At 40.9% G+C, this 72089-nt stretch overlaps 4 protein-coding genes across 4 annotated transcripts; all 4 read right to left on the bottom strand.

Moving 5' to 3' along the window:
* Positions 1-21558: 21558 nt before the first annotated feature.
* On the bottom strand, positions 21559-22878 carry LOC117526345 (homeobox protein HMX2-like). Its single transcript, XM_034188413.1, has 2 exons — positions 22572-22878; positions 21559-22429 (listed from the first exon to the last, which is right to left on the bottom strand). The coding sequence occupies exons 1-2, from the start codon at positions 22789-22791 to the stop codon at positions 21864-21866; spliced, it is 786 nt and encodes a 261-aa protein (XP_034044304.1). The 5' UTR covers positions 22792-22878; the 3' UTR covers positions 21559-21863.
* A 5579-nt stretch (positions 22879-28457) lies between these two features.
* On the bottom strand, positions 28458-30389 carry LOC117526432 (homeobox protein HMX1-like). Its single transcript, XM_034188504.1, is given in 4 exon segments — positions 28458-28551; positions 28553-29037; positions 30019-30207; positions 30210-30389. Coding segments are annotated over 4 exon segments (825 nt in total). The 5' UTR covers positions 30298-30389; the 3' UTR covers positions 28458-28488.
* Positions 30390-51686: 21297 nt separating this feature from the next.
* Positions 51687-52616, bottom strand: LOC117526675 (homeobox protein HMX2-like). The gene is made up of 2 exons (XM_034188727.1): positions 52394-52616; positions 51687-52252 (listed from the first exon to the last, which is right to left on the bottom strand). Exons 1-2 carry the CDS (start codon positions 52614-52616, stop codon positions 51687-51689), a joined length of 789 nt encoding a protein of 262 aa, XP_034044618.1.
* Positions 52617-58224: 5608 nt separating this feature from the next.
* LOC117526418 (homeobox protein HMX1-like) lies at positions 58225-60218 on the bottom strand. The gene is made up of 2 exons (XM_034188487.1): positions 59847-60218; positions 58225-58862 (listed from the first exon to the last, which is right to left on the bottom strand). The coding sequence occupies exons 1-2, from the start codon at positions 60124-60126 to the stop codon at positions 58315-58317; spliced, it is 828 nt and encodes a 275-aa protein (XP_034044378.1). The 5' UTR covers positions 60127-60218; the 3' UTR covers positions 58225-58314.
* Positions 60219-72089: the final 11871 nt, after the last annotated feature.

Consider the following 72089-nt stretch of genomic DNA (forward strand, 5'->3'; position numbering starts at 1 on the left):
TGGGCACAGCTAACCAAAAAGTTAGCTTCGATAACCGTTAATCCGCTAACTGACGAGTTAACATTTATAAAGCTAAACTTATAAACCCCCCTAAAAAAAAAAAAAAAAACTTAGCGGAAGTTACAGCTAAAAGCTAAACCAATAACTTTTAGTATTGACTCCAGTACACTGGCAGCCACTGACACTACTGAATAAATTCAAAGACAATCACAAACAACAATGAGCCAGCGCTTCTGTCTCAGATCAGCCTTCTCTCAGCAAAACAGACCTGGTCACCAGAGAGAAAGGAAGGGGAGCAAAAAAAAAAAAATCATTTATTTTCACAGCCATACAGACTTGCAGATGTATCCCAGGAGTCAAACACAGCAAGACAGTTTTGACTTATGGTTAAATTTTTAAATAAACTAATTCCAGACAAGTTATTGAAATTAATGCCACCTCTGTTGTTTTACAGAGTGAAAATATCAGCTATCTGTTTTAGTTTTAAAGCAATGCACCAAAAGCATTTACAGATGCACATGCCAAAAGGAATTATGGGAAAATTAGTTTCTTGTCATCAGTAGTTGGTCAATTTATATGTAAAAACCAACACACAAGTTACTGTAATGTGTGTGTTGGTGTTTACAAATAAATCTGTATTTGTAAATGTTATTTTTTTCATTTGTAAAACAAACACAATTTGAAAACTGAAAATTCAGCACATATAGCAAATGTGTGGCAATTCACACTGCCATGAACAATGCCATCTACTGGATGGGAGTATGAAAACCAGCACCAATACCAATGATGGTTTTCAAAGTTAGCTGAAAAGCTAATCAGCTAACAAAAAAGTTAGTTTTGCTAATTAGTGGTAAGCAGAACTGTGCCCCGCCCTTTTTTTAACTCCCTGTAAGTAGGTGACAAAAATGCCCTATCAAAGGTTTTGCCACCATGGGCAGTCGTGACCAACCTATGTGGCCCGTGGACTAATGAAAGCACCGGGAGTGAACACAGAACTCATGGATGACATCTCCTTTTGTCATGGCCGAAGCTGGCCTGAGATGCTTTTAAGAGACATTCCCGTTATTACTGAGTGCTTTGGGGCAAAAGTAGTTACTGTGGACAGGAGTCTCGTGTTCATCTTTATTCGGTCCTTGTGAAGAACATTACATTTTGGTTGCCTTGACAATGACCTGGGTAGGTCAATGTCTAAAAAAAAGTCGGAAAATGCCCAATTACACTCGTCTGTGTGAGGAATCTTGTATTTCATGCCTGCGCGATCATGTGCATGTATACAATCCCACAGCCACAAAATATCATCAGGCTGATCTCAGGTAACAATATAAGCGGGAAACGGCGAATCTCAGACCTCTCCCAAGGCCTCGGAGTGACTATTTTTGGCGGCGGCACTCATGTCGACTCATCTCCTCTGTCTCTTACTGCTAATAGTTTGCTTTCTCTCCCATGCCTCCCTAAAACGCTTGCTTACCCCGAGCCACTTGTTTATCAGTCTAATGTTGGTTCCTGTCAGGGACAATATGTTCTCTAGCGGTCTACAGTCTGGCTTGGTCTGGCCCCTAGGCTGTTCTTAGTCAGTCTGAGTCCCCAGACACCTCTCCAATGACCAATGAAGTGCTTTAAACTATTCATGGCTGTTCGGTGCAGCCTTCATACAGGCAAATTGTCTAATGGGGCTCTTCGGGGGAGGCTGAGTGTTGAGGCATTTTGTAAACCCTGACAGGCCTGAAGACGTGAGGATGATTTCATGACATTACATAAGGTTTTTCAATGAAATCTAGGAGAGATCTTCAAAGATGTTTGTCCAAAGCACCTTGGCCAAGTTTCAATCAGTGCTCCACAAATGGAACTTGCTTGGAAGCTTCCAGACTGAGAGGAAGTTTCCTTTTTTTTTAAATTGTCTTTTTTATTTATTTCCATCCGCTTGGGATGCAATTTCACACCATTAGCCCCTCACCCACCTCACACCACCCCGAGACCATAAATATTTCAACCTCTCAATCTATATTCATTATAAAACACATGCCCGATGCAATGTGTGGTCGTGAGGACACAGGGCTTTTATTTATTCATCTTATTTATTTATATTTCTTTCCTGAGGGCCAGACGTTGGTTTCTATCCATCTGCACTGATTGCCAGCTATTACAGAGCACTTAGAGCTTTCCCTGAACTGGCCAGAGGGGAACACAGTCCTCAGGAGATCCACCCACTTCAGGTCTAAAAGATGTTTGTTTGTTTGTGCATGTGTGCATGTGTGTTTGTTTCCAGGGAGATGTAGAGTAATCTGGAGTATGATCACGAGCAAAGCATCTGAAAAATAACACTTTCAAGTTTGTAGTTTCTTCCAGTTGGTACCATCAGGTCAAGTTTGGAAGCATGCACTGGTGCCAAGATTCACGACATCCACCGGACCTCAAAACCACTGCACCAGACCACCAGTCCATCCCCATCAAACAAAAGCAGCTAACTCTCTGTCACAGCCATTGCATGTTGGCGCTTCCTTGGCCTTTTCCAAGTGCTGGCATCCTCAGCAATGAGGCACCAGTGTGTTGGGGTCATAGTTAGTGAAGCGCACCGCATGGCCGTGATGTCGTAACTTATGTTCCCTCACAATGCAAGTGGTACTTCTCATCTGAGTCTAATAGTTTGTTGAACACAAAGTCCAGCTGTACCCAAAGATCCTACCACAGAGATTAGATGAGATAGAAATTTATTAACCCCCTGGGAATACTCCATCAGGGAAACTGAGGTCCCAGCAGCATTGTATAGCAGCACACAGAGCATCAAATGTAAAGTAAAAAAAACTATTTGCAAATATAAATACCTCACTACTGGTTGCTACTCTTCCTCTCCTTCCTGTCCTCTGTCTTCCTGTTCCTCCTCCTCCCCCTGAGTGAGAAGTTGTACAGTCTTATGGTCTGAAGGACAAAGGGAGTTTTTCAGTCTGTTGGTCCTGCACTTGGGGAGGAGCAGTCTGTGGTTGAAGAGGCTCCTCTGGTTGCTGATGAATGTGTGCAGAAGATGACTGACATCATCCATAATGTCCAGCAGTTTGTCCAGTGGTCTCTTCTCTGCCACCGTCACCAGAGAGTCCAGCTTCATACCACAGACCTAATACCAAAGGCATCCAGTCACTATCTTAGGTCATACTGGAAGCATCAGGGTCCTGAAGACTTGAACCTTCATTCTCCTGAAAGATCCTTGGCCAAACACTATATACTTGTAATATACTGAGGAAAAGCCATGGGAATTCCTCAAAAGGAAATTTCAAATGGAAAGTGAAAATGCAAAGCATGATAACCTCAAGATAATTTTATTTTGACACACAAGCTGAAAATGAAAGTACTCAGTGAGCAAGTACTAGCAAACTCTTAATGGTCAACTCCATGGTTTGGTAGCTCATATTGAAATCTGCTACATTCTACTGTAAAATATAAGGACATTAAAGGGTTAAGATATGTTACTCATGACAGTTTTCAAGCAAACATGATAACATATATTTTCCCATAACTCAGAGTCTGTCAGATTGCCCAACAAAAATGTTTAATGAAATGTTGCTGAGACCATAATCTGCCTTTGACAGAAATTTGAAGAGGTTTGGATGCATGTTTTTGAGGTTCACATTCTCTGACTGCTCTATCTTCTGAAACATGGACATTTAAAATTGTGAGGATATGCTAATTTGCTAAAATTTTGTTTGATTGTATCTCGCTAATTTAGAGGACATGAGCAAAAATATGGGCATTGTGAGTGTTACTTATGAACTCCAAACATCCCAAAAAGATTTAGAAAATTCTGAGAGATGTTAGCAGATTCCTTTATTTATTGGGGTTTGACACAGAGTGACCTGTAAGTGGCAGAAAGTGAATGAATGATGTCATATGCGTGTTTAGTAGCAGCTATGATGATAATCGGTTGAGCAGTCAGACCTTTAATTAGAAGGCTGGGGTGTCTTGGGGCCTGGAGTTCAGAGCCGTTATGTATCCAGCAGCCGTGTGGATGAAGCGACAGCGTCTGTTTGCTCTCCTGGGTTTCATGACGGCTCTGTCGAGGCTGGCCGGCTCAGCTCCGTGCACAGTTGATGCTGCGATGTGTTGGACAGCTGTCAACTGGGAAACGCCAGAGAAGGTCTGCATGAGAGGTTTTAGTGTGTGTGTTTGTGAGAATATGCAGTTATTTGTGTCTGAGTGTACACGTGTTTGATTCCATAGATGCAACTGTAACAATAACCCAATAATTAAACCAATTTTTTAAAAATCCATATTGTTGTTTGTTTAAATGTCATGGATTCATCAGTTTTACTGAGTGGGAAGAACCTCAAAATATTGATGCTGATCTTCATCCAGGTTTTTTTTTGTTTGTTTGTTTTTTGATGGCACCATTTTCAACATTTCTGCCAATTTTCTATCCGTTCTGCTGATCTTGATGGAACCTTCAGTCTGTTATATCCCACAACAGACAGCCAGGTCAAAATTCATGCAAGACCCAGATTAGTTTCTGGACTTGTTTGGAGATGGAGATGATGCTAATGATTTAAGATCTTGCTCATTACAAGGCAAAATTCCAGGACTTCCCTTCATTAAAAATTATGTATAGCATTGTGCAAAACCATTAGGCAGGCTATAATCTTGACCACACTCAGGTGAGGTCTGGGACCACATCCTCCACACTACTGAACCACCTTGGGTCCTGGATGGCAACCAGCATCTATCAGCAAGGTGAAAAGTGGACATTACAATGAATTTAAATTGTGGAACCTATTACTTTTTGTTTACACAAATCAGTAAATTGTCAATACATAGTAGATGGAAAGAACATGATTCTAAATTTGCGCAAACAAGATGGCAAACGATGATGAACACCATAATGCACCATTCTTTTGGATAGGAGTATTACTTCATAAAACATTAACATCACCACTCAAACATTTCTATACTGCATTTTCACATATTGAGCTTGATTTACAAGAGATACAGAATTTTAAAATTTGGTCATTCACTCCTTATTTCGAATCTAAAAATGTTATTCATTTGCTTTTTTTTTTTTTTTTTAGCTCATTTTCTCAATGACTATATTGTTTGCTAAAATGACTTCACCATATTATGTCTGAACACAAACCGAGTTTCAGATATTTTTCACATAACACTTAGAAACATAATGCTCCAAATATTACTGAGGATTGCACTTGGATGCACTTTTAAGGTCACATGTATCAGACGTCTGATCACGTGTGAAGTCATTAATGGTGTTCACAGAATGAAAGACTTGCTGCCTGTTTTACGTCACGGAAGCGGAGTATTCGGTTACACAGATACGAGCTTCTGAACAGCACAGTCAGCTTTTCATCCATCCATCCATCCATTTTCTTCCACTTTATCCAGAGTCAGGTCGCTTTTCATATTATTAGTATTATTCATTTTTGATTCATTTATAGACTTTTGTATGTTGTTAATGTTAATTGTTGTCCCAGTTATGCTCAAAATATTGAGTTGTTTGTATCTCATTCATGCATTAACACCCCCCCCCCCCCCCCCCCCCCCCCCACACACACACACACACACACACACAGACATGACATGGTGCCATCTGTTGAGTTGGGATGTGATGTCCCCATTTCATTATTGGGTCAACAACAAACTCAAATTTGAATTATTCAAGTTTTCCTTTTCCAGCAAACATATTCCAGCAGATTCATTTTTTTTTTTTAATCGCTCTGTTAATTTCTATAATGTGTGTTGTGGGGTATTTTTCTGTGCCGTTTCATGTCTTTTTCTTTTGATGAAGGCTTTGCTGTATTTCTTGTAGGTGGGCATTTACTGGATTTTGCTCCAAGCTTGGTTCTCTTGCTCTCTGTTGTTGCTGGTTATCATGAGTTTGATTCCCTGAACTCATGGGTTAATTTATTAAAAGATCGCTGCTTTATGTTTGATGGATTTGTTGGTTCCACGTTTGTGTTTGATTTGTGAGATATTTTCTGGTATGACATTTTCTGCTTCTTGGGGAACTGAATTAAATCATGTTATAAGTGGTTAGTACAACAAATAAAGAAAGAAAGAAAATAAACAAAAAATAAAATTACAAAATTGGAAGAGCATCTGTTTGGCGGAAAATTGTATAATTACAATTTGGTAAAGGGATATTCAACGATTAGAAAAAAAATAATAATAAACAAAGGCACTCTTGAGAAAAATTATTTTTTTGAATCTATGCTTTGCTGAGTGAAAAAAAAGTTTTTTTTCCTAACACCGATGCTCTTCCCCCTTTTCTCATTTTAATGTTATAAGTAATGTTTGTGTTTTCTGCTTTGGTCAGTTTTCCTCTCAACATTAATTTTGTTTCAGACAATAAGTTGAAAGTACACAGCTGATATTAGAACTTATTTTCTCATCATTGTCTTGTACTAAAAGCGTTTTTCATCCGGCGATGTTCAAATCCTTTGCTGATCTTGAACTGTATAAATGGTCAAAAAAGAGTTGAACCCACAATCTCAGTGTAGCTAAATTGTCTTTTAATGAGCCAAACATCATGATTTTAACATCCTAGAAATTAAGAGAAATACCCAGACAGGATTTTAACCCACAACCTTTATTCATGTGTATTCCTCAACTTTGTGGTGTTTTTGAGCAGCTGTCTGGCTGGAAAAAGAGGTTTTAAAACCTTTTTCCCTTGAAAATTGATGAATTGTCTTCAGAAACGTTTTTTGTTTTTTCTTTGTTCATCAGTGCTGAAGATAGCTGAATGGAGGATGACCAGAAGATTGTGGGTTGAAATCCCATCAACTGAAAATATGACAACAAAAGGTAGGTCAATGGAAGCTACTCCACAACAAAACTAAAACCACACGTGAGGGGAATAAAATAATTAAACTAAAGTGTTAAAACTCTAATTACATGAAACTGCAAGCTGCACTGCTGCAGTGGTGGGTGTGGTTACTGGGTGGAGCTCATGTTGTGGTGGGTGTGGTTACTGGGTGGAGCTCCTGTTGTGGTGGGTGTGGTTACTGGATGGAGCTGCTGCTGTGGTGGGAGTGGTTACTGGGTGGAGTTACTGTTGTGGTGGGTGTGGTTACTGGGTGGAGCTGTTGCTGTGGTGGGAGTGGTTACTGGGTGGAGTTCCTGTTGTGGTGGGTGTGGTTACTGGGTGGAGCTGTTGCTGTGGTGGGAGTGGTTACTGGGTGGAGTTCCTGTTGTGGTGGGTGTGGTTACTGGGTGGAGCTGCTGCTGTGGTGGGAGTGGTTACTGGGTGGAGTTCCTGTTGTAGTGGGTGTGGTTACTGGGTGGAGCTGTTGCTGTGGTGGGAGTGGTTACTGGGTGGAGTTCCTGTTGTGGTGGGTGTGGTTACTGGGTGGAGCTGCTGCTGTGGTGGGAGTGGTTACTGGGTGGAGTTCCTGTTGTGGTGGGTGTGGTTACTGGGTGGAGCTGCTGCTGTGGTGGGAATGGTTACTGGGTGGAGTTCCTGTTGTGGTGGGAGTGGTTACTGGGTGGAGTTCCTGTTGTGGTGGGTGTGGTTACTGGGTGGAGTTCCTGTTGTGGTGGGTGTGGTTACTGGGTGGATCTGATTTCACAAAGACTTGAACTAAAAACTTTGGAAAACCAAAACTCTTGTCAGTAGTTTGGATTCTGATCTCCTCAAATAATTCACAAGTGGAACAATTACAGAATTTCACTTCACATCCTGAAACATGAGGCTGAAGTGAACGGTTCAAATCCCGTCCATCCTTATATAATGGCATGCGATACAGTGTAATCTGATGCCTGCAAAATGTACCGATAACTAAACATGTAAGTTGCCCTTATAGGGTCGGGGACACAAATGTAAGTTGATTTTTGACTGTCAGCCTGTTTTATTTTAGTCAAACGTTACCTTCACAAATGAATAAACAGTTAGGATCTTGTCACACATTTCAGCAGTTTTTGTCTCCATCTAGCAGGCGAAGTGAGAATTTCAGGAATTCTGATATATTTCCTACTTGTAACCCAAAATTCAGCAAAAAAGAAATGACATTTATAAATGTCAGAAATGCATGATTTTTTTTTTAACCATGCAGACCTTTTATGTCCCAGTATTAATGAATAAAAATTTAGATTTTGAGAGTTTTGCGGCTTTTGAGTTTCAAGATACAAAACTTTGACGGAAGGACTGAATTTCTCCTGACAGGCACTTGTGGTTGTGAATTAGGTTTACTTAGTGGAGGCGACGTGCATGTGGTGTTTTGGTGCGATCCAACAAATCTCACCTATAGGGGGCGATGATGTCGCACGTTGTTGCTGAGAACGTTGTGGAAACTGAAACAAAGTTGGACGTCAGTCTGAGACGGACATAAGGAGGTCGGTGACGTCTGACGATGCGTTTAAAGTGTATCAGACTGTTGTAGTTTGATTTGCTGGGAGGACAGACTGCAGCGGCGGTGGATGTGTCGCGTTTGGAAAAGTTTGAACGCCACAAACTGCGTGTGCCGTTAATGGACCGATATCGACTGAGGAGTCTGAAACCACACGGCGTGTTGGTCTGCTCACAGTGGATCTCATTCTCTGGTGTTCTGGATAAGTGTTGACCCGCGCGCCTCCCCCAGGCCTCCTCTTCTTCTCCTCTTTCCTCTGCCTTTATCCCCCATTTTAGCTATTGATTAGTCAATAATGTGTTTTCAGCAGTAGATTAATGGCACATTATCCTGACAGGGGTGTCTGAGGGGACAGGACGTGAGGGAGGTAGTGTGACACACTGCGCTTTAATTGATACAAGGTTTCTGTGTCTGAGGCACAATGATTCAATAATTAGGGCTTCATTTAGATTGTTTCATAGCTGATACAAATACAACTGGACTCTTTTTAATGATCTTCACAGGGTGAACAGTTCATATTGGGGGGTTCTGTATGAGTCCGTCCAGTGTTAAAACTCAGAAACCGCTCGGTGAGCTTCCCTCATATTTGGTGTGTTGACAGCACTGAACATTTTGTTCAGATAGAAGTGCCTCAGAATTTATTTGAGCTTTTTACTTTGAAGGGAAAATATGTTGGGCTGCATTTTGAGAGTTTTATTTAAAATATATTTTCACTGTCGTCTTCTCTGGAAAGACCTTTGACCAGACACTAGAGTTTGGAAATGAAAGAAAGTGACAAATGATCTCAATTCAGTCTACATGTAGCTTCATTCATTCTTTCATTTTTTTCTGCTGCTTATCCACGTCCGCGTTGCAGTGGTAGAAAATGAATGAATGAAGTTACAAACTTCAAAACCACATATGTTAAAGGAAACAGAGGGAGGATGAGAGGGGGAGAATGAAGAAGTGCCTGTCTCTATGGTGGCCCTAAGGGGTCAACTCACTGCCACATTTATGAAAACATGCCACTTCAGAAAACAGACATTTCCCAACACAAAATGACATTTCACAGAATACAGAAAAGGTTGGACCAAATTCTTGATGGTAATTTAACTGAACCGAAGTCTTTTATCACTTCCTGTTTCTACTTCTCGGCAGTGTACGAATGTGGAACAGTTTTCCCAGTAAGTTTAGAAGACGAAAGTGAAATAATACGAGGGCTGTCCGTAAAGTAACGGTCCTTTTTATTTTTTTCAAAAACTATATGGATTTCATTCATATGTTTTTACGTCAGACATGCTTGAACCCTCGTGCGCATGCGTGAGTTTTTCCACGCCTGTCGGTGACGTCATTCGCCTGTGAGCACTCCTTGTGGGAGGAGTCGTCCAGCCCCTCGTCGGAATTCCTTTGTCTGAGAAGTTGCTGAGAGACTGGCGCTTTGTTTGATCAAAATTTTTTCTAAACCTGTGAGACACATCGAAGTGGACACGGTTCGAAAAATTAAGCTGGTTTTCAGTGAAAATTTTAACAGCTGATAAGAGATTTTGAGGTGATACTGTCGCTTTAAGGACCTTTCACGGTGCGAGACGTCGTGCAGCGCTCTCAGGCGGCGTCATCAGCCTGTTTCAAGCTTAAAACCTCCACATTTCAGGCTCTATTGATCCAGGACGTCGTGAGAGAACAGAGAAGTTTCAGAAGAAGTCGGTTTCAGCATTTTATCCGGATATTCCACTGTTAAAGGAGATTTCTTTAATGAAAGACGTGCGGACGGGTCCGCGCGTCGGGACGCAGCCGACGCGGCGCGGCGACACAGGAAAAACACCTCCGTGTTGATAACCATTTGTTAAAATCCAGTTGGCTTTTGATGGCTTTCAGTGGAGTGAGTATATGAGAAATTGTTTATCAGCTGGAGATGTTCCAACTTGTCCTTAAGGCTTCCAGCAGAGGTGTTTTTCCTGTGACGGAGCGTCGCGGCGGCTGCGAGCCGACGCTGCAATCCGCCCGCACGTCTTTCATTAAAAAAAATCTCCTTTAACAGTGGAATATCCGGATAAAATGCTGAAACCGACTTCTTCTGAAACTTCTCTGTTCTCTCACGACGTCCTGGATCAACAGAGCCTGAAATGTGGAGGTTTTAAGCTTGAAACAGGCTGATGACGCTGCCTGAGAGCGCTGCACGACGTCTCGCACCGTGAAAAGTCCTTAAAGCGACAGAATCACCTCAAAATCTCTCATCAGCTGTTAAAATTTTCACTGAAAACCAGCTTAATTTTTCGAACCGTGTCCACTTCGATGTGTCTCACAGGTTTAGAAAAAATTTTGATCAAACAAAGCGCCAGTCTCTCAGCAACTTCTCAGACAAAGGAATTCCGACGAGGGGCTGGACGACTCCTCCCACAAGGAGTGCTCACAGGCGAATGACGTCACCGACAGGCGTGGAAAAACTCAAGCATGCGCACGAGGGTTCAAGCATGTCTGACGTAAAAACATATGAATGAAATCCATATAGTTTTTGAAAAAAATAAAAAGGACCTATACTTTACGGACAGACCTCGTATGACATTATTTCTACAAAGGATATATATATATATATATATATATATATATATATATATATATATATATATATATATTACAAGCAAGAATTTGGTCTAACTAAATGTCCTTTTTGAAATACATGTTTTAGTGTGTTGGATCTTCAAGGCCACTGTAGATTTTGGTGTCATTCATATTTCTGCAGGGTTGTGTGGAGGCCTGACTGTTGTGAGTTTTATGATGTAAACAAGGTTGGGTAGGATTACTTTGAAAGAATACATGTGGATTACATGTATGTATATACATACTTGTAATCTGATTACAGGACATGTTGTAACATGCCCAGCTCGTCAACCATTCGGAAGATTCAGACGGCTTTCGGTGGCTTTTCAGTCGTGTGACTATCCGAGAAATTGTGGACAAGCTGGACATGTCAGGGCATGTCCTGTGAGACTTCATCACAGAGGTGCTGTTGCTAAGCCATCAGCTTCGTGCCGATGAATTTCGCCGCAACTCTTTTCATGCCCAAATCTTCTGTCACAGTGGAATGTGCCGAAAAAGTGCTGATGTCCACCTCTTCCGCAGTTTCTCGGATAATCACACGACGGTCCCACATCATCACAGCGTTCACTTTGGAAATGATCCGGTCATTTCAGTGTGTTGATGCCGATCGGAGCGCGGCTCGCTCTCCACCGTTGTGCAGCTGTCTTTAAACCGGTTGTACTGCTCCTTAATCTGTGTGATGCCCAGAGGATCGTCACCGAAAGCCGCGTGAATAATCTGAATGGTTTCCACCTGGCTGTCGCCCAGTTTGTGGCAAAATTTGATGCAGTCACACTGCTCCAGTCGTTCCGCCATTTTCCTTGCAAAGAAAAAACGACGAGAGACTCCACCCATCCTCACACAAAGGCTGCTTACAAGCAAATGATGCAACCGACAGATGTGAAAAAAATCACGCATGCGCACGAAGGTTCAAGGTTGGCTCATGCAAGCACACGTGATTCAAATCCATCAGGTTTTTGAAAAAAATAAAAAGGTTGAATACTTTTCTCACAGACCTCGTATTCACACCCACACACACAAAGGGCAGGAAGCAATCCCATGACCTTCTCACTTTGAGGCATCAGTGTCAACCACTAAGCCACCATGCTGCCTACAAACAAACATTTATTTTTAACTCTTGTTGTCTAAATCTGCTGATTTAATTTCAGTCATGTTTATTCCTTTGGGCAAAGGTCCATGGGACTAACACCATCAAGGTTTGTGCATGATACGGCCATCCAATGATTTTCTTAAAAACTGTTTGAATTTTTCAAAAATTTGGTACAGAAAATCCTTAGGGGGCTGTTCAGTCACAGGAAGGAGGACTTTGACTGAATCACTTTGGGGCCTCCAAGACGGCCAAATTTTTGTTTGACATTGTTCAATTTATTGCAGGAAAACTATTCAACTTTTTTCTTGAATTTTGCATAAACATTTATTGGGAGGCCTCAAAAGGGCCAAAAGATGTTTTCTTTAAATCTGCGTATAGATTCCTTGAACCAGTATCTACTTACTTACACAAAGTTTTTCATTCACCTTGAATAATTAATTATCATCACTTTCCCCACGTTTGTACAAAATTATTCTTTCTTTATCCAAATTACTTCAGGGTCTCTTGACCCTATTTTATTTTAACTCTCTGACTGAGTTTTCGTCAAGTTGATTGTAAAAACGATCCAACCTGCTCTTTCTCCCACCGTCCTCAGTATCCTTTGCTTTTATCGGATTTCTTCAAGTCTTCCAGTTTCCTGAAGCGATTCACACTAAGTTGGAGGTTTGGCAGCTAAATGAGTCGATCGATAAGCCATCGAACTGTCTTTAAGTGTGACACGTACAAACATCCTTTCTCAGGTTTCCTCCTAACTAATAGCCTTGTTTACTTGACGGCGTGCTGCGTCATGTCATTTTGGTGTCTGGTTGCCCTGCAGCACGCTGGGATACCTGAGGGAATCCAATCTCAGGTCTTCCACTGACACCGGAAAACGAATCTGCATTTGTCATGAAGTCGACACAAATTCTCATTTTAAGAGCGAAATGCAGTGAGACGGATAACGGGTGCTCGTTTTTCCTCACTGAAGATGTTTTCCTCTATGAAGATGTTACTCTGCCTGAACGCCGCCGACAGAAAGAACTCAGCCAGCGGGCAAAATGACATTTTTGTCCAACATTAATCACGCTGAAGTGTGACTGTGACACAACATAGAAAATATATGAAAATTGGATCAATGTCGATATTCGCCATATAGTGCCGCAGACAACAGAATATTTACAGAGGAATCCTTCAAATCTGGAAAGAAGCACCAAAGTTGGCACAAATACTCCTTAGACATTACTCTTTTGAAAAAACTGAGTAGCCACTTGAATTTTCAGTAGGCGGCCAGGTAGGGGTCAATTGAAGAATTACACAGGGGTCAAAATTGGAAAAATGTTTCAATCATATTGAAAGCTATACCACATTGTTTGTCTGATCACAACAACACCAAAAGGTATAGTTTGGACTGTCTATGACTGAATGTTATGGAGTTATGGGGTAAAAACAGCAAGAATGGTAACAAAGGTCAGCATTAGTTTGTACAGGGGTCAGATGTTAAAGTTGCTCTAAATATTGTAAAATGTGATGCAAATTATTGGTTGAGTTAATAGGGTTTTAAAAAGGAATAGTTTGCACTATGTGGCATGCTTAGTTATCATGTTACAGGGTAACATATGTCACATGTCATAGAATCCAATGGACGTCAACATTGCTCTACCTTTACCTTGCAGACCAAGCATTCAACACAGTCAAAACTATTTCATTTATTACTCCTATTAGTTCAACCAATAATTTGCACCACTTTTTACAAAAATTGGAGCAACTTTAACTTCTAACCCCTGTACAAACTGAAATTGACCTTTGTTACCATTCTTGTTGTTTTTACCCCATAACTCCATAACATTCAGTCATAGATAGTCCAAACTATACCTTTTTTGTATCATTGTGATCAGACAAATAATGTGGTATAGCTTTCAATATGATTGGAGCATTTTTAAATTTTGACCCCTGTATAATTCTTCAATTGACCCCTACCTGGCCGCCTACTGAAAATTCAAGTGGCTACTCAGTTTTTTCAAGAGAGTAATGTCTAAGGAGTATTTGTGCCAACTTTGGTGCTTCTTTCCAGAAATGAACAATTGTTACAGTTATCTGCTCCACTAATAAATATTCAATATAATATTCAAGTTGATTATAATGTTAAGGTTAAAACAACAAGTGACACCCACTGCTTTGTGTAAATAAATAAATAAATAAATAGACTTCCCACAGCTTTTTGACAGAAATTCAAAATGTATCAAAATACAGTTCATGAATCTAACCACATTTTGACACTGTATCAAAGTAATTTTCTGATGTTGCTGCAACATTGGGAGATTGAAGCTGGAACGAAATCAATATTATGTTGATTGATGTCAGAACGTAATACAACCCAAAAAAACAAACAAACAAAACTGTGTTGAAATGTCGCCATGGCGCTGGGCACCTGTTTTGTGAGATCAAAATTAAACCGGTCATCACCGAAACATTTATAAAACATGTGCTTTTCAATGTCATTCTGAAAAACTGTAAGATTATTTAAATTAACGAATAAAACACACAGTAGTTTATACACACACACACACACACACACACACACACACACACACACACACACACACAAGATCTAATACAACAGCTAATCTGATCATATGAGTCTTATATCACCTTTTTAAGATTCTCTGAGTGTTTTTGGTGGATTCCCTCAATGGAGTCATAGGTGCACAGTCATTCAGTTTGAGGACTTGTTTGATTGTTTGACTCTGTGCAGGTTAATCAGAATGTGCCACAATTTCCATTTAGGTGTTGAAAGCAAAAAATGAACTCAACTGTCTGCTATAACAGGACTGAGGTCAGCTGAAGCAACAGATGGCTGCTGCTGATGATATCACATGCAGTATTGTTACCGTTTTATTTAGGAAAGCAATAATCACACTATAATTTCAGCAATTTTGTCTGTTGGTCAAATCTCAAGACTGATTTCAACCAGACTTGGAATGTGGGTGAAGTTCAGCCACAGAATGTACATTAAAAGGTTCATTTTAGTAAAAGTCAAGGTCATTGGAGTTGGATGTAAACATTTTTCCCCCTCACCCACTCCATTTTCCACCAAACTTGGCACACATATGCAGGTGGGTTCTGGAATTGTCCAGGTGAGGTCAATCACTGAGGTCAACGTCCCGTCTATCTGTTGACCTCAGCCTTTATGTGGATGAAGGTCAACCCTGGAATTGTCCTTAAATGGTTCATTTGGACAAATGTCAGGGTCTTTAGGGTCGAAGTCTAGGAATAAAATTTTACATCAACGTTGGATCAAAGTTGGCACACACCTATCGGTGGATTCTGGAATTGCCCTGGCAAAGTCAGGCAGAGGTCAAACACTTGGGTGAAAGTCAAGGGTCAGATTATCACCCGGCAACGAATCATGTTTTGCAGGAAATTCTCCACATCATTTTTATGCTATACCGACCTTGCATCCCTACTGCAGTCCTCATTGTCTTGATGTCTCATGGACTTCATTGAACGTCATAGCAGTATTTTGGACAGTGTTGCATACCAACTGGAAAAGCTGTATGTCGGCGTTGATTTAACACTACAGATGGGTTAAGAATATTTTCATGTCAGTTTGTAAACATGCAGTGAAATAAAGATCACTGGTTACAGGTGAGGTGATAAGTTTAACTACACCTTGGCTAAAAATGTCCAGACTCAATTTATGTGATATCAAACGCATTAAGACAATTGTCAACTTTAATTCCACATAAAGTTACTTAAATATAAAAGTTTCAGTTTTCATTTTGTCAGTCACAAGTTTATATACACCAGGATGAAAATAGCATGGAAGATTCCATAAGAATCCAGTCATAAGTTTAATTAAAGGTAGGATTCTGTGATGAATTGGCATAATTAAGGGCTACCCGAAAAACTTCTGAATTTCGGGTGTAACCCAAAGTGCCTTCTTGCGTTTTGCAGGGTGTTGGTAAACTGTTCTGGGTCTCTACAGGTCTGTTTCCTTTTCAGGAACCATCTGGAAAAGAATCATGGTGCCACAAGCAACTGTACAATTTACTGTACATAAATAGTACACGATCGGGACCATACGGACTTTACATCATTGAGGAAGGACACCCAAATTTACACCAATTACTACCTTTAGAACTTTTGTTCTAAAGGTTGCAATAGGTCAACATGTGAGGTCATCCACCTTTAGAACACTCCATCATCAGGACCTAAAAGGTTATTCACCAAAAACAAAGCCATTCATCCAAAATTAACATGAAAAATGGCTACAAACAAAGTTTATGTCAATTTTGGATTCATTTCTTCTTTCAGGTGTAAGTTGAAAGTCGACACTACGAACACATTTTGATCACTTTCATTCAGCTTCAGAGGCAAAATTACAAAAAAAATTGGACAGTTGACACCTGACTAAACTGTGAAGACACTTGTGGCACCATGAATCTTTCAGAGATGGCTCCAAAGAAGGACTCTGACTAATGCAGATTAAAAAAAAAATTCTCAATGGGTCTTATCTTTAGGGGTTTTTTTTTTTTTTCCTTCTTCTTTTTCTTCCTGTTACCAAATGCAATAAAGCACTTTTTCTACAGGTAAAACCTAAACAGGTTCATTTTATTTTTTTCTCTACCAGAAGGTATCGACAGGTTTGAGCTCACAAATGTCCTCTTGAACAAAATAGAAGTAGACTTAATATCAGGGAGTAGAGTTTTTCCAAACTCCAGGTCAATACATACATTGAAAAATTTTCCAAGTTGAGTGATTCTCTCACCAGATGCTTCATTCAAAATTGAGAATTTATATATTTCTCGACAGTTTTTATATTTATATTTATGCATGTGTGCTTTTTATGTAGTATTGTACTTTTTTATCACACGAATCATTTAATTATGAATTAAATGCAGTTATATATTCCTCAAATAAACTTCAGTTTTTCCAGTTAATTGTTCAGACACTTTTAATATTCACTGTATTGATTTCTGGAATCATTTTTTTTAAAAGTGAGAGCTGACTTGAAGTAAGCAAATCTTTGATCCACTGATAATATGACGGTGAATAGTAGTAGTAGTTACAGATTAATAACAAGTGTGTTTGCGTCATACTAATATTTGACATATTTCCATTTTGCACAAACGGAGAACTGTCTCACCCGTCGTCTTTGGTAATGACCTTTGTCTGATGAGCGTGAGAGGTCATCGGGGGTTAAAGTAAAGCGTGAGCTCACACCGGGGCCCCCGTCTAGTCATGCAGAAAGGAGCTGCAGGAGCCCAAACACTTGATTACTGACGCTCTCCAACACGAACAGCACTTCTCTGCAGCTGATCGAGCTGACCTCAGCTCCACAGGGCCGCAGACCCGTGCACACAAGCTCGCCACACTCATCAACCCTTTCTGACTGATCCTTCCACACTCTTGCTGCCTGCTGCATACTTTCCTGTTCTGTCCATTTTTTTGTTCTTTTTTTTTTCTCGTAATGATGCAGGCTTCAGTGCACAGAGCGCCGTGATGAGCTCTGACAGCTCGAGCAGACTGGGAACCAGGATGTGGTGACAGAATGTAAGCGCGCAGTGGCTGAAACAATTATCACTTTTTTCAATAAGCAGTGAAGTGAATGAGTGCGTGTATGTTTCCTCATAACTGATATATGTACACTGAGGTGGCCTTGAAGTGCGAAACACAAAGGAGCACAAGATAAAACAGTAACAAACTACCAGGGCACTCGGAGTGCAGGCAGTAATCCTCAACAATTATTATGCCAGCCAGCAGAGGGAGCTCTTTAGAATTCCTTTCTCCTTATATCTTGCTGATGTCATAAAGTAGTGTTATACATAAGAGAAAAACCTCTGACAAAGGTACAAAATTTGATAAAAGTAAAGGTCCAGCTCACTGAAAAAAGTGTAATCAGCTCTTCTCTGGCACAAGAAGCATCTCTCAACATAATTTAATCAAAATCTGCACACAAACATGCACCTAGAAGAAGGCACACTTCCACCAAGGTCCAACAGAATTTTCAGCCATAACACTCTCTCATAAATATCATCCCCCTGTTAAGGTTCAAGCATTATTTGATGACAAACTGACTGCAGTGCCAGAAGATGCCCTATCTTGAGCCACTGATGAAAACAGCAAAAGCTTTCCTTAATCTGGATCAGCACCAAAATAAGAAGACAAAAACACATTATTCTGATTATTCCATTAAAGGTGTTGTGTTTGAGGACCTCATTCAAACACTGAAGCACTCTAACAAAATTGAAATTACAAAAATATTAAAATGGAATATATTTGGAATATATTTAGCAAAGATCAATACAAATGAAAACAAATTGGGAAATAGAAAATTCAACAAACATTTTAATGCTGTTTTTATTTATTTGTATTGTTTGTTTGTTTCCACTCACTGTTAATATTTCCATCATTGCATTGTGTTTTTGTTAAATTATTTTTATGTCTTGTGAGATGTTGCTGTTGTTGTTTCCTTTATTGTGTTTTGCACTCCAGGCCTACCATATTTTTTTCAATATTATAGTTCATTATCGTAATCAATTTTCCATCTAAAAATAATTTAATAAAAAAATCACTCATTCTGCAGGCCATAGGTCCAAACCACAGTCTGTGATCTTCAGTTCATATCTTCAATAATTACACTCTCAGCTTCACAACATTTAGCACCATATGGCCACAACATGTCTTCCTAGAACCACCTGGGATTTCGCATACTGAGTTGCTGTGTGAGTTGCTCATTCTTCTGCAACACCACAAATAACAATTCTGCATTTATTTGTTTGATTTTACAATTCCCAGCTGCTGTGTTTCCATAATGAATCAATTTTGGACAAATAAACATTTCCTGTATTCAGACTCTATTTTGCTTTTAACCATTATAGGCTGAGTGATTTAAGGCCAGTGGGATAAGAGTTGGACCATGTCCCAAGAAAAGAGAAAATCTGCTTCATTCATGTCTATTATATGGATGATTTTCATCCTTCTTCTGCATTGTGAGGCCTGTTTGTCTTCAGGATTAAGACCGAATGTACTGAAGGTCAAATGGCAACACAGTCAGTTGACTTTGATCTTCTCACGTGGATTTTCATGTCTTATTTGAGCTTTTGCATTATGTTGCATCAACTTAAACTTGTCCCAAGTTCAAGTTCCACTTTATCATTAGAAAAGGAAATTTTCTATCTTGATCACAGTGTGAATTTAGTTTAACAAAAAATGTCTTTCTGCAATAAACTATATAACTGGAGGTACATACGAGTATAAACTCAATTATAACATTCTGTAAAATCAGAACTTTGTTTAATGTTTCAGTGTGTTGCAACAGCATGAGATAATTTAGAATGATCAGTTTTGCTGATTAAATTTAAGAAAAACTGCAACAATTCAGTATTCATTCACTCACTGTCAACCGCTTACTCCAAATAAAGGTCACAGGGGGTTGGAGCCTGTCCCAGCAGTCACAGGGCATGAGTGGGGGGGTTCACCCTGGACAGGACACCAGTCTGTTGCAGGGTCACATAGAGACAAACACACATTCACACCTATGGACAATTTAAAGTTTCCAGTCCACCTAACCTGCATGTTTTTGGATGTGGGAGGAAGCCGGAGCACCCGGAGGAAACCCACACAAACACGGGGAGAACATGCAAACTCCACACAGAAAGGACACAGGTGGGAATCAGTTCCACAACCTTCTTACTGTGAGGCAACAGTGCTAACCACTAATCCACTGTGCTGCCCCAATTCAGTAATATATGTTCTAATTTAAAGTATGTTTAAAAAAAAAAACAAAAAAAAACACGAATTTTCCTCATTTTTTGGTTTTACAAAGGTCTAACCAAATTAATTTACAAATCCCAAAATTAGTTCTTCTATCCAGGCAGCACAGTGACTTAGTGGTTGGCACTGTTGCCTCACAGCAAGAAGCTCATGGGATCGATTCCCACCTGTGGTCTTTCTGTGTGGAGTTCTCCCTGTGTTTGCGTGGGTTTCCTCCGGGTGCTCCGGCTTCCTCCCACATCCAAAGACATGCAGGTTAGGTGGACTGAAACTTTAAATTGTCTGTAGGTGACCCTGCGACAGACTGGTGTTCTGTCCAGGGTGAGCCCCACCTCATGCCTTGTGACTGCTGGGATGCACATTTTACAAATCATGCAAAAAAATTTGATTCATCATCAAAGAAACTGAAAATTAAAAACTTTCCCTTTTTTAAAAACAAAGGGCAGCTGGGGTTATTCTGGTATGTAATTTTATGGGAGTTGTGCATTTCTAAATTTTATGTTTTGTGATCCGCCTGAATTAAAGACCATAAAGTTTGATCTCTGACTTTGTGCCACATAACTAACAGAACAGTTTTGTCATTTTTAATGATCATCAGCAAACCTGACAATGAACAGAATGTCATTATTAAAAACAAAACAAAAAATTGATCTTAATATTTGCAACAAACTCCTATGAATCTTAACATTCAACACTGGTACATTTAATCAGACAAAAGTCTGTTTATGCGTGTATTTTTTTTCTTTTTAATCAATTGTAAAGACCCATACAGTGTGTGTGTTTTTGTGTGTGTTTATATGTGTGTGTGTGTGTGTGTGTGTGTGTGTGTGTGTGTGTGTGTGTGTGTGTGTGTGTGTGTGTGTGTGTGTGTGTGTGTGTGTGTGTGTGTGTGTGTGTGTGTGTGTGTGTGTGTATAGCATATGTAGAAAAGAATAAAAGTCAGGGTCTTATCCCAGTTTACCCTAAAGAGACCAATGATTTTTGTTTTGATTTGGTTTTTTGTTACTCTCTTTTTTCCCCTGTAATTTATAATGTTCAGCACTTACAAACACTGTCATCTTCGCTCACGACCTCATTTAAATTTGCAGTGATTTTTTTTCCCCCCTCTTTGCATCAATAAACTTGCTGCATGTCACCATTACTCCAATAATCAGCCTTTAGTGACCTAAGTATTGATCTGAAAATACTGAATCAATTCTAGAAATTTTTTTAACGTTTTAATTACAGTTTAGTAAAGGTGTAATGACCCTTTAGGCAAAGGAATAGTATGATACTCAGAAAAAAAATAGACATGCGTGAAAGAGAATAAAAATGTTAATTACATTCATTTAAATACATATATAATTTCAGTAATTAAAAATTTATGATACATGAAGATGCATGCAAAAGCGAGTAATTTCTTTGGTGGCTTAGTCTGCAAAATGTTAAAAAGTAATGTAAACAATAAAATGTGGCATTGATGCCGTTTTCGGCCTCCGCAGGCGAGGATTAACGCAGTCTGCTGTTCCAAAAAAAAAAAAAAAAAAAGTGTTTGTGTGTAGTTTTATACGAAATAAAAAAATAAATAATCCAGAATCATCTTATAATTATAGCTGTATGTAAAAGTGCGAGTAAACCTGGGAAAATGTAATTTTCTGTGGCACTGAATCACATTGGAGGAAAAAAAAAAACAACATAAACGAATATCTACATCATGATCCGAATTTTTTTAAGTGCCACACTTTATTGAAATGATTAAATTTTTCAAATTGTACATGATTTTGTTGTAGCTCCGCTTAAAGCCAACTGGCTGCAAACGTGTGTGTGTGTGTGTTTCATACTGGTATTTAATTTAGATAATAAACGCATTTATTTTAAAACTAAATATATATTTTTAATTTCCTTGAACCGAATTTTTTAAAGGGGGGAAATGCGACATTTCTTTATTTTTCCCAGGGTTGCCCAGTCTTTTGCTTGCAGCTGTGTGATATGTAACTACTCCTCCTACTTGCAGACTTCCTGATCAGTAAGGCCGCGGCCTGACAAACACCTTAAACTGCGTCACACGTGGCATCAAGCCGCCAAAAAGTGTCTATTGTGGGAGGTGGATCGGCTAAAATCCATCATACGTCCGCGTCGTACACGCTGAAGTACTTGCTGGCGTTGGAGAAGCAGAGGTAAGGCGCGGTGCTTCCTGGGTAAACGACGGGCAGAGGCATGGGCAGCAGGCATCGCCCCAGCAGGTTGTTCTCTTTGTACAGGGCCGGAAGTTGGCCCACCACCACGGCTTTCCCGGCTTCGGGGAACTCTGTAACGGGTCCGTCCATTTCGGTGGAGATCTGCCGTTTCAATTTATTCCTGCGGTTCTGAAACCAGATTTTGACCTGAGTCTCGGTCAGCTGCAGGGAGCTGGCCAGGCACGCGCGCTCTGCGCTGCTCAGGTAGCGCTTCATGTCGAAGGTAGACTCCAGCTGGAAGATCTGTCTCTTGGAGAAAATCGTGCGCGTTTTCTTTTTGGTAATCACTTTGTTTTTCTTGGAGGGGCTGCTGCTCCCTTTGTGCGTGGCCACGCGCGTCGCGGTGGTGGAGCTGCTGTCGTCGCAGCTGCTGTCCCCGCTCTCGAAGCGCACCTCCGTCGCCTTCGTCGGGTCTCCGGCGGATTCAGATCCGCTGCAGTCGGTGATCAAGTCTGCGGGCACAATTCGGTCATGATTAACCACACGATGTGTTTACGTGTGAGCTGCGAGCTGCCCCAAAACTGTCACCTCCTCACGTCACCACTGTGCGTAACGGCGCATGAGGGGCAGCTACCAAATCACCACAACTCTTACCGGTTTCATGAAGCCTGCTGTCCGACTCCGGGTCCCGTCCCTTCTGGGCCGCGTGCTGACTCTGGATGGCGTCTTTACGCACGGCTGCGGCAGCGTCACCGTGCGCTCCCGCGTGGTGACAGCTGTCACAGCGCCGCCCGCTCGTCTTCAGGTTGAGGATGCTGTCAATGGTGAACGTCAGAGAGGCGGCGGGTCGACATGGTCCGTCCGCTTTGTTCATATTCTCCGAGTGGTCCTCCGCTGCCGGCACGCGTCGTTAAATCCGAACCGTTAATCTCTAACGCGCTGATGCTTCGCGCACCATAGTAGCAGCCACTGAGTGGAGTTCGTCTGCGCACTCCGGATGGAGCGCGTTTTCTCGTCACTGATTGGTTAAAAGGAGCGTGGGATTGCAGCCAATGACGGCGCAGGGATGGGAGGAGACGGCTCCTCCATTCACCCCCACTCTCTCCTCATCCTCGAGGGCCGCAGCGCTTTGAGGTTCCTGGAAAACCGGGATGATCTTTGAATAGTCCCTGTTTCTTTAAAAAAAAAAAAAAAATCACCCAGGCCACCTGTGACGTCACATCTGAAACTCCAACTCCATCCATCCATCCATCCATTTTCTTCCACTTTATCCGGAGTCGGGTCGCGGGACCTCCCGATCCACACACACCTCCTTCAGCTCCTCCAGGGGAACCCCAAGGCGTTCCCAAGCCAACCGAGAGATGTAGTCCCTCCAGCGTGTCCTGGGTCTTCCCCGGGGCCAACTCCCAGTGGGACGTGCCCAGAACACCTCTCCAGCGAGGCTTCCAAGGGGCATCCGGAAAAGATGCCTGAGCCACCTCAACTGACTCCTTTCGATGTAGAGGAGCAGCGGCTCGACTCCGAGCTCCTCCCGACTGACCGAGCTCCTCACCCTATCTCTAAGGGAGCACCCAGCCACCCTGCGGAGGAAACTCATCTCGGCCGCTTGTACTCGCAATCTCGTTCTTTCGGTCATGAGCCAAATCTCATGACCATAGGTGAGGATCGGAACGTAGATCGATCGGTAAATCGAGAGCTTTGCCCCCCTACTCAGCTCTCTCTTCACCATGACGGTCCGATACAGCGACCGCATCACTGCAGATGCTGCACCGATCCGTCTATCGATCTCACGCTCCATCTGTCCCTCACTCGTGAACAAGACCCCGAGATACTTAAACTCCTCCACTTGAGGCAAGGACACTCCACCGACCTGAAGAGGGCAAAGCACCTTTTTCCGGTCAAGAACCATGGCCTCGGATTTGGAGGTGCTGATTTTCACTCAACTTGGTAATTACTGTAGTAATTACATTTAATTAATAAGCCACCAATCATTCAGTGAACACTTTTCGAATCTGCTTTAAAAAAATCTTCTTTGATACGGTCTCATTGTCACTGACACAGTTCACAAACAGTGAAGAAAATTTGAGATCTTGGTGCTGATCTGAATCTTCCTTTTATCTCAGTCATTCTCACCTTATGACATCACAAAAATCTGATGAAGCAGAAAATCATAATTCTGACCACGCTCGATGGATCATTATTACTCCATGGAGGGTTTTGCTCTGGCTGCTCGTGTGTCTGATCAAATGACACAAATACAACCAACTCCTAAACTTCAGTCTCTGCTCCTCCCACGTAGATGTACAAAGGTAGGATTTTGTTTTGTTTTTTTTAGTCTATGCATTAACATAGGTCTTGGGGTGACTTGTATTGTGATTTGGTGTTTTATATGTAAATTAAATTAAACTGTTTTTTTTTTTTCTTGCCCCATACGTCACACCTGCATCAAGTTTCATCAGAACTAGTCTGGAAATTGAGTAATCTCTGTGACAAACACATCAACATGGTTAAAAACCTCTTCATGGTTGCATGTTTTGTGCTGATGGTCACTACTAAAATAACTGAAAAATTTTAATTTTTAATTTAGTCTAAGTGGAATTTTTCTGTGGGCCTGATTTATGAAAAGTTAGGGCTGTGTTTGGCCCCCAGACCTCCAGTTGCCTGACTATTTGCACCAAATGATGAAGTTTGGAAGATACAGTTGTGTGATTGAAGTCAATAAATGATCACATAGGGCTCCAAACTTTAAAAAAGTGGCAATTAACTAAATTATATATATATATATATATATATATATACAACCCCTGGCAAAAATTATGGAATCACCGGCCTCGGAGGATGTTCATTCAGTTGTTTAATTTTGTAGAAAAAAAGCAGATCACAGACATGACACAAAACTAAAGTAATTTCAAATGGCAACTTTCTGGCTTTAAGAAACACTATAAGAAATCAAGAAAAAAAGATTGTGGCAGTCAGTAACGGTTACTTTTTTTAGACCAAGCAGAGGAAAAAAATTATGGAATCACCCTGTAAATTTTCATCCCCAAACTAACACCTGCATCATATCAGATCTGCTCGTTAGTCTGCATCTAAAAAGGAGTGAACACACCTTGGAGAGCTGTTGCACCAAGTGGACTGACATGAATCATGGCTCCAACATGAGAGATGTCAATTGAAACAAAGGAGAGGATTATCAAACTCTTAAAAGAGGGTAATCATCACGCAATGTTGCAAAAGATGTTGGTTGTTCACAGTCAGCTGTGTCTAAACTCTGGACCAAATACAAACAACATGGGAAGGTTGTTAAAGGCAAACATACTGGTAGACCAAGGAAGACATCAAAGCGTCAAGACAGAAACTTAAAGCAATATGTCTCAAAAATCGAAAAATGCACAACAAAACAAATGAGGAATGAATGGGAGGAAACTGGAGTCAATGTCTGTGACCGAACTGTAAGAAACTGCCTAAAGGAAATGGGATTTACATACAGAAAAGCTAAACGAAAGCCATCATTAACACCTAAACAGAAAAAAACAAGTTTACAATGGGCTAAGGAAAAGCAATCATGGACTGTGGATGACTGGATGAAAGTCATACTCAGTGATGAATCTCGAATTTGCATTGGGCAAGGTGATGATGCTGGAACTTTTGTTTGGTGCCGTTCCAATGAGATTTATAAAGGTGACTGCCTGAAGAGAACATGTACATTTCCACAGTCATTGATGATATGGGGCTGCATGTCAGGTAAAGGCACTGGGGAGATGGCTGTCATTACATCATCAATAAATGCACAGTTTACGTTGATATTTTGGACAATTGAAAGGATGTTTGGGGATGATGAAATCATTTTTCAAGATGATAATGCATCTTGCCATAGAGCAAAAACTGTGAAAACATTCCTTGCAAAAGACACATAGGGTCAATGTCAACGAGCAGATCTGATTGATGCAGGTGTTAGTTTGGGGGATGAAAATTTACAGGGTGATTCCATAATTTATTCCTCAGAATTGAGTGATTCTATATTTTTTTCCTCTGCTTGGTCTAAAAAAGTAACCGTTACTGACTGTCACAATCTTTTTTTCTTGAATTCTTATAGTGTTTCTTAAAGCCAGAAAGTTGCCATTTAAAATGACTTTAGTTTTGTGTCATGTCTGTGATCTGCTTTTTTTTCTACAAAATTAAACAACTGAATGAACATCATCCGAGGCCAGTGATTCCATAATTTTTGCCAGGGGTTGTGTATATATATATATATATATATATATATATATATATATATATATATATGAAGAAACCTAATGTGAATTTTTTGTGGTTGCTTACATTAAAATTTTACATTTTTTATTTTGGTTTGACCAGCTTTGTTTATGTGCTTTTTTTTTTTTTACAGTACAGATAAAATATATATTTTTTTATATTCATGTTGACAGTATTCTTGTGGTCTTGCCGTACATTGCAATCTAAGTCATGTTTTTTTATTTATCTAGTGAGATTTAAAATACAAAGCATGAAAATGTGAGGCTTTAAGATGGTCTGTTTGTGTGTTACAATTTTTTATTTATTAATTGTGTCAGTGCTGTTACATATCTGTATTCATATCAAAAACATGAAATATATGTTTTGTGTAATGTTATAAAAATATCTCAAATTCACAAACTTGTATCTATCTTCAGCCCCCCCCCCCCCCCCCCGTTTTAATTTTATGCTTTAAAAAAAAACTTCTCCAAAATTTGAAAACATCCTTTTAAAAATTCAGTTATCATTCCATTTTTGGCTGAATTTTAGAGTGTGATGTCAACGTGTTTCCTCATTTTATGCAGCCTGATCAACCAAAGTATAGATGCAGTGGGGGGAAAAAAATCCTAAATTATTTTTATAAATGATGGAGATAATTACAAAAAATGAGTGGAATGGAAAAATTTTGCACACCTTTGGGCCTTTAAACATTGCTATTTTCTATCACTTTTTTTTTAGTTACTGAATACAGATTTTTCCACATTAACATTTTGGTGATGGTCTTGTGGTTAAGCGTCGGGCTCGAGACCAGAGGATCTTCAGTTCAAACCTCAGCCTGACTGCAAATTCAGTGAGGACCCTTGGGCAAGGTCCTTAATCCCCATATTGCTCCTGGTGTGTAGTAAATGTCTTGCATGGCAGGAACCTGACATTGGTGTGTCTGTGTGAATGGTTGAATATGAAACATCATTGTAAAGTGCTTTCAACTTCTGATTCAGATTTAAAAACACTATATAAATGCAATCCTTTTACCATTTTGAAAATGAAGCTATTTAAGATCACCATGAAAACAGTTCTCTCCAACATGAAATAAAAAAAAAACTAAGCCAAAATAATGTAATTCCTAAGTATGGACACTCTTTATTATAACGCAACTAACCATCACTTTCACAGTCAGGTTTCTTTGGACGAGTCATGGGATGAATACATGAACATTTCCAAGTCACTGAATAGGTCTTGGACTTCATATGAAATACAAACAGTATGATGCTGTACAGCAAATCAGTGTTGAATAGGCAGTTCACGGAAAACGAAGCGACTGCAAGAAGGAGACTAGTGAGGGAAGCCACCAAGACATCAATGACAACTCTGGGGGAGTCATCATGGGCTTCTGGCTGGGACTGGAGAAATTAAGCATAGTGCAATTTTGTGTCTTGCTTCACCAGTTAGAACATGGTGGAGTGGAGTTACAGGAAAACAGGTGAAATCTCTGCTGAAATTCCACATCTTTTACAGAAAATCCTCCACTCCATCATGAACTTGTGAAACTGGTGATATAATGTACAAAAGTTGCACAATGCACAGTTTCTCTGATCACAGCCACAGAAGCCTTGAACACCTTCAGTCATCTGGGGTCTTGGTGGCTTCCCTCACCAACTCCAGACAGCTTTATGTGCAGCACGCAGCACCACACTGTTTATATTTTCTGATGATTGGTGGCAAAGAAGTCCGACATGTTGCTGTGACCATCCCCCTGACTTAATTCAAATAAATAATACTGGCTGTAAAAAGTAATGGTTTTGTTGTTATACTCCAGAGTTCTCAAACCCATACATGCTATTATTTGCTTTTAACATTTTGTAGAGATTTGTCACTGAGTTTAAAAGGCATCATTTTAGAAATTTTAATGTCTAAAGATCTAAATTCCAATTTATTCAATGAATAGGTCATCGTATTTTCTGCATAAAAGATGGAATTTTAATTCTTTGCACTTTTGAAAGGAATCTAAACTTTTTGACTCCAGTGCTGAAATCAGAGAAACAGACAAACGAGTGTTTTTTGTTTGTTTGTTTGTTTGTTTTAATTTATTGTTCCCATGACGTGAAAAGTGACAAAGCTGGAAAAGGTGTCTTGAAAAAGTTTGCAGGTGCGCAGTCACACAGCCCAGGAAGAGCCTCGGCCCCTGTTTGACATCTCAAAAGATGATGTTGGTGATGAACTATCATCACGGTGTCCCTTGAGGTCTTTGGACTGGGTTAAAGGTTCTTGCGTCACTGGGTTATGCACGACTCGGTGTCATGTTTTTGAAACAGTTTGTGTTGATCTGAAACAGTCTTCACACCAGGCCCGTCATCTGCGACCGCAAAATGCTCATGGAGTGCGCAAAGGAGGAGAGGGGGGTAACTGATGGAGTTTGGGAAACCCACTTGGTGTCCGCTCAGGCTGAAGCCCAACATGGATGTGGGGCCTTCGTGATACAGTATCGGAACCCGGACAATCCGTTGAGCCGGGCTCGGAACATGTGCGGCCTCCAGGTCCGCCGCCAGCTGTCGTTTCCACTTATTCCTCCGGTTCTGGAACCAGATTTTGACCTGCGTCTCCGTCAGCTGGAGGGACGCAGCCAGCCCCGCCCTCTCCGAGCTGCTCAGGTACCGTTTCACGTCGAAGGTTGACTCCAGCTGGAACACCTGAGTGCGGCTGAACACGGTCCGGGTCTTCTTCTTGCGCGTGGGACTCTGGTCAGACTGCGCGTCGAAACTGATGTGCGCGTCCTCGTTGTCGTCCGTCTTGCCGTCGGTTTCGTCGCTGCCCTCCGTCATCGGCTCGGATACCGCGGGGGAACCTCTGGAACACGGATCTTCTGGACTTACACGATGACTGGGACCTGAAAGAGGAAAAAATACAAACTGTGACCAACAAATCAGACTAATCACAGCTCTAAAATATGTTCGAGTTCCATTTAAATATATTTTAATTAAGTTTTTTTTTTTAACTTGTTTTCAGGGCGCGGAGGGTTTGAAGCAGGATTCATAGTGCACGACTTTGGGTGTTGTGAAGTTGATTCTTGGCTAGACATTTGATGTGCTCCGGGTTAATGCTGCGCAATTTTGTTTTGGTTCGCACAATATAGGGACGTTATTTAAAAGTGAAAATATACAATTTATTCAATTTTATTGCTGGTTGGACGTTGAACTTGAGCACGGCGTTATTGGCATTTTATATGAGGACATTTCAAATGTAAAGGGCACTTTGTTTTGACTCCGTGGGCACGCCAGGCACATGGCGAACTCATTACGCACACATTAAACTCTGCGTAAAACCATTTTTAAATTATTATTATTGTTGTTGTTGTTGTTGTTATTATTCTGACGCGCTACTCACCTGCCGTGGGTCTACTTTGGACAGTTGTACGTCTAATCCACATGTAACTTCAGAATCGGTTACGGATCGAACGAGGAAACGAAGAAAAATCGCCTAGTCAGTTTGCATTTATAGTGATGTCATGGAAAAGACAACTTCTAAAATGGACACGATCGCGTTTAGGAAATATGAGTGAAAAAACGGGGACGGCGAGAGCAATCTGGTCTAGATTGTTTTATTTAATGAAGCGAAAAGCCGCATGTGATGTGCCAGACGAACGCGAAAACCTCGGACGCAGCGGCGCAAATTCTCCATTACTAATTAGAAATAAAAATGACAATTTGCAAAAATCTAAAATTATCAAATCTAGATTTGTCAGGGATCTTCTTTTTTGACTGATACAGAAAGAGTTACTGACCATGCGTTCTGCCGATTTTTTTTTTTTTCTATCTGCAGATAGAAAATATGCTGAGAACAAACTGTCGTCAGTCAGCGTCATACTCACTGCAGTCTGCGTGTGACATTTTCAAACCCCTAAAGTTGAGGACAGGTCCCCTGCGGTACCACGGTAACGGTAAGTCCCTGCACGCTGACCGGGCTGTGCTGCTGATGTTTCCGCCCTGTGCGTCAAGTCGACTGTTGGACACAGTCTCCAAACCCGCGTCCCCCGGGTTGTCCGACGCCGGCTCTCGCCATCCCGTCCTCTGCCGAGTAGATTTTCGATGAAAAACGACGCCGCCCTCGATGAAGTGCGCGTCTGATTGCACGTCGGCCTCTCCTGCATGATTTCTCAAAAGCCTAGGGCGCAATTACGCAAAACTGAACGGTTCTGATTGTGCGTAAAGGCGACCCGCAGACTGCAGGCGCTGATTTCAAGCGTCGCCTCTCGAACCGGGAGCCGGAGACGGGACCCGCATGTCCCCTGCGTTGGATGGAAGCAGTGAAGTGGAGTGGAACGTCACGTCAAACGCTTGACGAGTCGAAGCCATCCAGCGATTGGACGAGCGCAAAGCAAATGGGGCTTTTCCACGGAAAGGACTGACTGCGTCATCCGGCGTGAGTTTACGTGCAGCAGTGACGTCCCCTCGGGGACACGCAGAGACAGGTAGGAGAGACCCTGTGCGCGTGGACGGGACTCCCTATTTGGGTCAATTATTGTTCCATAAATCCAGCGCAGACCTCCGTATTCTTTATCGAGTCGGACTATATCACACACTCTTAATTTAGCTTTCATGGCAACATACATAAATAAATATTCGTTTATTTTATGTGATAAATTTGTACATTGATCCCACACAAGATTGTGTCCAGCTAACATAATTTTCCTCTGTATACTCCAAAAACTGACTCATTAGATTGGATTTCCATGTAATAAATATATGTAGTCCCAACTAAATTGAAATTAAATTACCTGGCATGGATGCACTTTATTTGAGTTGGGGCTACATATATTTATTACATGGAAATTCTGCACATAATGAATTGAGTTTATTCAATGAGTCATTTTTTTGAGTGTATTGAAAAAAAGTCTGTGGATTTACATGATTTAAAACATCTGTTGTCAAAATAAAAAAAAAAATATTTGGAGACATTCTGATCATGTGTAACTGATGCACATATTTAAATAATGTTTCCTTTTTAGTGACTATAAACAAATGTTAGTTGGACACATTCTGATTATGTGGGGATAATATACATATTTCAATCAAGTTAACTGAAATAAGTTGTTTTTTTATGAGCTACCTGTTCTACAGGTTTCTTTGTAAAGTTGCAATGAAATAAAAATATGTGTGTGCATATATATATATATATATCTATATATATTATATATATATATATATATATATATACACACCCCCAGTCCTTTAACACTTAACACTTGGTCTCTAAAGTGAAAAATGTGACATTACTGCTTTTCCAGAATCAGAGCTTTGAGACTCTGTCTGCATAAATGTGTGTCACGTGACTCATTCATCATTTTCTGCCACATATCTGGGTCTGGGGGTTGCAGTTTAAAAAATACATGGGGGGACTCCTTATATTTTGGTGAATGTCCCTTAGCGTCTTCCACCCAACTAGATGCTTGCGGTAGAATTCTGGTGGGAGATTTGACCACTTTTATTGGCAGAATTGGTGATGTTCAATTAAATTTGTTAGTTTCTTAGCGAGGACACCATCTATAAGCAGAGTGTCCCATCGCACAAGCAGCGCTGATGTGTGTTTGGGGTCATTGTCCTGTTGGAACACCCAGTTGTGTTTGAAGATTCATGGGTTGAGGTTTATCTGAGGAGTTCTGTCATCCTTCTTATTTCTTCCAGCCGCTTCGTGCAATGCACCAGCTCCACCAGCACCATGCTAACACCTGGTAAAGAGCTCATGTGATGGAACGTGTTTTCACCTTGACTTCTCCAAACATGCCTCTCGTTATTGTGACCAAACAACTCACTACCGCGTTGATCATTCCAATGAGGGCTGTCAATCAAAGACTTTTTTTATGTTGGCACAGAGACGCCACCAGCTGCAGTCAATCGTGACGACTAATAGGAACTTAAAGAGGTGTTGGCAAGTTGAGACAATTTGGAACTTTCATTAGCTCTGAATTAATAACAGAAAACCCCAAATTAGATGGAAATCCTGGCCAAAAATGAACAGAGTTCAAAGAAACCAGTGAAAGATAATGTTGCCTTGACATTTATGCAAGAGTGTATGTAAATCTGTGTGTGTGCGTGTGCGTGTGTGTATGTGTGTGTGTGTGTGTGTGTTGCACTTGTGCTTTTATCTCCAGGCCCCATGTACAGAAGTTCACTGACTAAGACGATCTGATATGTTTCCAGTGTTAAACATACGAATCGAGATAAGTCTGTAATCTAAAACATTTAAGCAAATGCTGTCGGGCGGTCTTTACCATTTTTCTTCAAATGGTAAAGACGTTGGAGCTTTTTATTTGCCTCCCTGACCTTTAGTGCGCACCCTCTCCTCCCACCCTCAGGCTGGAGTTGCCCTTTGACAGAGGATCATCCGTGGAGCTGCTCTTCATCCCAACACTCACAGCTGCCAACAGGAATGTGAGCCGTGCGCGGGCAGCTTGCTCCCGTATACTCGTCCTGTAATGTTTCTTTCAGTAAGCAACATCATATCACAACATTTGATGTGCATTTATAGTGCCGCTTGTTTCTCTGTGCCATACTAGGAAACAAAATTATTATTATTATTATTATTATTATTATTTTTTTTACTATTATTAATTTCAGTTGAATTGAAATTCATTTGAATTTGAATTGCATTTGAATTCCTGACAGGCAAGAATGATTCCATTTTCGAGGTCATAGGTTAAAGTCAGGAAAAAATTTTGGAAAATTGGAAAAATCTCTTTAACATTGAATGAATAACAAAAAAATCATAACTCTGTCAAAAAAGACTGAATTCTTTCATATCTGAGAGCTTTATGTAGGATGGCATCCTTTATCGACTGACAAAGTTTGATCTGGATCTGATCCAGATTACAGATTTTGTGGCCATTTAAATTTAAACATTGAAAACCCATTTAATGTATATTTTACATTATATCTTAATCAAACGTGCTCAAATCACTCTCATATTTGGAAGTGAGGTGCAGATTAGCACTCAGTATTGCCTGACAGTTTGATCTGGATCTGATCTGGATTATGGATTGTGTAGCCATTTAATCAAACATGCCCCAATCACTCTCATATTTGAAATACTGGCACTGACTATCGCCTGACAAAGTTTGATCTGGATCTGATCCGGATTGTGGATTTTGTGACCACTTAAATTTAATATTGAAAACCCCATTTAATGTATATTGTACATTATATCTCAATCAAAAGTGCCTCAGTCGCTCCCATTGTGACAATGAGGTTCAAACTGGCACTCTCAGTGAATAAACTAAGTTTGATCCGCATCTGATCCGTATGGCTGATTTAACAGATATTTGATTTTTAACATTGAAAAGCCTTTTGATGTATATTTTGTATTTTATTTTAGCTTATGAAAAGCCATTTTGAACAGGACTTTGACCTTGACATTGTTTCCTAGGTAAAAATTTGTGAAATTTGAAACTAGTTTTGGTGGAGGTCTGCGCACGAGCCCTACTTTTGTTCTGCTGTGGGTTTAATAAATTTACTGTTGAAAATGTCTGATATGGAGTCATTCAAAGCTCATGAAAACACATCAAATTATTTATTTATTGCAGGTCATCATACACCAATGAGCAGATAGATGGTTGTGAAAGCTATATTCACTTTCTGTTAATAAATGCCCTAAATCCTGCACAGTTAGCTTTAAAATGCCAATTAACGCATTTTAATTACATTTACAATTCACAACTCCTGGGTTTTAGGACAGCATTTGTTGACCAAAAGTCAAAACTGTTAATATTCTAAGAGGACACAAATACAAATGTCTAAAATTTGGGAAAACATGCATGCAAAACAATCGAAAGAGCTAATAAAATGTAAGAAAATAGACACAGACACTGTTCTCCTTCAGGTGGCGCCATTCTTCACTCTGTAAGAATGCTGCACAGTTTTCCCTCCTGTTGCTTAATTTTAAACAGTCTAGTTTCTGCTTATTATTAAATGAAATTATGTATTCTAATCAGGCTTGTGTACCAAAGCAAATTAATACATGAGAAAAATAGATGTTGCACTTTGAGAGAAGTGTGAACTTGTTCACTTGATTCCAGTGCAGAGCACGCTGTGACAGTATGGGGTGCTATAGCACCAGATCAGTCAGAGAACATGGGGAAACTGAGGTTGAATAGAGATTGTGAATGGCAAATGTTAATTTTCTCGGGGTGTCCACAGCCCCATCAAACCCCTTCCTAGAGCCGCCTGTGCCAGTCACTGATAATTACAGAGCATTTTGAAGCAGTAATTCTGCAATAATTTGCTTCTCATTCATAAAATGATGGTGCAAAGCGTGCACAGAGTTGAATTTAAAAAAAAAAAAAGGAGTTTTCAGAAGTGAAAATCAACCACATGATGATGGTTTGAGTCGCTTTCTGTTGAACTTGAGCTTGTGTTAAAATCCTGCACTGGATCAGGTTTCTCCGTGCACACAGGTCGGTCTGAAGGCCGTGATGCCCTGCTTCATGCTCTGGGGGACACACCTTGCACCCAGAGGCCCTCTGCTGACTTTCTTCTCCTCTGCTGATCCTTATCCAGCCTTCTTGGAGTGTGAGGCCTGATACCTGCAGCCTGGTCTCCTCCACGCCGCCGCAGAGCTGACACAGCTCAGAACGGAAACACACACACACACACACACACACGCCTCATCAGTGCGCTTCAGGAGGCAGCTGCTTTAAATTGTCCGTGTTTCGACGGCTGTTTCCAGGTCTTAGTGCATCCTGGTCTCTGCACTTCCAAACGGAATGTTTGTATTGGTCGTTATTCCAACAGGAAGCGGAAGACGTCTGTCAGACGCTGCTGACACCAAACTGCAGGGTTTTTAAAGTAAAAGTGACTGTGCTGCAGAAATATAAAACAGTTTCTGGTCCTCGTGATGACTGTAACTGAGTATTTTATTTCAAAAAGGAATTCTGACAAAGAAACACAACGTCGACCTTTCAGTTTGCAAAAATGTCCATGTATTGGTAGTCCGCGGGACAAAGTACTCACCCTGGCCTGCTGTATTTTTACCCTGGTGAAGCAGGGTACTGTTTCCCACGTGTGTGCGTGTGTGGACCTGATAACTCCAAAATACCTGGATGGAGTTCCTTCAAACATGGTAGGGTGATTACTGGAATAGATATCTGGAGGTGACTAGATTTTATAGTAGTTTGGTCAAAGGTCAAGGAAAACATGGTCCAAAAAAGATGTTTCTTTTTATATCTTAACATCCAAGAGGCCTAGGTGTCTGATCTGTAGGAGCATAGGGGCACTTCTATGTTAAAGGGGACCCAAAATGTGTCACAGGGGGTCATAAGTAACATAAATCATATTTAGAAAATATGTTTCTTATCATAGACACAAATCCCAAAAAGCAGAAACGGAGCGGCACAGTGGATTAGTGGTTAGCACTTTGCCTCGCAGCAAGAAGGTCATGGGATCACTTCCCAACTGGTCCTTTCTGTGTGGAGTTTGCATGTTCCTGTGGGTTCCCTCCAGGAGCTCTGGCTTCAACCAGATCTCACTGAATCACAAATTAATTTTATGATTCGGTGCCAAACATGAGGCTGAGTGTCCGTTCGTCTTCCTATTATGACAACTCAAATCATAAATATGCAAAAACCTAAAGGGTAGAAGAAATATTGTTGCTTCAAATAATTCAAAGAGTGACTCATCCAATGTTTTTATGACTGTCAATTTAGAAATTTATTGGATAATAACTGCTGTTCTCTGACGGCCGCCGTGCTCCGTCTGTAGTGTGACTTTAATGGGTCTGTGGTCGATAACTGTCAGCAGGCGTTTACGGAACATCAGAGTGGAGACAGTCTGACCTACTTCATCACACAGGGAACAGTGAGACAGACGGGAAGAGTGAGACTGACGGGGACAGAGAGACCAGTGGGCACAGTGAGAGAGATGTGGAGCGCAAGATAGACTGGCACAATGAGACGGGCAAGGACAGTGAGTCAGATGTGGACAGTGAGACAGATGGGGACAGCAAGACAGACTGACACAATGAGACGGACAGGGATAGTGAGTCAGATGGGGACAGTGAAACAGGCGGGGACAGCAATATAGACTGGCACAATGAGACTGGCAGGGACAGTGAGTCAGATGGGGACAGTGAAACAGACAGAGACAGCAAGCTAGACTGGCATAAAGACGGACAGGGACAGTGAGACAGATGGGGACAGTGAGACAGACAGAGACAGCAAGATAGACTGGCACAATGAGACGGACAGGGACAGTGAGAGATGAGGACAGTGATACAGACAGAGACAGCAAGATAGACTGGCACAATGAGACTGGCAGGGACAGTGAGTCAGATGGGGACAGTGAAACAGACAGAGACAGCAAGCTAGACTGGCATAAAGACGGACAGGGACAGTGAGACAGATGGGGACAGTGAGACAGACAGAGACAGCAAGATAGACTGGCACAATGAGACGGACAGGGACAGTGAGAGATGAGGACAGTGAGACAGACAGAGACAGCAAGATAGACTGGCACAATGAGACTGGCAGGGACAGTGAGACAGATGGGGACAGTGAGACAGACAAGAGACAGCATGATAGACTGGCACAATGAGACGGACAGGGACAATGAATCAGATGGGGACAGTGAAACAGGCGGGGACAGCAAGATAGACTGGCACAATGAGATGGGCAGGAATGGCAAGACAGATGGCACAGTGAGACAGACGGGCAGAGTGAGACAGACAGGCAGAGTGAGACAAACAGATACTATGGGACAGGAGGACACCGTGAGGCAGGAGGACACAGTGAGTGAAGTTGACACAGGCATAAGACGTGTGTCTCCTCAGGTGTGTCCACAGCAGAGTTTACATTAAAGTCTTCACTGTGAACTTGACACTGACCTGATGTTATTCACGTTAAGACCTTTTTTAGTCTTTTCTGTGAGAAACACAAATAAATAATAAGCAAATCAAATTTCTGTTAAAAATGAACCCATTCAGATGTTTGTCTGGGTTTGCTTGGCGCCTCTCATGGTGAACAACATGCAATGCGCCTGAAACACAAACACTTGTGTCATTAGAGCAGACGTTACTGACCTTACTGACCTTACTGACGTTACTGACGTTACTGACGCTGCTTCCTGTCTGTGCCTTTATCACAACGAGACGGACCTGTTGTGTGGGCCGCTGAAGAGGAGGTCTGCTGGCCCCCACCACAAGATGGCGGCCTGCTTGAAGTGCGGGCTTCAAGCAGGAGAGGGCATCAGAGCGACCGGGAGTGACAGCTGTCACTCATCTTCCGTACCAGCTGTCACTCATCCACTACTCAACACCATCACCATAAAGGCCGGACTGCAACTCCACCTCGCCCCCGCCGAGAAATCAGCTACCTTGGAGGTAATTTCTCTGCTGTATTTAACGCTGACTAATAGTCTGAACTTCTTTGCAGCCGTTTTCCTGTGGGTGTTGCCTTATCTGTGGGATTGGCGTTTGGTGTGATCAGCGACGGCTTCGCTTCACACCCCAACCAGATAAGTGGTTAGACAGGAGCTGCACGAGTGTGTGACTGGAGGTGGAGGTGCTCCCTCCCAAAAGAACACAGACTGTGGGATTACTGAGTGTGCGTACTCACACTCACCTGTACTGTTTCTGTTCTCTGCCAGCAGTACCAGGTCTGACAGCTGGAGATGGTGACCACCTGGGGACCCAGGACTTGACGGCTCCGGTGTTCTTCAGATACGTTGGCGGTGAGGGCCGTGTGGGATCCGGCTCGGTTCTGGACGGGCGTCTCCTATCCTCAAGCCTGCCCACATGTCACCCAACGTAATTGACTGTAGTTCCAAACTGGTTGTTGTCTGTATTCCGTTGTGCACAATTTACAACATTAAATTGTTACTGTTTGGCTTATCCATTGCCCGTTCTTTTACGCCCCCTGTTGTGGGTCCGTGTTCCTACACTTTCACAACAGGACCAACAGATTCCCGTTAACGGGAACAGGACCACTTCCGGTTTTCATCTTCTCAGAGTCCACATTAAATTTAGTAAATGCACAGAACAGGCAAAAAATAAAAACCATAAATCCAACTGGTCATCATAACGTTTTTGCCTGAATCAGACTAAGTTTTAACTTGCTGTCTGTTCGTAGCTGTTCAGATGTCTCAGCTGTTCTGCTGCTGGTTGGAAGCTCAGCTGCAAAGATCAGCAACGGCTCAGGTGGAGCAGCGGGTTGTCCTTTAACTGAAGGCTCAGTGTGTCGACGGCTCTGATGCATCGGTCAGCACCTTACGTGGAACCATCAACGGTGTCTGATGAAGTTTGTTTGAAAATAAATCAATAAAATCTTCCCGCATTAACGTTCATTTCCACCGTGTTCAAAGGCAGGTCCAAAGTTCGAGGGGTGTTTCTATGTTTAGGATCCTGTCAAATTGAACATTTTACTCCTCGGCGTTGTCAGCGAGGGCGTGCACGGCTGAGCCAAGCTGTGAGCTGCAGCATTAATAATTCACCGTACATTATAAGTTGATGCTGTAGTTTGTCCCGGTTGATGGTTGAGCCGAGGTGAGCGTTCTTGGCCAGACTTTGTGACGCCGGTGGACTAACATAAGTGGGCTTTAATTGCCTGTAATCTGTGTCGTTCCCTTTCCTCTCAGTGCAAGTCAACGGCATACAGCCTACAAATACCAGACCTGAGCAAGGCCTTTTCAGCTCCATATCAGGGCGCTAAGACTTGCTGCAGGAATGCCGGATGAAGATCTCCAAGCAGAGCTCAGCGGACTTTAGTTTTAGTGTCTTTATGACCTGTGAAGGGATTTCAAGCCTGTAAGTGCAAAGATTTATAAAAAAAAAAACCAACTCAGTTTTATCCCTCGACATACATTGTTTCCTTTTAGGATATAAAGTTCATAACGTTTTTCACGCCAGAACATCTGGTTGTTTCCAACAAACCCCACACAGCGGATGATAAGCAGTAAACATGAGGAAATCCCAGAATCTGCCACTTTTTGCAGTTGGCTCTGATAACCTTGCATGATTCTATTTGTTTATTAAGATTTATGAGAACATTCTTCAATTGTTCTTGTAGGTTAATTTATCGGAGGATTGTGAAACTGCAAAGAATTAATTTAGTTTTAATACAACAACTGCAAGCATTAACCTTTATTTTTCAAGCAAGTGCAGACCCTTTTTTTAAAAAGGTCGAGCACCATGTTGCCCTTTTTGATATTTTATGCTAATATATATATGTAGTTACAGGTCATATAGTGTTAATGATGCAAATTCAATATTTTGGAGTTGATAAACAGAAGACAAACAACACTCAAACATAGATTCAGTATTTATACATTATTACTTATAGTAGTTTGAAGCCTCCTAAGTTGTTGCCTAGCAAACCATGGTGACTAGTCTCCCAGTTCCTGCTGCTGAAAAACATCCCCACAGCATGATGCTGCCACCACCATGCTTCACTGTAGGGATGGTGCCTGATTTCCTCCAAACATGACGCCAAAGAGTTCAGTCTTTGTCTCATCAGACCAGAGAATTGTGTTTCTCCTGGTCTGAGGGTCCTTCAGGTGTCTTTTGTCAAACTCCATTTGGGCTGCCATGTGCCTTTTACTAAGGAGTGGCTTCCGTCTGGCCACTCTACCATACAGGCCTGATTGGTGGATTGCTACAGAGATGGTTGTCCTTCTGGAAGGTTCTCCTCTCTCCACAGAGGAATGCTGGAGTTCTGATAGAATGATCATCAGGTTCTTGGTCACCTCCCTGACTAAGGTCCTTCTCCCAGATCACTCAGTTTAGATGGGCGGCCAGCTCTAGGAAGAGTCCTGGTGGATCTGAACTTCTTCCGTTTATGGATGATGGAGGCCACTGGGACCTTCAAAGCAGCAGAAATGTTCCTTTGACTTCATGTTTGGTTTGTGCTCTGACTGTCAACTGTGGGACCTTATATGTACACAGGAGGTGTCTTTCCTCAATCAACTGAATTTACCCCATGTGGACTCCAGTTAAGCTGTAGAAACATCTCAAGGATGATCAGTGGCAACAGGAGGCACCTGAGCTCAGTTTTGAGGCTGTGAATACTTATGTACATGTGATTTCTTAGTTTTTATAATTACTTTTATTTTAATAAACTTGCAATAATAAAAGAAACAACCACATTATCATTATGGGGTATTGTGTGTAGAATTTTGAGGAAAAAATGAATTTCATCCATTTTGGAATAAGGCTGTAACATAACTAAATGTGGAAAAAGTGCAGCACTGTGAATACTTTCTTAGGGCTGCTCCTTTTCTCATCCCCTGACTAAGGCAACATCTCCAGATTTGGATTTGGGCCTGGACGTTCAGCTGTGGCTGACCACTGCTCCTAGTGGTTGAATTGTGTCCATCTGTAATTAGGATGGTTAAATGCAGAGGACAAATTTTTGTCTATGTATGTATGTATGAATGTGTGTGTGTGTGTGTGTGTATGAATGTGTACAATGACAATAAAAGCTATATTATTATTACTAATGATGAACTGTTATCCTGGTGGCAGTATGGGCACTTAGTTACAGTTTGTGTGGTTTAGCACAGCTGAGTGTGGCCACGGCTCACTGCAGGATTTGAGTAGAAAAAATTAACAACTGCTATTTGTTGGAAGGAAAGCAAAGTTTACGAAACTCATCAATGTCAAACAGTTACAACGCTTGCTACAAATAAATACATCAGCAACATGTAAAAGAAATCAGCTGTATGCTGTAAAACACTTTAAGACCTTATCTACAAAATTACTGATTGCATGTTTTGACACATAATGTTGAGTTTTGGGGATTTAGAGGTTTTTAGTGTGTTGGTAAATTAGGGTAAAACTTGGAAATTTACCAAGATCACTTTCATCACAAGCACAAATGAAAGAAACTCAACAGAAACATTCTGCTTTTCTTTTCCAACAGATTTTTGGGCTTTGCCATGAATTTCGTGTCACTCTTCTCTTGGCGAGTACCTGAGACCGTCGCTGCCACTTTGTTGACTTTCTAAGGTCTTATGTGTGTGCCGAGGAGTTCTGACAGTAATATCCGTTTGTTTAACCTCTTTACGGTACGTTAACCTCTGTCAGGACAAACTCGTCAGTGCAGCGCAAAGGGCTGAAAAGCCGGGACCTCTGTTCCCCTCCGAGCCTCGTCTGCTCCTCAAAAGTCCCCACGGAACAAATCACATTAATACAAACCACCAAACGATAAGTCACGGTGCTTTTTAGTCGTCGTTTAAACACATGTACAATTACAAAGTAATACACTCACTGAAGGCGTGACATTCAAGGCAAGGACAATCAGAGGACTTGTAATATAACATGCAAAACATGCCCCCCTGCACCCCCAACAAACAGAACTTAAAATACAATTGAAGGACACCAAAAACATGTTGATTTTTAAATTTAAACTTAAAATGCACTTAAATGCATTATTGCACAACTTCATTTGCACAAATAACACAGAAAAGTATGTTTACAATAAAACAGATGCTAAGTTGAATAAATTATATAATACACCAAAAAATTTAAAATACAATTGAAGGACACCAAAAACATGTTATCGATATTTAAATTTTAACTTGAAATGCCCTTAAATGCATTATACTGCAACTTCCTTTGCACAAATGGCACAGAAAAGTGTATTTAGTACTACTAAAACAGATGTTAAGTTGAATTAATGATATAATACACCAAACAAAATTTAAAATACAATTGAAGGACACCAAAAGCATGTTATTGATATTTAAATTGTAACTTGAAATGTACTTAAATGCATTATGCTACAACTTCCTTTGCACAAATGGCACAGAAAAGTGTATTTAGCACTACTAAAACAGATGTTAAGTTGAATTAATGATATAATACACCAAACAAAATTTAAAATGCATTTTAAGGACACCAGACATGTTATGGATATTATATTTTAACTTTAATGCATTATTGCACAACCTTAATTGCACAAATAACACAGAAAGTATGTTTAATATTAATAAAGCAGATGTTAATTTGATTTAATGTAATACATGAAGCAAAACTTAATATCTAATCTAAGGACACCAAAAACATGATATTCAGATTTTAACTTAAAATGCACTTGAATGCATTATTGCACAATTTAATTTGCTCAAAAATACAGAAAGTGTTTAATACTATACAGTAGATGTTAATTTGAAATGAATATATAATACACCAAGCAAAACTTAAGTCATAAAAAAGTCACTCTTAATTTTATGACTGATGAATACACAGATGTACAGTTTCATCAGACTGTTTTGCTTTATTTTTATGAAAATGTTTGAAATTGCTAATTGGCTCTAGTTTTTAAGATATGTTACTACAATGCTACTAATAACCCTTTTGCCAATTTTTAAAGTGTTACAGAAAGAGAACAGATGTTATGTTATCAGAGTAACATGAAAATACCTATTTATGATTTATCCTGAAAATTCTACAATCAACACATGTTACACAATCATAAAATGTAACAACTTGAATATCTTGATAACAGTCACCAGTCAGCCATTTGTACTGTCATACATGCAAGTGGGTGAAAACTCTACATCAAATATCTGAACTACCATAATATGAACTCTGCAGTCACTGTGTAAAATAATAATAATAATAATAATAACAGCAGCTGGTGAATCTAAGCAGATAAACAAAAATGAAAAACCAGACTGTTGCTAGCACCTTCACATGCAGATGTTAGGTTCTTCATGCTCTTTTCAGTAGTTTAACTCCTTGGTTGCACCGAAACAAAAACACTTATTTGAAATAATGGTAAAAAAAAAAAAGAAGTTATTTTCATTCTTATTATATTTTCTGCTTGTAATAAGTCGGCACTGAGGTCACCTCCTGTGAACATCGTGCATGTTTTTGTAGGTGAACACGTGGTGTTTCCTTTTTTCTCAATCAGAGGAGGTAAATATTGTGCTATGTAGTATAACTACTTATAGCTTTTAATATTGGTCCAAGATATCGTCGTCATCAGTGACTGATGGACAGATCATCATGTAAAGACAAATTATGTTGGAAGTAGTTAGCTAGCTCCAGTTAGCCTAAACAATGTGTCCTGTATAGCATAGCTTATTAAAGGCGGCAGTAGCAATACATTATAGAGTAAAATATAGGCAATATTCAAAATGCTATGTCACACAGCCTTACATGGAAAATTTTAATCACTGTTTAATTTGGTAAAAACTAGTTCAGGAATGATAATGTAAAGGACAGGCATTTAATATGTCACACATCGAAACACTACTGAAACAAAATGTGGAAATTAGATCTCATGGTTCAGCCCAACAATCAGTGACACATTTAACCAAACATCAGTACTTCAAGTAATCAGATTGTGCAGGTTTACATTCAGTTTCTTTTTCCATCAGTATGGTTGTTGTTGCAGCTGGTCTGTATTACGGTTAATCTCACTGTAGACTCGTTCAAACTCTAAGTGCCCTCTAGGTTGAACATTATGGTAATTTCATTGATTTTATGTGAAAAGAAACCTGAAAATATTACTAATTAATTCAATTTGATTAATTTTGAAGATTAAAAAAGTGTGATTTTTTTTAAAATTATTATTATTATTATATTTAGTTTTTAAAAAAAGCATAGAGATATACAATGTAAGAACAACTTCAGTGTTAACGATAAAACTGGCTTTGGTTTGGTTGGACAAGTCGCGGGAGCAAACGAGGGGGAGCAGAGTCGCATATCTTAACTTGAAGCGACATAAAAGAGTAAAGAGCCAGTTGTGTACGTGCACGTATGCGTGCATGAGGATTTTAGTGCACGTGGAGGCGTGTGCATGTGTGCTAGTAAGACGCCAGGCTGCAGTGTGTTCCTTCATCCTTGTCACGCAACCTTCCTCCAAGCTCCGCCCTTCTTCCATGTCTACACTTCCTGAGTGTGCGTGGCGGCCTCCTGACCTCACATCCTGGCCTATTTTCACCGCGCCTCGCTCAGACTACAATCATCGTCTTATAGTCTCCATACCACTTATTTGGGCCCTTTAATGTGCTGTCAGGGGCCGCTTTAATCAGATCCTCCCCCACCTGGCCCCACTCGCTGTTGGGGGCGTGCAGTAGTCATGATGCAGGACATCGACATTCCCAATCTGTGGCACATCCTAAGGGGAATTTTGTAGTAGGTATCATCTGTGGAATACAAAATAACAAGATGTAATGTGAGTTTGAGGCCTCACTGAGCACCAGAGGTACAAAGACTCTGCAGCATCATCGAGTGATCTGCTGAAGGAGATTCAGTCATCTCGAATTAGAAAGAGGTCATCTTTAATCTGAAATAATTTTATAACTGACACAAAACTGAAAGTTTTACCTTAAACTAATACTCTCGTCATACAGCTTCAGATCTATTTCATTAAAACTGCAAATACACTTTAATCAGTGCATATGTGTGTGTGTGTGTGTGTGTGTGTGTGTGTGTGTGTGGTGTGTGTGGTGGTGGTGGGGGGGGGGGGGGGGATTCCTGTATTGATATTTCTCTTCTTTTAAGAAAGTAATATTTTAAACTTTTTAAAGTGAAACTTTATCTTAAAATATTTTAACAGGTAGTATTTTAAAGTTTTTAAAGTAACATTTTACTGTAAATATTGTAACAGGTAGTAGTTTAAAGTTTTTTTAAAGTAAAACTTGATCTTAATTTTTAAAAAGTATTTTAAAGTTTTTAAAGTAAAACTTTAAACTTAATTTTTTTAAAAGTTTTATTTTAAATTTTTTAAAGTAAAACAATTACCTTAATTTTAATGCGTTTTCATTTTAGGATTTAAATCCAAAAGCGTTTCTGTTCAACAAATTTTATACTTTTTAAAAATCATATAAAACATCAAAACAGAAATTCAAGTAGTTGTTTGTTAATTTTCTGTTTTCTCAAGTGGCATTTAAAATGGCATTCCTTTATTTCAAGAATTTCCAACGACAATCATTTGGTTTTTGCAATTTTTATATATTATTTTAAAGGTAATCTTTTTCAGTGTTATAGGTGTAGCTGCTATTGTTGTTATTATTATTATTATTATTATTATTATTATTATATTATTATTGTAATGTTCTGGAGTTTAAAGTGGGCTTGAAACCAGCGGATCCTTGGTTCAAATCCCAGTCTGAAAAAAAAAAAACACTAAGGGCTTGGGCAAGATTCTTAATCTCCAAACTGTTGCTATTGTCTAGTTAAACGTATTACGTGGCTGCACACTGACATCCATGTGAATGTGAGGCATCACTTTAAAGCGCTTTGTATATGTCTTTCAGATGGAAAAGTAATGCAGACTCTTTTCCATTTAGTCCGTCTGAAAATGTTACTTATCTCAATCAAAAATACAAAACCAGTTGCTTTGAATTGGATTTAAGAAATAGTTATTATTAAACACTTCGTCTTTTTTTTAATTATTATTTTACAAAAGTGACAAAAAATATGACAAAAACACTATATTCTGTTTATTTTTTGCATACAAGTGTAATGATTGTTGTCACGTATTTCTGAGTTATTACCTCTGTTTATTAGTCAGCATTTTTTACATTGCGGCTTTGAAATTAAATTAGTAAAAGGCATGTTTTTAAAAAATAAGTTTAAATCAGATTCATGAAAAGCAACAACATCACCTGTTTACATAGTGATCATCATACGCAATTTACATTTCCTCTGTTCAAACTTTTCTTTCTGTTTTTAAAAAAATCAGCTAAATATTTTAGGTTTACACTTTTTCAGAGCATTTTTAAAGGGCCTGCTGGAGAAGCCTGGGTCTTGAGTTCACTGACCTCTCACCTTGGCTGTTTGAGTTCTGACTTTCCTAGAGCTTAAGTTTTCTCTTTACTAAATCCCAATCACAGTGAAGAATCTCCGACTTCGATGAGATCCCAGTTTTCCCAGACCAATGTAGGAAGAACGTTGTGCATGTGAAGCGTGATTAGATAGTTTGAGACGACTGCGGAGTTCGGCCCCGGCTGTTCTGCCTGATGATTGGATGAAGTTCCGTGGTTTCCTCTCTCGCCACAGGCCTCTGGACTTTGTCAAATCCCTCCTGTCATAAGCGATTTGCAACTCGCACAACAGCACATGCACAACTCTCCCAAATCTGACTCTTCCATAAGAATTCCACCGTTTAGCCGGGAACAAGTTGCAGAACCAGCAGGTGAAGTCCAGTAGTTCACATGTTCACCACATCGTCCACCGAACGCTACGGTCACATTAGCTCCAAGCCACAGCGTGGCTTGTGACATCATCTGGCTGCTCGCTCAAACAAACAAATCCAAGATGGTGGAAAACTCTCTGAAACAGCTGTATTTCTGTATAAATCAAATACGTTTGGCATTTTTCCTACATATTTTGTAAAATATCTAAAATCTAAAAATGGTCTTTTTATAACCAAATAACACCTCTGAGACATCTTACGGTGATGTTAGCATGCTAACTAGCGGTACAGCAACATCACTGTGGAAGACGTTAGACGGAAACAAATCAAGAGAGCTTTGGTTCCATTAGTCAGTCAAGCATGACGTAAAAACTCGTAGTGACGGTGTCGGGTTTCGCCCGTCCTTTATAATCTATCGTTAAACATTGTGCACATTAATGCCAAGTAACTGCAAGATGGTCACTCCCCGGGAACGCCCATCAAGTGACAAATGCCCACTGTTTGTCGCCTCATTTTTTTGCTAATGTGACCAGCATCGCCAGGCCAGATGGGTTGTGGGTCCACTCAGGATACCTCTAGAATGAGGCATCCAGGAGGAATCCAAGATGGCTTCATCTCCTTACACTTGTTTTCCAGATCTCATTCTGTTGGCCTCTGTTCATCAATCATGACCACAAGTGAGGGTTGGAACACAAATCTTCTGGTAAATTGAGAGCTTTACTTATTATTATTTTTTTTTATTTTTTTTATCTTAGCCGTCTGGAGCAGCTTTCATCTTATTGCTGTCGTGTTCATCTCAGCGTTCATCATCAACTTGCTTGTTAATAGTTAAGTTCCTTCGGCTGCTCCCTTGTTTTCACTCGTGGTCGCCACAGCAGATCCAAGGTAGCTCTGCATGCTGATTTGGCAGGAGTTTTACACCAAATGCCCATCCTGACGCAACTCCACATTACATGGAGAAAAGTGTCAGGGGTGGGGTTTGAACTGAGAACCTTCCACACTGAAACCAAGCACACTAACCATGTTGCTTTAACTTGCTTGTGAATTAAACCCCTAAAATAACCAGCCTTCTTGCCTTGGGGCACCAGTTATTCCAGTTTAACAGCAGAGCACTACAGCAGCAGATGGTGGCAAAGAACAACATCCTTCCTCTACAAGGAGGTGTGAGAGTACAAACAGTTTGTGACCCTCGGCTGCAACTTTGGACTGTGACGAGTGAATATTAACGAGGGTGGTTTTAATTATTTCAGCAGCTTCATGACACCAGAAGATGAAGAGTGGTTGTTTCAGTTACAGGTGTTCAGTTTTGTTTCTCACCAGCATTCTGACTGACCCTACAGCGCCCCCTGAGATGGTATTTATCCCCATCTCAGTGGTTTTTACTTGATTGATGGATTGATTGATTGATTGATTGATTGATTAGGTCCATACTGCTCACTTGAGGGTTAGATTGCACCAGAACTTGATGAAACTGACAAACAGGATGACGATGGTACAATGTTCAGAAACTGAAGGAGTGCAGCGCCACCTACAGGAGAGCAGCTGCCATCTTGACTGTGTTTTGGTATTGTTCTGCCTGTAATTTTCACTAAGTTTTTATTTGTGTAGATTCACAAGAGTAATGATAATTTTTTTTAAATCAACAATTGCTATTTTTCCTTTTATGTCCAGTAATTTCTCCACACCAGTTTGTATGACCCCACCAAAAAAAAAACCTCTGGTGCCGCCACTGAAAATGTACAGACAGAATCCTGAAACCTGGCTGAAGGATCCAACACCCTGTGGGAATGTTATTTTTCCTGAACAGTAATTCTGATTATTCCATAAAAGAGTTTTATGTGTGTGATGTTCAGTCAGAACCTGTTTTACCCACTGAGGCTGAAAACCCGGCAGAGTTTAATGAGGAAAAAAATGCTAACAATGAAAGTGGAGATTTTATTCTTTACTCTCTCACACACAGACACACGTGCACACACACTGTTTTATGTCTTGTGAGATGTTGCTGTTGTTGTTTCCTTTATTGTGTTTTGCACTCCAGGCCTACCATATTTTTTTCAATATTATAGTTCATTATCGTAATCAATTTTCCATCTAAAAATAATTTAATAAAAAATCACTCATTCTGCAGGCCATAGGTCCAAACCACAGTCTGTGATCTTCAGTTCATATCTTCAATAATTACACTCTCAGCTTCACAACATTTAGCACCATATGGCCACAACATGTCTTCCTAGAACCACCTGGGATTTCGCATACTGAGTTGCTGTGAGTTGCTCATTCTTCTGCAACACCACAAATAACAATTCTGCATTTATTTGTTTGATTTTACAATTCCCAGCTGCTGTGTTTCCATAATGAATCAATTTTGGACAAATAAACATTTCCTGTATTCAGACTCTATTTTGCTTTTAACCATTATAGGCTGAGTGATTTAAGGCCAGTGGGATAAGAGTTGGACCATGTCCCAAGAAAAGAGAAAATCTGCTTCATTCATGTCTATTATATGGATGATTTTCATCCTTCTTCTGCATTGTGAGGCCTGTTTGTTCTTCAGGATTAAGACCGAATGTACTGAAGGTCAAATGGCAACACTAGTCAGTTGACTTTGATCTTCTCACGTGGAATTTTCATGTCTTATTTGAGCTTTTGCATTATGTTGCATCAACTTAACTGTCCAAGTTCAAGTTCCCTTTATCATTAGAAAAGGAAATTTTCTATCTTGATCACAGTGTGAATTTAGTTTAACAAAAAATGTCTTTCTGCAATAACTATATAACTGGAGGTACATACGAGTATAAACTCAATTATAACATTCTGTAAAATCAGAACTTTGTTTTAATGTTTCAGTGTGTTGCAACAGCATGAGATAATTTAGAATGATCAGTTTTGCTGATTAAATTTAAGAAAAACTGCAACAATTCAGTATTCATTCACTCACTGTCAACCGCTTACTCCAAATAAAAGGTCACAGGGGGTTGGAGCCTGTCCCAGCAGTCACAGGCATGAGTGGGTGGGGTTCACCCTGGACAGGACACCAGTCTGTTGCAGGGTCACATAGAGACAACACACATTCACACCTATGGACAATTTAAAGTTTCCAGTCCACCTAACCTGCATGTTTTTGGATGTGGGAGGAAGCCGGAGCACCCGGAGGAAACCCACACAAACACGGGGAGAACATGCAAACTCCACACAGAAAGGACACAGGTGGGAAATCAGTTCCACAAGCCTTCTTACTGTGAGGCACAGTGCTAACCACTAATCCACTGTGCTGGCCCCAATTCAGTAATATATGTTCTAATTTAAGTATGTTTAAAAAAAAAAAACAAAAAAAAACACGAATTTTCCTCATTTTTTGGTTTTACAAAGGTCTAACCAAATTAATTTACAAATCCCAAAATTAGTTCTTCTATCCAGGCAGCACAGTGACTTAGTGGTTGGCACTGTTGCCTCACAGCAAGAAGCTCATGGGATCGATTCCCACCTGTGGTCTTTCTGTGTGGAGTCGCTCCCTGTGTTTGCGTGGGTTTCCTCCGGGTGCTCCGGCTTCCTCCCACATCCAAAGACATGCAGGTTAGGTGGACTGAAACTTTAAATTGTCTGTAGGTGACCCTGCGACAGACTGGTGTTCTGTCCAGGTGAGCCCCACCTCATGCCTTGTGACTGCTGGGATGCACATTTTACAAATCATGCAAAAAATTTGATTCATCATCAAGAAACTGAAAATTAAAAACTTTCCCTTTTTTAAAAACAAAGGGCAGCTGGGGTTATTCTGGTATGTAATTTATGGGAGTTGTGCATTTCTAAATTTTATGTTTGTGATCCGCCTGAATTAAAGACCATAAAGTTTGATCTCTGACTTTGTGCCACATAACTAACAGAACAGTTTTGTCATTTTTAATGATCATCAGCAAACCTGACAATGAACAGAATGTCATTATTAAAACAAAACAAAAAATTGATCTTAATATTTGCAACAAAACTCCTATGAATCTTAACATTCAACACTGGTACATTTAATCAGACAAAAGTCTGTTTATGCGTGTATTTTTTTTCTTTTTAATCAATTGTAAAGACCCATACAGTGTGTGTGTTTTTGTGTGTGTTTATATGTGTGTGTGTGTGTGTGTGTGTGTGTGGTGTGTGTGGTGTGTGTGTGTGTGTGTGGTGTGTGTGTGTGTGTGTGTGTGTGTGTGTGTGTTGTGTGTGTGTGTGTGTGATAGCATATGTAGAAAAGAATAAAAGTCAGGGTCTTATCCCAGTTTTACCCTAAAGAGACCAATGATTTTTGTTTTGATTTGGTTTTTTGTTACTCTCTTTTTTCCCCTGTAATTTATAATGTTCAGCACTTACAAACACTGTCATCTTCGCTCACGACCTCATTAAAATTTGCAGTGATTTTTTTTCCCCCCTCTTTGCATCAATAAACTTGCTGCATGTCACCATTACTCCAATAATCAGCCTTTAGTGACCTAAGTATTGATCTGAAAATACTGAATCAATTCTAGAAATTTTTTTTAACGTTTTAATTACAGTTTAGTAAAGGTGTAATGACCCTTTAGGCAAAGGAATAGTATGATACTCAGAAAAAAAATAGACATGCGTGAAAGAGAATAAAAATGTTAATTACATTCATTTAATACATATATAATTTCAGTAATTAAAAATTTATGATACATGAAGATGCATGCAAAAGCGAGTAATTCTTTGGTGGCTTAGTCTGCAAAATGTTAAAAAGTAATGTAAACAATAAAATGTGGCATTGATGCCGTGTTCGGGCCTCCGCAGGCGAGGATTAACGCAGTCTGCTGTTCCAAAAAAAAAAAAAAAAAAAAGTGTTTGTGTGTAGTTTTATACGAAATAAAAAAATAAATAATCCAGAATCATCTTATAATTATAGCTGTATGTAAAAGTGCGAGTAAACCTGGGAAAATGTAATTTTCTGTGGCACTGAAATCACATTGGAGGAAAAAAAAAACAACATAAACGAATATCTACATCATGATCCGAATTTTTTTAAGTGCCACACTTATTGAAATGATTAAAATTTTCAAATTGTACATGATTTTGTTGTAGCTCCGCTTAAAGCCAACTGGCTGCAAACGTGTGTGTGTTGTGTGTTTCATACTGGTATTTAATTTAGATAATAAACGCATTTATTTTAAAACTAAATATATATTTTTAATTTCCTTGAACCGAATTTTTAAAGGGGGGAAATGCGACATTTCTTTATTTTTCCCAGGGTTGCCCAGTCTTTTGCTTGCAGCTGTGTGATATGTAACTACTCCTCCTACTTGCAGACTTCCTGATCAGTAAGGCCGCGGCCTGACAAACACCTTAAACTGCGTCACACGTGGCATCAAGCCGCCAAAAAGTGTCTATTGTGGGAGGTGGATCGGCTAAATCCATCATACGTCCGCGTCGTACACGCTGAAGTACTTGCTGGCGTTGGAGAAGCAGAGGTAAGGCGCGGTGCTTCCTGGGTAAACGACGGGCAGAGGCATGGGCAGCAGGCATCGCCCCAGCAGGTTGTTCTCTTTGTACAGGGCCGGAAGTTGGCCCACCACCACGGCTTTCCCGGCTTCGGGGAACTCTGTAACGGGTCCGTCCATTTCGGTGGAGATCTGCCGTTTCAATTTATTCCTGCGGTTCTGAAACCAGATTTTGACCTGAGTCTCGGTCAGCTGCAGGGAGCTGGCCAGGCACGCGCGCTCTGCGCTGCTCAGGTAGCGCTTCATGTCGAAGGTAGACTCCAGCTGGAAGATCTGTCTCTTGGAGAAAATCGTGCGCGTTTTCTTTTTGGTAATCACTTTGTTTTTCTTGGAGGGGCTGCTGCTCCCTTTGTGCGTGGCCACGCGCGTCGCGGTGGTGGAGCTGCTGTCGTCGCAGCTGCTGTCCCCGCTCTCGAAGCGCACCTCCGTCGCCTTCGTCGGGTCTCCGGCGGATTCAGATCCGCTGCAGTCGGTGATCAAGTCTGCGGGCACAATTCGGTCATGATTAACCACACGATGTGTTTACGTGTGAGCTGCGAGCTGCCCCAAAACTGTCACCTCCTCACGTCACCACTGTGCGTAACGGCGCATGAGGGGCAGCTACCAATCACCACAACTCTTACCGGTTTCATGAAGCCTGCTGTCCGACTCCGGGTCCCGTCCCTTCTGGGCCGCGTGCTGACTCTGGATGGCGTCTTTACGCACGGCTTGCGGCAGCGTCACCGTGCGCTCCCCGCGTGGTGACAGCTTGTCACAGCGCCGCCCGCTCGTCTTCAGGTTGAGGATGCTGTCAATGGTGAACGTCAGAGAGGCGGCGGGTCGACATGGTCCGTCCGCTTTGTTCATATTCTCCGAGTGGTCCTCCGCTGCCGGCACGCGTCGTTAAATCCGAACCGTAATCTCTAACGCGCTGATGCTTCGCGCACCATAGTAGCAGCCACTGAGTGGAGTTCGTCTGCGCACTCCGGATGGAGCGCGTTTTCTCGTCACTGATTGGTTAAAAGGAGCGTGGGATTGCAGCCATGACGGCGCAGGGTATGGGAGGAGACGGCTCCTCCATTCACCCCCACTCTCTCCTCATCCTCGAGGGCCGCAGCGCTTTGAGGGTTCCTGAAAACCGGGATGATCTTTGAATAGTCCTGTTTTCTTTAAAAAAAAAAAAAAAATCACCCAGGCCACCTGTGACGTCACATCTGAAACTCCAACTCCATCCATCCATCCATCCATTTTCTTCCACTTTATCCGGAGTCGGGTCGCGGACCTCCCGATCCACACACACCTCCTTCAGCTCCTCCAGGGAACCCCAAGGCGTTCCCAAGCCCAACCGAGAGATGTAGTCCCTCCAGCGTGTCCTGGGTCTTCCCCGGGGCCAACTCCCAGTGGGACGTGCCCAGAACACCTCTCCAGCGAGGCTTCCAAGGGGCATCCGGAAAAGATGCCTGAGCCACCTCAACTGACTCCTTTCGATGTAGATGAGCAGCGGCTCGACTCCGAGCTCCTCCCGACTGACCGAGCTCCTCACCCTATCTCTAAGGGAGCACCCAGCCACCCTGCGGAGGAAACTCATCTCGGCCGCTTGTACTCGCAATCTCGTTCTTTCGGTCATGAGCCAAATCTCATGACCACAGGTGAGGATCGGAACGTAGATCGATCGGTAAATCGAGAGCTTTGCCCCCCTACTCAGCTCTCTCTTCACCATGACGGTCCGATACAGCGACCGCATCACTGCAGATGCTGCACCGATCCGTCTATCGATCTCACGCTCCATCTGTCCCTCACTCGTGAACAAGACCCCGAGATACTTAAACTCCTCCACTTGAGGCAAGGACACTCCACCGACCTGAAGAGGGCAAAGCACCTTTTTTCCGGTCAAGAACCATGGCCTCGGATTTGGAGGTGCTGATTTTCACTCAACTTGGTAATTACTGTAGTAATTACATTAATTAATAAGCCACCAATCATTCAGTGAACACTTTTCGAATCTGCTTTAAAAAATCTTCTTTGATACGGTCTCATTGTCACTGACACAGTTCACAAACAGTGAAGAAAATTTGAGATCTTGGTGCTGATCTGAATCTTCCTTTTATCTCAGTCATTCTCACCTTATGACATCACAAAAATCTGATGAAGCAGAAAATCATAATTCTGACCACGCTCGATGGATCATTATTACTCCATGGAGGGTTTTGCTCTGGCTGCTCGTGTGTCTGATCAAATGACACAAATACAACCAACTCCTAAACTTCAGTCTCTGCTCCTCCCACGTAGATGTACAAAGGTAGGATTTTGTTTTGTTTTTTTTAGTCTATGCATTAACATAGGTCTTGGGGTGACTTGTATTGTGATTTGGTGTTTATATGTAAATTAAATTAAACTGTTTTTTTTTTTCTTGCCCCATACGTCACACCTGCATCAAGTTTCATCAGAACTAGTCTGGAAATTGAGTAATCTCTGTGACAAACACATCAACATGGTTAAAAACCTCTTCATGGTTGCATGTTTTGTGCTGATGGTCACTACTAAAATAACTGAAAAATTTTAATTTTTAATTTAGTCTAAGTGGAATTTTTCTGTGGGCCTGATTTATGAAAAGTTAGGGCTGTGTTTGGCCCCCAGACCTCCAGTTGCCTGACTATTTGCACCAAATGATGAAGTTTGGAAGATACAGTTGTGTGATTGAAGTCAATAAATGATCACATAGGGCTCCAAACTTTAAAAAAGTGGCAATTAACTAAATTATATATATATATATATATATATATATACAACCCCTGGCAAAATTATGGAATCACCGGCCTCGGAGGATGTTCATTCAGTTGTTTAATTTTGTAGAAAAAAAGCAGATCACAGACATGACACAAAACTAAAGTAATTTCAAATGGCAACTTTCTGGCTTTAAGAAACACTATAAGAAATCAAGAAAAAAAGATTGTGGCAGTCAGTAACGGTTACTTTTTTAGACCAAGCAGAGGAAAAAAATTATGGAATCACCCTGTAAATTTTCATCCCCAAAACTAACACCTGCATCATATCAGATCTGCTCGTTAGTCTGCATCTAAAAAGGAGTGAACACACCTTGGAGAGCTGTTGCACCAAGTGGACTGACATGAATCATGGCTCCAACATGAGAGATGTCAATTGAAACAAAGGAGAGGATTATCAAACTCTTAAAAGAGGGTAAATCATCACGCAATGTTGCAAAAGATGTTGGTTGTTCACAGTCAGCTGTGTCTAAACTCTGGACCAAATACAAACAACATGGGAAGGTTGTTAAAGGCAAACATACTGGTAGACCAAGGAAGACATCAAAGCGTCAAGACAGAAAACTTAAAGCAATATGTCTCAAAAATCGAAAAATGCACAACAAAACAAATGAGGAATGAATGGGAGGAAACTGGAGTCAATGTCTGTGACCGAACTGTAAGAAACTGCCTAAAGGAAATGGGATTTACATACAGAAAAGCTAAACGAAAGCCATCATTAACACCTAAACAGAAAATAACAAGTTTACAATGGGCTAAGGAAAAGCAATCATGGACTGTGGATGACTGGATGAAAGTCATACTCAGTGATGAATCTCGAATTTGCATTGGGCAAGGTGATGATGCTGGAACTTTTGTTTGGTGCCGTTCCAATGAGATTTATAAAGGTGACTGCCTGAAGAGAACATGTACATTTCCACAGTCATTGATGATATGGGGCTGCATGTCAGGTAAAGGCACTGGGGAGATGGCTGTCATTACATCATCAATAAATGCACAGTTTACGTTGATATTTTGGACAATTGAAAGGATGTTTGGGGATGATGAAATCATTTTTCAAGATGATAATGCATCTTGCCATAGAGCAAAAACTGTGAAAACATTCCTTGCAAAAAGACACATAGGGTCAATGTCAACGAGCAGATCTGATTTGATGCAGGTGTTAGTTTGGGGGATGAAAATTTACAGGGTGATTCCATAATTTATTCCTCAGAATTGAGTGATTCTATATTTTTTTCCTCTGCTTGGTCTAAAAAAGTAACCGTTACTGACTGTCACAATCTTTTTTTCTTGAATTCTTATAGTGTTTCTTAAAGCCAGAAAGTTGCCATTTAAATGACTTTAGTTTTGTGTCATGTCTGTGATCTGCTTTTTTTTCTACAAAATTAAACAACTGAATGACATCATCCGAGGCCAGTGATTCCATAATTTTTGCCAGGGGTTGTGTATATATATATATATATATATATATATATATATATATATATATATATATATGAAGAAACCTAATGTGAATTTTTTGTGGTTGCTTACATTAAAATTTTACATTTTTATTTTGGTTTGACCAGCTTTGTTTATGTGCTTTTTTTTTTTTACAGTACAGATAAAATATATATTTTTTTATATTCATGTTGACAGTATTCTTGTGGTCTTGCCGTACATTGCAATCTAAGTCATGTTTTTTATTTATCTAGTGAGATTTAAAATACAAAGCATGAAAATGTGAGGCTTTAAGATGGTCTGTTTGTGTGTTACAATTTTTTATTTATTAATTGTGTCAGTGCTGTTACATATCTGTATTCATATCAAAAACATGAAATATATGTTTTGTGTAATGTTATAAAAATATCTCAAATTCACAAACTTGTATCTATCTTCAGCCCCCCCCCCCCCCCCCCCGTTTTAATTTTATGCTTTAAAAAAAAACTTCTCCAAAATTTGAAAACATCCTTTTAAAAATTCAGTTTATCATTCCATTTTTGGCTGAATTTTAGAGTGTGATGTCAACGTGTTTCCTCATTTTATGCAGCCTGATCAACCAAAGTATAGATGCAGTGGGGGGAAAAAAATCCTAAATTATTTTTATAAATGATGGAGATAATTACAAAAAATGAGTGGAATGGAAAAATTTTGCACACCTTTGGGCCTTTAAACATTGCTATTTTCTATCACTTTTTTTTTAGTTACTGAATACAGATTTTTCCACATTAACATTTTGGTGATGGTCTTGTGGTTAAGCGTCGGGCTCGAGACCAGAGGATCTTCAGTTCAAACCTCAGCCTGACTGCAAATTCAGTGAGGACCCTTGGGCAAGGTCCTTAATCCCCATATTGCTCCTGGTGTGTAGTAAATGTCTTGCATGGCAGGAACCTGACATTGGTGTGTCTGTGTGAATGGTTGAATATGAAACATCATTGTAAAGTGCTTTCAACTTCTGATTCAGATTTAAAAACACTATATAAATGCAATCCTTTTACCATTTTGAAAATGAAGCTATTTAAGATCACCATGAAAACAGTTCTCTCCAACATGAAATAAAAAAAAAACTAAGCCAAAATAATGTAATTCCTAAGTATGGACACTCTTTATTATAACGCAACTAAACCATCACTTTCACAGTCAGGTTTCTTTGGACGAGTCATGGGATGAATACATGAACATTTCCAAGTCACTGAATAGGTCTTGGACTTCATATGAAATACAAACAGTATGATGCTGTACAGCAAATCAGTGTTGAATAGGCAGTTCACGAAAACGAAGCGACTGCAAGAAGGAGACTAGTGAGGGAAGCCACCAAGACATCAATGACAACTCTGGGGGAGTCATCATGGGCTTCTGGCTGGGACTGGAGAAATTAAGCATAGTGCAATTTTGTGTCTTGCTTCACCAGTTAGAACATGGTGGAGTGGAGTTACAGGAAAACAGGTGAAATCTCTGCTGAAATTCCACATCTTTTACAGAAAATCCTCCACTCCATCATGAACTTGTGAAACTGGTGATATAATGTACAAAAGTTGCACAATGCACAGTTTCTCTGATCACAGCCACAGAAGCCTTGAACACCTTCAGTCATCTGGGGTCTTGGTGGCTTCCCTCACCAACTCCAGACAGCTTTATGTGCAGCACGCAGCACCACACTGTTTATATTTTCTGATGATTGGTGGCAAAGAAGTCCGACATGTTGCTGTGACCATCCCCCTGACTTAATTCAAATAAATAATACTGGCTGTAAAAAGTAATGGTTTTGTTGTTATACTCCAGAGTTCTCAAACCCATACATGCTATTATTTGCTTTTAACATTTTGTAGAGATTTGTCACTGAGTTTAAAAGGCATCATTTTAGAAATTTTAATGTCTAAAGATCTAAATTCCTAATTTATTCAATGAATAGGTCATCGTATTTCTGCATAAAAGATGGAATTTTAATTCTTTGCACTTTTGAAAGGAATCTAAACTTTTTGACTCCAGTGCTGAAATCAGAGAAACAGACAAACGAGTGTTTTTTGTTTGTTTGTTTGTTTGTTTTAATTTATTGTTCCCATGACGTGAAAAGTGACAAAGCTGGAAAAGGTGTCTTGAAAAAGTTTGCAGGTGCGCAGTCACACAGCCCAGGAAGAGCCTCGGCCCCTGTTTGACATCTCAAAAGATGATGTTTGGTGATGAACTATCATCACGGTGTCCCTTGAGGTCTTTGGACTGGGTTAAAGGTTCTTGCGTCACTGGGTTATTGCACGACTCGGTGTCATGTTTTTGAAACAGTTTGTGTTGATCTGAAACAGTCTTCACACCAGGCCCGTCATCTGCGACCGCAAAATGCTCATGGAGTGCGCAAAGGAGGAGAGGGGGTAACTGATGGAGTTTGGGAAACCCACTTGGTGTCCGCTCAGGCTGAAGCCCAACATGGATGTGGGGCCTTCGTGATACAGTATCGGAACCCGGACAATCCGTTGAGCCGGGCTCGGAACATGTGCGGCCTCCAGGTCCGCCGCCAGCTGTCGTTTCCACTTATTCCTCCGGTTCTGGAACCAGATTTTGACCTGCGTCTCCGTCAGCTGGAGGGACGCAGCCAGCCCCGCCCTCTCCGAGCTGCTCAGGTACCGTTTCACGTCGAAGGTTGACTCCAGCTGGAACACCTGAGTGCGGCTGAACACGGTCCGGGTCTTCTTCTTGCGCGTGGGACTCTGGTCAGACTGCGCGTCGAAACTGATGTGCGCGTCCTCGTTGTCGTCCGTCTTGCCGTCGGTTTCGTCGCTGCCCTCCGTCATCGGCTCGGATACCGCGGGGGAACCTCTGGAACACGGATCTTCTGGACTTACACGATGACTGGGACCTGAAAGAGGAAAAAATACAAACTGTGACCAACAAATCAGACTAATCACAGCTCTAAAATATGTTCGAGTTCCATTTAAATATATTTTAATTAAGTTTTTTTTTTTAACTTGTTTTCAGGGCGCGGAGGGTTTGAAGCAGGATTCATAGTGCACGACTTTGGGTGTTGTGAAGTTGATTCTTGGCTAGACATTTGATGTGCTCCGGGTTAATGCTGCGCAATTTTGTTTTGGTTCGCACAATATAGGGACGTTATTTAAAAAGTGAAAATATACAATTTATTCAATTTTATTGCTGGTTTGGACGTTGAACTTGAGCACGGCGTTATTGGCATTTTATATGAGGACATTTCAAATGTAAAGGGCACTTTGTTTTGACTCCGTGGGCACGCCAGGCACATGGCGAACTCATTACGCACACATTAAACTCTGCGTAAAACCATTTTTAAATTATTATTATTGTTGTTGTTGTTGTTGTTATTATTCTGACGCGCTACTCACCTGCCGTGGGTCTACTTTGGACAGTTGTACGTCTAATCCACATGTAACTTTCAGAATCGGTTACGGATCGAACGAGGAAACGAAGAAAAATCGCCTAGTCAGTTTGCATTTATAGTGATGTCATGGAAAAGACAACTTCTAAAAATGGACACGATCGCGTTTAGGAAATATTGAGTGAAAAACGGGGACGGCGAGAGCAATCTGGTCTAGATTGTTTTATTTAATGAAGCGAAAAGCCGCATGTGATGTGCCAGACGAACGCGAAAACCTCGGACGCAGCGGCGCAAATTCTCCATTACTAATTAGAAATAAAATGACAATTTGCAAAAATCTAAAATTATCAAATCTAGATTTGTCAGGGATCTTCTTTTTTGACTGATACAGAAAGAGTTACTGACCATGCGTTCTGCCGATTTTTTTTTTTTTCTATCTGCAGATAGAAAATATGCTGAGAACAAACTGTCGTCAGTCAGCGTCATACTCACTGCAGTCTGCGTGTGACATTTTCAAACCCCTAAAGTTGAGGACAGGTCCCCTGCGGTACCACGGTAACGGTAAGTCCCTGCACGCTGACCGGGCTGTGCTGCTGATGTTTCCGCCCTGTGCGTCAAGTCGACTGTTGGACACAGTCTCCAAACCCGCGTCCCCCGGGTTGTCCGACGCCGGCTCTCGCACATCCCGTCCTCTGCCGAGTAGATTTTCGATGAAAAACGACGCCGCCCTCGATGAAGTGCGCGTCTGATTGCACGTCGGCCTCTCCTGCATGATTTCTCAAAAGCCTAGGGCGCAATTACGCAAAACTGAACGGTTCTGATTGTGCGTAAAGGCGACCCGCAGACTGCAGGCGCTGATTTCAAGCGTCGCCTCTCGAACCGGGAGCCGGAGACGGGACCCGCATGTCCCCTGCGTTGGATGGAAGCAGTGAAGTGGAGTGGAACGTCACGTCAAACGCTTGACGAGTCGAAGCCATCCAGCGATTGGACGAGCGCAAAGCAAATGGGGCTTTTCCACGGAAAGGACTGACTGCGTCATCCGGCGTGAGTTTACGTGCAGCAGTGACGTCCCCTCGGGGACACGCAGAGACAGGTAGGAGAGACCCTGTGCGCGTGGACGGGACTCCCTATTTGGGTCAATTATTGTTCCATAAATCCAGCGCAGACCTCCGTATTCTTTATCGAGTCGGACTATATCACACACTCTTAATTTAGCTTTCATGGCAACATACATAAATAAATATTCGTTTATTTTTATGTGATAAATTTGTACATTGATCCCACACAAGATTGTGTCCAGCTAACATAATTTTCCTCTGTATACTCCAAAAACTGACTCATTAGATTGGATTTCCATGTAATAAATATATGTAGTCCCAACTAAATGAAATTAAATTACCTGGCATGGATGCACTTTATTTGAGTTGGGGCTACATATATTTATTACATGGAAATTCTGCACATAATTGAATTGAGTTTATTCAATGAGTCATTTTTTTGAGTGTATTGAAAAAAGTCTGTTGGATTTACATGATTTAAACATCTGTTGTCAAAATAAAAAAAAAAATATTTGGAGACATTCTGATCATGTGTAACTGATGCACATATTTAAATAATGTTTCCTTTTTAGTGACTATAAACAAATGTTAGTTGGACACATTCTGATTATGTGGGGATAATATACATATTTCAATCAAGTTAACTGAAATAAGTTGTTTTTTTATGAGCTACCTGTTCTACAGTTTCTTTGTAAAGTTGCAATGAAATAAAAATATGTGTGTGCATATATATATATATATATATATATATATATATATATATATATATATATATATATACACACCCCCAGTCCTTTAAACACTTAACACTTGGTCTCTAAAGTGAAAAATGTGACCATTACTGCTTTTCCAGAATCAGAGCTTTGAGACTCTGTCTGCATAAAATGTGTGTCACGTGACTCATTCATTCATTTTCTGCCACATATCTGGGTCTGGGGGTTGCAGTTTAAAAAAATACATGGGGGACTCCTTATATTTTGGTGAATGTCCCTTAGCGTCTTCCACCCAACTAGATGCTTGCGGTAGAATTCTGGTGGGAGATTTGACCACTTTTATTGGCAGAATTGGTGATGTTCAATTAAATTTGTTAGTTTCTTAGCGAGGACACCATTCTATAAGCAGAGTGTCCCATCGCACAAGCAGCGCTGATGTGTGTTTGGGGTCATTGTCCTGTTGGAACACCCAGTTGTGTTGAAGATTCATGGGTTGAGGTTTATCTGAGGAGTTCTGTCATCCTTCTTATTTCTTCCAGCCGCTTCGTGCAATGCACCAGCTCCACCAGCACCATGCTAACACCTGGTAAAGAGCTCATGTGATGGAACGTGTTTTCACCTTGACTTCTCCAAACATGCCTCTCGTTATTGTGACCAAACAACTCACTACCGCGTTGATCATTCCAATGAGGGCTGTCAATCAAAGACTTTTTTATGTTGGCACAGAGACGCCACCAGCTGCAGTCAATCGTGACGACTAATAGGAACTTAAAGAGGTGTTGGCAAGTTGAGACAATTTGGAACTTTCATTAGCTCTGAATTAATAACAGAAAACCCCAAATTAGATGGAAATCCTGGCCAAAAATGAACAGAGTTCAAAGAAACCAGTGAAAGATAATGTTGCCTTGACATTTATGCAAGAGTGTATGTAAATCTGTGTGTGTGCGTGTGCGTGTGTGTATGTGTGTGTGTGTGTGTGTGTTGCACTTGTGCTTTTATCTCCAGGCCCCATGTACAGAAGTTCACTGACTAAGACGATCTGATATGTTTCCAGTGTTAAACATACGAATCGAGATAAGTCTGTAATCTAAAACATTTAAGCAAATGCTGTCGGGCGTCTTTACCATTTTTCTTCAAATGGTAAAGACGTTGGAGCTTTTTATTTGCCTCCCTGACCTTTAGTGCGCACCCTCTCCTCCCACCCTCAGGCTGGAGTTGCCCTTTGACAGAGGATCATCCGTGAGGCTGCTCTTCATCCCAACACTCACAGCTGCCAACAGGAATGTGAGCCGTGCGCGGGCAGCTTGCTCCCGTATACTCGTCCTGTAATGTTTCTTTCAGTAAGCAACATCATATCACAACATTTGATGTGCATTTATAGTGCCGCTTGTTTCTCTGTGCCATACTAGGAAACAAAATTATTATTATTATTATTATTATTATTATTTTTTTTACTATTATTAATTTCAGTTGAATTGAAATTCATTTGAATTTGAATTGCATTTGAATTCCTGACAGGCAAGAAATGATTCCATTTTCGAGGTCATAGGTTAAAGTCAGGAAAAATTTTGGAAAATTGGAAAAATCTCTTTAACATTGAATGAATATACAAAAAATCATAACTCTGTCAAAAAAGACTGAATTTCTTTCATATCTGAGAGCTTTATGTAGGATGGCATCCTTTATCGACTGACAAAGTTTGATCTGGATCTGATCCAGATTACAGATTTTGTGGCCATTTAAATTTAAACATTGAAAACCCCATTTAATGTATATTTTACATTATATCTTAATCAAACGTGCTCAAATCACTCTCATATTTGGAAGTGAGGTGCAGATTAGCACTCAGTATTGCCTGACAGTTTGATCTGGATCTGATCTGGATTATGGATTGTGTAGCCATTTAATCAAACATGCCCCAATCACTCTCATATTTGAAATACTGGCACTGACTATCGCCTGACAAAGTTTGATCTGGATCTGATCCGGATTGTGGATTTTGTGACCACTTAAATTTAATATTGAAAACCCCATTTAATGTATATTTTACATTATATCTCAATCAAAAGTGCCTCAGTCGCTCCCATTTGTGACAATGAGGTTCAAACTGGCACTCTCAGTGAATAAACTAAGTTTGATCCGCATCTGATCCGTATGGCTGATTTAACAGATATTTGATTTTAACATTGAAAAGCCCTTTTGATGTATATTTTGTATTTTATTTTAGCTTATGAAAAGCCATTTTGAACAGGACTTTGACCTTGACATTGTTTCCTAGGTAAAAATTTGTGAAATTTGAAACTAGTTTTGGTGGAGGTCTGCGCACGAGCCCTACTTTGTTCTGCTGTGGGTTTAATAAATTTACTGTTGAAAATGTCTGATATGGAGTCATTCAAAGCTCATGAAAACACATCAAATTTATTTATTTATTGCAGGTCATCATACACCAATGAGCAGATAGATGGTTGTGAAAGCTATATTCACTTTCTGTTAATAAATGCCCTAAATCCTGCACAGTTTAGCTTTAAAATGCCAATTAAACGCATTTTAATTTACATTTACAATTCACAACTCCTGGGTTTTAGGACAGCATTTGTTGACCAAAAGTCAAAACTGTTAATATTCTAAGAGGACACAAATACAAATGTCTAAAATTTGGGAAAACATGCATGCAAAACAATCGAAAGAGCTAATAAAATGTAAGAAAATAGACACAGACACTGTTCTCCTTCAGGTGGCGCCATTCTTCACTCTGTAAGAATGCTGCACAGTTTTCCTCCTGTTGCTTAATTTTAACAGTCTAGTTTCTGCTTATTATTAAATGAAATTATGTATTTCTAATCAGGCTTGTGTACCAAAGCAAATTAATACATGAGAAAAATAGATGTTGCACTTTGAGAGAAGTGTGAACTTGTTCACTTGATTCCAGTGCAGAGCACGCTGTGAACAGTAGGGGGTGCTATAGCACCAGATCAGTCAGAGAACATGGGGAAACTGAGGTTGAATAGAAGATTGTGAATGGCAAATGTTAATTTTCTCGGGGTGTCCACAGCCCCATCAAACCCCTTCCTAGAGCCGCCTGTGCCAGTCACTGATAATTACAGAGCATTTTGAAGCAGTAATTCTGCAATAATTTGCTTCTCATTCATAAAATGATGGTGCAAAGCGTGCACAGAGTTGAATTTAAAAAAAAAAAAAGGAGTTTCAGAAGTGAAAATCAACCACATGATGATGGTTTGAGTCGCTTTCTGTTGAACTTGAGCTTGTGTTAAAATCCTGCACTGGATCAGGTTTCTCCGTGCACACAGGTCGGTCTGAAGGCCGTGATGCCCTGCTTCATGCTCTGGGGGACACACCTTGCACCCAGAGGCCCTCTGCTGACTTTCTTCTCCTCTGCTGATCCTTATCCAGCCTTCTTGGAGTGTGAGGCCTGATACCTGCAGCCTGGTCTCCTCCACGCCGCCGCAGAGCTGACACAGCTCAGAACGGAAACACACACACACACACACACACGCCTCATCAGTGCGCTTCAGGAGGCAGCTGCTTTAAATTGTCCGTGTTTCGACGGCTGTTTTCCAGGTCTTAGTGCATCCTGGTCTCTGCACTTCCAAACGGAATGTTTGTATTGGTCGTTATTCCAACAGGAAGCGGAAGACGTCTGTCAGACGCTGCTGACACCAAACTGCAGGGTTTTTAAAGTAAAAGTGACTGTGCTGCAGAAATATAAAACAGTTTCTGGTCCTCGTGATGACTGTAACTGAGTATTTTATTTCAAAAAGGAATTCTGACAAAGAAACACAACGTCGACCTTTCAGTTTTGCAAAAATGTCCATGTATTGGTAGTCCGCGGGACAAAGTACTCACCCTGGCCTGCTGTATTTTTACCCTGGTGAAGCAGGGTACTGTTTCCCACGTGTGTGCGTGTGTGGACCTGATAACTCCAAAATACCTGGATGGAGTTCCTTCAAACATGGTAGGGTGATTACTGGAATAGATATCTGGAGGTGACTAGATTTTATAGTAGTTTGGTCAAAGGTCAAGGAAAACATGGTCCAAAAAAGATGTTTCTTTTTTATATCTTAACATCCAAGAGGCCTAGGTGTCTGATCTGTAGGAGCATAGGGGCACTTCTATGTTAAAGGGGACCCAAAATGTGTCACAGGGGGTCATAAGTAACATAAATCATATTTAGAAAATATGTTTCTTATCATAGACACAAATCCCAAAAAGCAGAAACGGAGCGGCACAGTGGATTAGTGGTTAGCACTTTGCCTCGCAGCAAGAAGGTCATGGGATCACTTCCCAACTGGTCCTTTCTGTGTGGAGTTTGCATGTTCCTGTGGGTTCCCTCCAGGAGCTCTGGCTTCAACCAGATCTCACTGAATCACAAATTAATTTTATGATTCGGTGCCAAACATGAGGCTGAGTGTCCGTTCGTCTTCCTATTATGACAACTCAAATCATAAATATGCAAAAACCTAAAGGGTAGAAGAAATATTGTTGCTTCAAATAATTCAAAGAGTGACTCATCCAATGTTTTTATGACTGTCAATTTAGAAATTTATTGGATAATAACTGCTGTTCTCTGACGGCCGCCGTGCTCCGTCTGTAGTGTGACTTTAATGGGTCTGTGGTCGATAACTGTCAGCAGGCGTTTACGGAACATCAGAGTGGAGACAGTCTGACCTACTTCATCACACAGGGAACAGTGAGACAGACGGGAAGAGTGAGACTGACGGGGACAGAGAGACCAGTGGGCACAGTGAGAGAGATGTGGAGCGCAAGATAGACTGGCACAATGAGACGGGCAAGGACAGTGAGTCAGATGTGGACAGTGAGACAGATGGGGACAGCAAGACAGACTGACACAATGAGACGGACAGGGATAGTGAGTCAGATGGGGACAGTGAAACAGGCGGGGACAGCAATATAGACTGGCACAATGAGACTGGCAGGGACAGTGAGTCAGATGGGGACAGTGAAAACAGACAGAGACAGCAAGCTAGACTGGCATAAAGACGGACAGGGACAGTGAGACAGATGGGGACAGTGAGACAGACAGAGACAGCAAGATAGACTGGCACAATGAGACGGACAGGGACAGTGAGAGATGAGGACAGTGATACAGACAGAGACAGCAAGATAGACTGGCACAATGAGACTGGCAGGGACAGTGAGTCAGATGGGGACAGTGAAACAGACAGAGACAGCAAGCTAGACTGGCATAAAGACGGACAGGGACAGTGAGACAGATGGGGACAGTGAGACAGACAGAGACAGCAAGATAGACTGGCACAATGAGACGGACAGGGACAGTGAGAGATGAGGACAGTGAGACAGACAGAGACAGCAAGATAGACTGGCACAATGAGACTGGCAGGGACAGTGAGACAGATGGGGACAGTGAGACAGACAAGAGACAGCATGATAGACTGGCACAATGAGACGGACAGGGACAATGAATCAGATGGGGACAGTGAAACAGGCGGGGACAGCAAGATAGACTGGCACAATGAGATGGGCAGGAATGGCAAGACAGATGGGCACAGTGAGACAGACGGGCAGAGTGAGACAGACAGGCAGAGTGAGACAAACAGATACTATGGGACAGGAGGACACCGTGAGGCAGGAGGACACAGTGAGTGAAGTTGACACAGGCATTAAGACGTGTGTCTCCTCAGGTGTGTCCACAGCAGAGTTTACATTAAAGTCTTCACTGTGAACTTGACACTGACCTGATGTTTATTCACGTTAAGACCTTTTTTAGTCTTTTCTGTGAGAAACACAAATAAATAATAAGCAAATCAAATTTCTGTTAAAAATGAACCCATTCAGATGTTTGTCTGGGTTTGCTTGGCGCCCTCTCATGGTGAACAACATGCAATGCGCCTGAAACACAAACACTTGGTCATTAGAGCAGACGTTACTGACCTTACTGACCTTACTGACGTTACTGACGTTACTGACGCTGCTTCCTGTCTGTGCCTTTATCACAACGAGACGGACCTGTTGTGTGGGCCGCTGAAGAGGAGGTACTGCTGGCCCACCACCACAAGATGGCGGCCTGCTTGAAGTGCGGGCTTCAAGCAGGAGAGGGCATCAGAGCGACCGGGAGTGACAGCTGTCACTCATCTTCCGTACCAGCTGTCACTCATCCACTACTCAACACCATCACCATAAAGGCCGGACTGCAACTCCACCTCCCCGCCGAGAAATCAGCTACCTTGGAGGTAATTTCTCTGCTGTATTTAACGCTGACTAATAGTCTGAACTTCTTTGCAGCCGTTTTCCTGTGGGTGTTGCCTTATCTGTGGGATTGGCGTTTGGTGTGATCAGCGACGGCTTCGCTTCACACCCCAACCAGATAAGTGGTTAGACAGGAGCTGCACGAGTGTGTGACTGGAGGTGGAGGTGCTCCCTCCCAAAAGAACACAGACTGTGGGATTACTGAGTGTGCGTACTCACACTCACCTGTACTGTTTCTGTTCTCTGCCAGCAGTACCAGGTCTGACAGCTGGAGATGGTGACCACCTGGGGACCCAGGACTTGACGGCTCCGGTGTTCTTCAGATACGTTGGCGGTGAGGGCCGTGTGGGATCCGGCTCGGTTCTGGACGGGCGTCTCCTATCCTCAAGCCTGCCCACATGTCACCCAACGTAATTGACTGTAGTTCCAAACTGGTTGTTGTCTGTATTCCGTTGTGCACAATTTACAACATTAAATTGTTACTGTTTGGCTTATCCATTGCCCGTTCTTTTACGCCCCCTGTTGTGGGTCCGTGTTCCTACACTTTCACAACAGGACCAACAGATTCCCGTTAACGGGAACAGGACCACTTCCGGTTTTCATCTTCTCAGAGTCCACATTAAATTTAGTAAATGCACAGAACAGGCAAAAAATAAAAACCATAAATCCAACTGGTCATCATAACGTTTTTGCCTGAATCAGACTAAGTTTTAACTTGCTGTCTGTTCGTAGCTGTTCAGATGTCTCAGCTGTTCTGCTGCTGGTTGGAAGCTCAGCTGCAAAGATCAGCAACGGCTCAGGTGGAGCAGCGGGTTGTCCTTTAACTGAAGGCTCAGTGTGTCGACGGCTCTGATGCATCGGTCAGCACCTTACGTGGAACCATCAACGGTGTCTGATGAAGTTTGTTTGAAAAATAAATCAATAAAATCTTCCCGCATTAACGTTCATTTCCACCGTGTTCAAAGGCAGGTCCAAAGTTCGAGGGGTGTTTCTATGTTTAGGATCCTGTCAAATTGAACATTTTACTCCTCGGCGTTGTCAGCGAGGGCGTGCACGGCTGAGCCAAGCTGTGAGCTGCAGCATTAATAATTCACCGTACATTATAAGTTGATGCTGTAGTTTGTCCCGGTTGATGGTTTGAGCCGAGGTGAGCGTTCTTGGCCAGACTTTGTGACGCCGGTGGACTAACATAAGTGGGCTTTAATTGCCTGTAATCTGTGTCGTTCCCTTTCCTCTCAGTGCAAGTCAACGGCATACAGCCTACAAATACCAGACCTGAGCAAGGCCTTTTCAGCTCCATATCAGGGCGCTAAGACTTGCTGCAGGAATGCCGGATGAAGATCTCCAAAGCAGAGCTCAGCGGACTTTAGTTTTAGTGTCTTTATGACCTGTGAAGGGATTTCAAGCCTGTAAGTGCAAAGATTTATAAAAAAAAAAACCAACTCAGTTTTATCCCTCGACATACATTGTTTTCCTTTTTAGGATAAAGTTCATAACGTTTTTCACGCCAGAACATCTGGTTGTTTCCAACAAACCCCACACAGCGGATGAAGCAGTAAAACATGAGGAAATCCCAGAATCTGCCACTTTTTGCAGTTGGCTCTGATAACCTGCATGATTCTATTTGTTTATTAAGATTTATGAAGAACATTCTTCAATTGTTCTTGTAGGTTAATTTATCGGAGGATTGTGAAACTGCAAAGAATTAATTTAGTTTTAATACAACAACTGCAAGCATTAACCTTTAATTTTTCAAGCAAGTGCAGACCCTTTTTTTAAAAAGGTCGAGCACCATGTTGCCCTTTTTGATATTTTATGCTAATATATATATATGTAGTTACAGGTCATATAGTGTTAATGATGCAAATTCAATATTTTGGAGTTGATAAACAGAAGACAAACAACACTCAAACATAGATTCAGTATTTATACATTATTACTTATAGTAGTTTGAAGCCTCCTAAGTTGTTGCCTAGCAAACCATGGTGACTAGTCTCCCAGTTCCTGCTGCTGAAAAACATCCCCACAGCATGATGCTGCCACCACCATGCTTCACTGTAGGGATGGTGCCTGATTTCCTCCAAACATGACGCCAAAGAGTTCAGTCTTTGTCTCATCAGACCAGAGAATTGTGTTTCTCCTGGTCTGAGGGTCCTTCAGGTGTCTTTTGTCAAACTCCATTTGGGCTGCCATGTGCCTTTTACTAAGGAGTGGCTTCCGTCTGGCCACTCTACCATACAGGCCTGATTGGTGGATTGCTACAGAGATGGTTGTCCTTCTGGAAGGTTCTCCTCTCTCCACAGAGGAATGCTGGAGTTCTGATAGAATGATCATCAGGTTCTTGGTCACCTCCCTGACTAAGGTCCTTCTCCCAGATCACTCAGTTTAGATGGGCGGCCAGCTCTAGGAAGAGTCCTGGTGGATCTGAACTTCTTCCGTTTATGGATGATGGAGGCCACTGGGACCTTCAAAGCAGCAGAAATGTTCCTTTGACTTCATGTTTGGTTTGTGCTCTGACTGTCAACTGTGGGACCTTATATGTACACAGGAGTGTGTCTTTCCTCAATCAACTGAATTTACCCCATGTGGACTCCAGTTAAGCTGTAGAAACATCTCAAGGATGATCAGTGGCAACAGGAGGCACCTGAGCTCAGTTTTGAGGCTGTGAATACTTATGTACATGTGATTTCTTAGTTTTTATAATTACTTTTATTTTTAATAAACTTGCAATAATAAAAGAAACAACCACATTATCATTATGGGGTATTGTGTGTAGAATTTTGAGGAAAAAATGAATTTCATCCATTTTGGAATAAGGCTGTAACATAACTAAATGTGGAAAAAGTGCAGCACTGTGAATACTTTCTTAGGGGCTGCTCCTTTTCTCATCCCCTGACTAAGGCAACATCTCCAGATTTGGATTTGGGCCTGGACGTTCAGCTGTGGCTGACCACTGCTCCTAGTGGTTGAATTGTGTCCATCTGTAATTAGGATGGTTAAATGCAGAGGACAAATTTTTGTCTATGTATGTATGTATGAATGTGTGTGTGTGTGTGTGTGTATGAATGTGTACAATGACAATAAAAGCTATATTATTATTACTAATGATGAACTGTTATCCTGGTGGCAGTATGGGCACTTAGTTACAGTTTGTGTGGTTTAGCACAGCTGAGTGTGGCCACGGCTCACTGCAGGATTTGAGTAGAAAAAAATTAACAACTGCTATTTGTTGGAAGGAAAGCAAAGTTTACGAAACTCATCAATGTCAAACAGTTACAACGCTTGCTACAAATAAATACATCAGCAACATGTAAAAGAAATCAGCTGTATGCTGTAAAAACACTTTAAGACCTTATCTACAAAATTACTGATTGCATGTTTTTGACACATAATGTTGAGTTTTGGGGATTTAGAGGTTTTTAGTGTGTTGGTAAATTAGGGTAAAACTTGGAAATTTACCAAGATCACTTTCATCACAAGCACAAATGAAAGAAACTCAACAGAAACATTCTGCTTTTCTTTTCCAACAGATTTTTGGGCTTTGCCATGAATTTCGTGTCACTCTTCTCTTGGCGAGTACCTGAGACCGTCGCTGCCACTTTGTTGACTTTCTAAGGTCTTATGTGTGTGCCGAGGAGTTCTGACAGTAATATCCGTTTGTTTAACCTCTTTACGGTACGTTAACCTCTGTCAGGACAAACTCGTCAGTGCAGCGCAAAGGGCTGAAAAGCCGGGACCTCTGTTCCCCTCCGAGCCTCGTCTGCTCCTCAAAAGTCCCCACGGAACAAATCACATTAATACAAACCACCAAACGATAAGTCACGGTGCTTTTTAGTCGTCGTTTAAACACATGTACAATTACAAAGTAATACACTCACTGAAGGCGTGACATTCAAGGCAAGGACAATCAGAGGACTTGTAATATAACATGCAAAACATGCCCCCCTGCACCCCCAACAAACAGAACTTAAAATACAATTGAAGGACACCAAAAACATGTTGATTTTTAAATTTAAACTTAAAATGCACTTAAATGCATTATTGCACAACTTCATTTGCACAAATAACACAGAAAAGTATGTTTACAATAAAACAGATGCTAAGTTGAATAAATTATATAATACACCAAAAAAATTTAAAATACAATTGAAGGACACCAAAAACATGTTATCGATATTTAAATTTTAACTTGAAATGCCCTTAAATGCATTATACTGCAACTTCCTTTGCACAAATGGCACAGAAAAGTGTATTTAGTACTACTAAAACAGATGTTAAGTTGAATTAATGATATAATACACCAAACAAAATTTAAAATACAATTGAAGGACACCAAAAGCATGTTATTGATATTTAAATTGTAACTTGAAATGTACTTAAATGCATTATGCTACAACTTCCTTTGCACAAATGGCACAGAAAAGTGTATTTAGCACTACTAAAACAGATGTTAAGTTGAATTAATGATATAATACACCAAACAAAATTTAAAATGCATTTTAAGGACACCAGACATGTTATGGATATTTATATTTTAACTTTAATGCATTATTGCACAACCTTAATTGCACAAATAACACAGAAAAGTATGTTTAATATTAATAAAGCAGATGTTAATTTGATTTAATGTAATACATGAAGCAAAACTTAATATCTAATCTAAGGACACCAAAAACATGATATTCAGATTTTAACTTAAAATGCACTTGAATGCATTA

Source organism: Thalassophryne amazonica, chromosome 15 (genome assembly GCF_902500255.1).
Source record: "Thalassophryne amazonica chromosome 15, fThaAma1.1, whole genome shotgun sequence".
In the NCBI taxonomy this organism is placed as follows: Eukaryota; Metazoa; Chordata; class Actinopteri; order Batrachoidiformes; family Batrachoididae; genus Thalassophryne; species Thalassophryne amazonica.

Coding starts and splice junctions, on each gene's coding strand:
- LOC117526418 (XM_034188487.1), bottom strand. CDS start 60,126: ATGCAGGAGAGGCCGACGTGCAATCAGACGCGCACTTCATCGAGGGCG. Junction 58,863..59,846: donor AATGTCACACGCAGACTGCA/GTGAGTATGACG, acceptor TTCCTCTTTCAG/GTCCCAGTCATCGTGTAAGT.
- LOC117526675 (XM_034188727.1), bottom strand. CDS start 52,616: ATGAACAAAGCGGACGGACCATGTCGACCCGCCGCCTCTCTGACGTTC. Junction 52,253..52,393: donor CAGCAGGCTTCATGAAACCG/GTAAGAGTTGTG, acceptor TTGTGCCCGCAG/ACTTGATCACCGACTGCAGC.
- LOC117526345 (XM_034188413.1), bottom strand. CDS start 22,791: ATGAACAAAGCGGACGGACCATGTCGACCCGCCGCCTCTCTGACGTTC. Junction 22,430..22,571: donor CAGCAGGCTTCATGAAACCG/GTAAGAGTTGTG, acceptor TTGTGCCCGCAG/ACTTGATCACCGACTGCAGC.